Here is a 72,089-nt window from a genome sequence, read left to right on the forward strand (position 1 = left end):
CGACGGGCTCACCACCCGTGGGAGGGGCCAAGGGGGTCGGGTGCGATGTGAGCTGGGTAGCAGCCGAAGGCAGAGGCCTTGGCGGTCTGATCCTCGGCTACTGAAGCTAGCTCTTGGGACGTGGAATGTCACCTCTCTGTTGGGGAAGGAGCCGGAGCTGGTGCGCGAGGCTGAGCGGTTCCGGCTAGATATAGTCGGACTCACCTCGACGCACGGCTTGGGCTCTGGAACCAGTCCTCTTGAGAGGGGTTGGACTCTCTTCCACTCTGGAGTTGCCCGTGGTGAGAGGCGCAGAGCAGGTGTGGGCATACTTATTGCCCCCCGGCTGTGTGCCAGTACATTGGGGTTTACCCCAGTGAACGAGAGGGTAGCCTCCCTCCGCCTTCGGGTGGGGGGACGAGTCCTGACTGTTGTTTGTGCCTATGCGCCAAACAGCAGTTCAGAGTACCCACCCTTTTTGGAGTCTTTGGGGGAGGCACTGGAGAATGCTCCTACCGGAGACTCCCTCGTTCTGCTGGGGGACTTCAATGCTCACGTGGGCAATGACAGTGAGACCTGGAGGGGTGTGATTGGGAGGAACGGCCCCCCCGATCTGAACCAGAGTGGTGTTATGTTGTTGGACTTCTGTGCTGGTCATGGACTGTCCATAACGAACACCATGTTCAGACATAAGGGTGTCCATATGTGCACTTGGCACCAGGACACCCTTGGCCGCAGTTCGATGATCGACTTTGTGGTTGTATCATCGGACTTGCGGCCGTATGTTCTGGACACTCGGGTGAAGAGAGGGGCGGAGCTGTCAACTGATCACCACCTGGTGGTGAGTTGGCTCCGCTGGTGGGGGAGGATGCCGATCAGACCTGGCAGGCCCAAACGTATTGTGAGGGTCTGCTGGGAGCGTTTGTCAGAATCCCCCGTCAGAAGGAGCTTTAACTCCCACCTCCGGCAGAGCTTCAACCATATCCCGGGGGAGGTGGGGGACATTGAGTCCGAATGGGCCATGTTCCGTGACTCCATTGCCGAGGCAGCTGATCGGAGTTGTGGCCGTAAGGTGGTCGGTGCCTGTCGTGGCGGCAACCCTCGAACCTGCTGGTGGACACCAGTGGTGAGGGAAGCCGTCAAGCTGAAGAAGGAGTCCTATCGGGCCTTTTTGGCCAGTGGGACCCTGGAAGCAGCTGATAGGTACCGACAGGCCAGACGGGCTGCGGCTTCGGCGGTTGCTGAGGCAAAAACTCGGGCCTGGGAGGAGTTCGGTGAGACCATGGAGAACGATTTCCGGACGGCCTCGAAGAGATTCTGGTCCACCATCCGGCGTCTCAGGGGGGGGAAGCGGCTCACAGTCAACACTGTTTACAGTGGGGACGGGGCTTTGCTGACCTCAACTAGGGATGTTGTGAGTCGGTGGGGGGAGTACTTCGAGGAACTCCTCAATCCTACCAACACGTGCTCGGAAGAGGCAGAGTCGGAGAACTCGGAGACGGGGCCTCCCATTTCTGGGGCTGAGGTTGCCGAGGTGGTCAAAAAGCTCCTCGGTGGCAAGGCCCCGGGGGTGGATGAGGTCCGTCCTGAGTTTCTCAAGGCTCTGGATGTTGTAGGGCTGTCTTGGCTGACACGCCTCTGCAGCATCGCGTGGACATCGGGGACAGTGCCTCTGGACTGGCAGATTGGGGTGGTGGTCCCCCTCTTTAAAAAGGGGGACCGGAGGGTGTGTTCCAACTATAGGGGTATCACACTCCTCAGCCTCCCTGGTAAGGTCTATTCGGGGGTATTGGAGAGGAGGATCCGTCGGATAATCGAGCCTCGGATTCAGGAGATGCAGTGTGGCTTTCGTCCTGGCCGTGGAACAGTGGACCAGCTCTATACCCTCGGCAGGATCCTGGAGGGTGCATGGGAGTTCGCCCAACCAGTCTACATGTGTTTTGTGGACTTGGAGAAAGCGTTCGACCGTGTCCCTCGTGGAGTCCTGTGGGGGGTGCTCCGGGAATATGGAGTGCCGGACCCCTTGATAGGGGCCGTTCGGTCTCTGTATGACCGGTGCCAGAGTTTGGTCCGCATTGCCGGCAGTAAGTCGGATACGTTTCCGGTGAGAGTTGGACTCCGTCAGGGCTGCCCTTTGTCACCGATTCTGTTCCTAACCTTTATGGACAGAATATCTAGGCGCAGCCAGGGTGTTGAGGGTGTCCGATTTGGCGACCTCAGAATCGGGTCTCTGCTTTTTGCAGATGATGTGGTTCTGTTAGCGTCGTCAGGCCGTGACCTTCAACTCTCACTGGAGCGATTCGCAGCCGAGTGTGAAGCGGCTGGGATGAAAATCAGCACCTCCAAATCGGAGACTATGGTTCTCAGCCGGAAAAGGGTGGAATGCTCTCTCCGGGTCGGGAATGAGATCCTTCCCCAAGTGGAGGAGTTCAAGTATCTCGGGGTCTTGTTCACGAGTGAGGGACGAATGGAGCGGGAGATTGACGGGCGGATCGGTGCGGCGTCTGCAGTGTAGCGGGCTCTGCACCGACCCGTCGTTGTGAAGAGGGAGCTGAGCCAGAAGGCGAAGCTCTCTACTTACTGGTCAATCTACGTTCCCATCCTCACCTATGGTCACGAGTTGTGGGTAGTGACCGAAAGAACAAGATCGCGAATACAAGCGGCCGAAATGGGTTTCCTCCGCAGGGTGTCTAGGCTCTCCCTTAGAGATAGGGTGAGAAGCTCAGTCATCCGGGAGGGGCTCGGAGTAGAACCGCTGCTCCTCCGCATTGAGAGGAGTCAGATGAGGTGGCTCGGGCATCTGGTTAGGATGCCCCCTGGGCGCCTCCCTGGGGAGGTGTTCCGGGCACGTCCCACTGGGAGGAGACCCCGGGGAAGACCCAGGACACGCTGGAGAGACTATGTCTCTCGGCTGGCCTGGAAACACATCGGGGTCCCCCCGGAAGAGCTGGAAGAAGAGGCCGGGGACAGAGACGTCTGGGTTTCTCTGCTCAAGCTGCTGCCCCCGCGACCCGACCCCCGGATAAGCGGCAGATGATGGATGGATGGATGGGTCAGCAATTCATAGCTTCCTCTCCACCATACTTGTATGGTGGGATATTCACACCCACTTGCATCCGAAGACTTCCGCCCCCACTTTTGTTGATATTTGGTCTGTCATTTGCACCTTACCCGCTTTTGGCAAACTATGGCCTTCTTGCAGCCAAACACCTCTGAACTCGCTTTTGATGATGTAAGGTTGGGCATTCAGACCTTGCTTCACCTGCTTTTCACCAAATATAGTCGGACATTCACACCTTCTTCACACTTCCGCTCCACCTTTTAGTGTTCTATCACATCTTTTTTTCACCGCATTTTATAGATTATGGTTGGAAATTCTCAACCACTCTCATCCGAAGACCTCTCCTCCCGCTTTTGTTAATATATTTGAACTTTAATCGGACATTCACACCTTCTTGCAGCTGAACCACTTCCGCTCCCTGTTTTGATCATGTATGGTCTGGCAATACTACCTTTTCTTACCCGTTTGTGAGTAATTATGGCTGGACATTCACACCTACTTTCAGCAGAACACCACCTCTCTCGCTTTTGATGATGTATGGATCGGCATTGTTACCTTTTCTAACACATTTTTCAGCAATTATGGTCGGAGATTCACACCTACTCACAGCCGAACAACTCCGCTCCCGCATTTGATGGTGTATAGTCAGGCTTTCTCACCCTTTCTCATCAGCTTTTTGCAAATTATGATCTGACATTCACACCTACTTGCAGTCGAACAGTTCTGCTCCCACTTTTGATTATGTTTGGTTGGATATTCGAACCTTTTCTTAACTGCTTTTTACAAACTTTGGTTGGACGTTCACACCTTCTTGTAGCCGAACACATCCAGAGCTGCTTTTGATGATATATGGTTGGGCATTCGCACCTTTTTTTTACCCATTTTTCAGGAATTATGGGTGGACATTCACACCTTCTTGCAGCTGAACACCTCCTCTCCCACTTATGATCATGTGCGGTTTGATTTTCGAAATTTTTACATTCATGTTTTCTAGCAATTATTGATGGACATTCAGACCTTCTTGCAGCTGAACACCTCCGCTCCTGCTTTTGATCATACATTGTCGGGCATTCGCACCTTGTCTTACCAGCTTTTTACAAACTTTAGTCGAACATTCACACCTTCTTGCAGCTGAACACCTCCGCTCCCGCTTTTGATGGTGTATAGTCGGGCTTTCGAGCCTTTTCTTACCCGGTTTTTAGAAATTATGGTTGGACATTCAGACCTTGCAGCCGAACACCTCCGTTCCCTCTTTTGATCATACATTGTCGGGCATTCGCACCTTGTCTTACCCTCTTTTTTACAAACTATAGTCAGACATTCACACGTTGTAGCTAAACCACCTCCGCTCCCTGTTTTGATCATGTATGGTCTGGCAATACTACCTTTTCTTACCCGTTTATGAGTAATTATGGCTGGACATTCACACCTACTTGCAGTCGAACAGCTCTTCTCCCGCTTTTGTTTGGTTGGATATTCGAACCTTTTCTTAACTGCTTTTTACAAACTTTGGTCGGACGTTCACACCTTCTTGTAGCCGAACACCTCCGCTTCCGCTTTTGGTGGTGTATAGTCGGGCTTTCGAGCCTTTTCTTCCCCGGTTTTTACAAATTATGGTTGGACATTCAGACCTTCTTGCAGCCGAAAACCTCCGCTCCCTCTTTTGATCATACATTGTCGGGCATTCGCACCTTTCAGTAGCCGAACAACTCCGCTCCCGCTATTGATTGTGTACAGTCGGGTATTTTAACCTTTTCTTACCCACTTTTTACCAACAATGGTCGGACATTCATAACTTCTTACAGCGGAACACCTCCGCTCCTGCTTTTGATGATGTGTGGTTGGGCATTCGAACCTACTTGTTTCCCGCTTTTCATTAATTATGGGTGGACATTCACACCTTGTCGCAGCCAAACACCTCCGCTCCCTGTTTTGATCATGTATGGTTGGACATTCGCACCTTTTCTCACCCGCTTTTTGCAAACTATGGTCAGCAATTCACAGCTTCCTCTCCACCATACTTGTATGGTGGGATATTCACACCCACATGCATCCGATGACCTCCGCCCCCACTTTTGTTGATATTTAGTCGGTCATTCGCACCTTACCCGCTTTTGGCAAACTATGGCCTTCTTGCAGCCAAACACCTCTGATCTCGCTTTTGATGATGTAAGGTTGGGCATTCAGACCTTGCTTCACCTGCTTTTCACCAAATATAGTCGGACATTCACACCTTCTTGCAGCCGAACACTTCCGCTCCACCTTTTAGTGTTCTATCACACCTTTTTTTCACCGCATTTTATAGATTATGGTTGGAAATTCTCAACCATTCTCATCCGAAGACCTCTCCTCCCGCTTTTGTTAATATATTTGAACTTTAGTCGGACATTCACACCTTCTTGCAGCTGAACTACCTCCGCTCCCTGTTCTGATCATGTATGGTCTGGCAATACTACCTTTTCTTACCCGTTTGTGAGTAATTATGGCTGGACATTCACACCTACTTTCAGCAGAAAACCACCTCTCTTGCTATTGATGATGTATGGACCGGCATTCTTACCTTTTCTAACACATTTTTCAGCAATTATGGTCGGACATTCACACCTACTCACGACCATGGTTTGTAAAAAGCGGGTAAGAAAAGGTGCGAATGCCCGACAATGTATGATCAAAACAGGGAGCGGAGGTTTTCGGCTACAAGAAGGTTTGAATGTCCGACCATAGTTTGTAAAATGCGGGTAAGAAAATGTGCGAATGCCCGACAATGTATGATAAAAAGAGGGAGCGGAGGTTTTCGGCTACAAGAAGGTTTGAATGTCCGACCATAGTTGGTAAAAAGCGGGTAAGAAAAGGTTAAACTACCTGACTGTACACAATCAATAGCAGGAGTGGAGTTGTTCGGCTACAAGGTGTGAAAGTCCGACCATGGTTTGTAAAAAGCGGGTAAGAAAAGGTTCGAATTCCCGAATATATACCATCAAAAGCGGAAGCGGAGGTGTTCGGTTAAAAGATGGTTTGAACGTCCGACCAAAGTTTGTAAAAAGCAGTTAAGAAAAGGTTTGAATATCCAACCAAACAAAATCAAAAGCGGGAGCAGAGCTGTTCGACTGCAAGTAGGTGTGAATGTCCAGCCATAATTACTCACAAACGGGTAAGAAAAGGTAGTATTGCCAGACCATACATCATCAAAACAGGGAGCGGAGGTGGTTCAGCTAAAACGTGTGAATGTCTGACTATAGTTTGTAAAAAGCGGGTAAGACAAGGTGCGAATGCCCAACAATGTATGATCAAAAGAGGGAGCGGAGGTGTTCGGCTGCAAGGTCTGAATATCCAACCATAATTTCTAAAAACCGGGTAAGAAAAGGCTCGAAAGCCCGACTTTACACCATCAAAAGCGGGAGCGGAGGTGTTCAGATGCAAGAAGGTATGAATGTTCGACTAAAGTTTGTAAAAAGCTGGTAAGACAAGGTGCGAATGCCCGACAATGTATGATCAAAAGAGGGAGTGGAGGTTTTCGGCTGCAAGAAGGTCTGAATGTCCATCCATAATTTGTAAAAACCGGGGAAGAAAAGGCTCGAAAGCCCAACTATACACCATCAAAAGCGGGAGGGGAGGTGTTCAGCTGCAAGAAGGTCTGAATGTCCATCAATAATTGCTGGAAAACATGAAAGAAAATTTTCGAATATCAAACCGCACATGATCATAAGTGGGAGAGGTGGTGTTCAGCTGCAAGAAGGTGTGAATGTCCACCCATAATTACTCACAAACGGGTAAGAAAAGTTAGTATTGCCAGACCATCCATGATCAAAACAGGAAGCGGAGGTGGTTCAGCTGCAACGTGTGAATGTCTGACTATAGTTTGTAAAAAGCGGGTAAGACAAGGTGCGAATGCCCGACAATGTATGATCAAAAGAGGGAGCGGAGGTGTTCGGCTGCAAGGTCTGAATATCCAACCATAATTTCTAAAAACCGGGTAAGAAAAGGCTCGAAAGCCCGACTTTACACCATCAAAAGCGGGAGCGGAGGTGTTCAGATGCAAGAAGGTATGAATGTTCGACTAAAGTTTGTAAAAAGCTGGTAAGAAAAGGTGCGAATGCCCGACAATGTATGATCAAAAGCGGGAGCGGAGGTTTTCGGCTGCAAGAAGGTCTGAATGTCCATCCATAATTTGTAAAAACCGGGGAAGAAAAGGCTCGAAAGCCCAACTATACACCATCAAAAGCGGGAGGGGAGGTGTTCAGCTGCAAGAAGGTCTGAATGTCCATCAATAATTGTTGGAAAACATGAAAGAAAATTTTCGAATATCAAACCGCACATGATCATAAGTGGGAGAGGTGGTGTTCAGCTGCAAGAAGGTGTGAATGTCCACCCATAATTACTCACAAACGGGTAAGAAAAGGTAGTATTGCCAGACCATACATGATGAAAACAGGGAGCGGAGGTGGTTCAGCTGCAACGTGTGAATGTCTGACTATAGTTTGTAAAAAGCGGGTAAGACAAGGTGCGAATGCCCGACAATGTATGATCAAAAGAGGGAGCGGAGGTGTTCGGCTGCAAGGTCTGAATATCCAACCATAATTTCTAAAAACCGGGTAAGAAAAGGCTCGAAAGCCCGACTTTACACCATCAAAAGCGGGAGCGGAGGTGTTCAGCTGCAAGAAGGTGTGAATGTTCGACTAAAGTTTTTAAAAATCTGGTAAGACAAGGTGCGAATGCCCGACAATGTATGATCAAAAGCGGGAGCGGAGGTGTTCAGCTGCAAGAAGGTCTGAATGTCCATCAATAATTGCTAGAAAACATGAAAGTAAAAATTTCGAAAATCAAACCGCACATGATCATAAGTGGGAGAGGAGGTGTTCAGCTGCAAGAAGGTGTGAATGTCCACCCATAATTCCTGAAAAATGGGTAAAAAAAGGTGCGATTGCCCAACCATACATCATCAAAAGCAGCTGTGGATGTGTTCGGCTACAAGAAGGTGTGAACGTCCAACCAAAGTTTGTAAAAAGCAGTTAAGAAAAGGTTCGAATTTCCAACCAAACATAATCAAAAGTGGGAGCAGAACTGTTCGACTGCAAGTAGGTGTGAATGTCAGATCATAATTTGCAAAAAGCTGATGAGAAAGGGTGAGAATGCCCGACTATACACCATCAAATGCGGGAGCGGAGTTGTTCGTCTGTGAGTAGGTGTGAATCTCCGACCATAATTGCTGAAAAATGTGTTAGAAAAGGTAAGAATACCGGTCCATACATCATCAAAAGCGAGAGAGGTGGTGTTCTTCTGAAAGTAGGTGTGAATGTCCAGCCATAATTACTCACAAACGGGTAAGAAAAGGTAGTATTGCCAGACCATACATGATCCAAACAGGGAGCGGAGGTGGTTCGGCTGTAAGGTCTGAATGTCCACCCATTAATACTGAAAAATGGGTAAGAAAAGGTGCGAATGCCCAACCATACATCATCAAAAGCAGGAGTGGATGTGTTCGGCTACAAGAAGCTTTGAATGTCCGACTATAGTTTGTAAAAAGCGGGTAAGGAAAGGTTCGAATGCCCGAACATACACCATCAAAAGAGGGAACGGAGGAGCTCCGCTGTAAGACGGTCTGAATGTCCATCAATAATTGCTAGAAAACATGAAAGAAAATTTTCGAATATCAAACTGCACATGATCATAAGCGGGAGAGGTGTTCGACTGCAAGTAGGTGTGAATGTCAGATCATAATTTGTAAAAAAGGTAAGAATGCCCAACCATAAATTATCAAAAGTGGCAGCAGAGAATTTCGGCTGGTATTTATCAATGTCTAGATAGATTTGAACAAAAAACAACGTTGTATTATGCAGTAAAAGAAAGAAAGGTTCAGAAATCCGAGAAAAAGCTTTTCATGAGTTCTGCATGATTTGGGATTTTGCTTATAAAATGCATTCCTTCAATCAAACTATGTTAAAACGGCTTTTACCTTCATATTTATCAATGTCTAGATCGACTTCAACAAAGAACAACATTGGATTTTGCAGTAGAAGAAAGAGCAACACTGAAGGATCAGGAATCCGAGAATAAGCTTATTTTCATACGTTCTGCATGATTTGGGATTTTATGTATAAAATGAATTCCTTCACTCAAACCAAGTGAAAACTGCTTTGTCCTTCATATTTATCAATGTTTAGATCGACTTCAACAAAGAACAACATTGTATATTGCAGTAGAAGAAAGAGAGACACTGAAGGATCAGGAATCCGAGAATAAGCTTCTTTTCATACGTTCTGCATGATTTGGGATTTTGCTATAAAATGAATTCCTTCACTCAAAATATGTTAAAACTGCTTTTAACTTCATATTTATCAATGTCTAGATCAACTTCAACAAAGAACAACATTGTATATTGCAGTAGAAGAAAGAGCAACACTGAAGGAACAGGAATCCGAGAATAAGCTTCTTTTCATACGTTCTGCATGATTTGGGATTTTGCTATAAAATGAATTCCTTCACTCAAAATATGTTAAAACTGCTTTTAACTTCATATTTATCAATGTCTAGATCGACTTCAACAAATAACAACATTGTATATTGCAGTAGAAGAAAGAGAGACACTGAAGGAACAGGAATCCGAGAATAAGCTTCTTTTCATACGTTCTGCATGATTTGGGATTTTGCTATAAAATGAATTCCTTCACTCAAAATATGTTAAAACTTATTTAACTTCATATTTATCAATGTCTAGATCGACTTCAACAAAGAACAACATTGTATATTGCAGTAGAAGAAAGAGAGACACTGAAGGATCAGGAATCCGAGAATAAGCTTCTTTTCATACGTTCTGCATGATTTGGGATTTTGCTATAAAATGAATTCCTTCACTCAAAATATGTTAAAACTGCTTTTAACTTCATATTTATCAATATCTAGATCGACTTCAACAAAGAACGAGGTTGTATTTTGCATTATAGGAAAGAGCAACACTGGAGGATCAGGAATCCGAGAAAAAGCTTACTTTCACGGGTTCTGCACGATTTGGGATTTTTCCTATAAAATGAATTGCTTTGCTCAAACTAAGTTAAAATTGCTTTGTCCTTCATAGTTATCCATGTCTAAAAATGTATCAAGAATAAAGTTCCTCATATAACCCTGAATGAGAAAGAAGCATCCCTTTGGTTGAGCAATACGTTCCTTTTGAGGAGTTATGCATGATTTCGGATTTTGCTATAAAATTCATTCCGAATGTTTGGTTGGATATTCGAACCTTTTCGTAACTGCTTTTTACAAACTTTGGTTGGACGTTCACATCTTTTTGTAGCCGAACACATCCACAGCTGCTTTTGATGATGTATGGTTGGGCATTCGCACCTTTTTTTACCCATTTTTCAGGAATTATGGGTGGACATTCACACCTTCTTGCAGCTGAACACCTCCTCTCCCACTTATGATCATGTGCGGTTTGATTTTCGAAATTTTTACTTTAATTTTTTCTAGCAATTATTGATGGACATTCAGACCTTCTTGCAGCTGAACACCTCCGCTCCCGCTTTTGATCATACATTGTCGGGCATTCGCACCTTGTCTTACCAGCTTTTTACAAACTTTAGTCGAACATTCACACCTTCTTGCAGCTGAACACCTCCGCTCACGCTTTTGATGGTGTATAGTCAGTTTTTCGAGCCTTTTCTTACCCGGTTTTTAGAAATTATGGTTGGACATTCAGACCTTGCAGCCGAACACCTCCGCTCCCTCTTTTGATCATACATTGTCGGGCATTCGCACCTTGTCTTACCAGCTTTTTACAAACTTTAGTCGAACATTCACACCTTCTTGCAGCTGAACACCTCCGCTCACGCTTTTGATGGTGTATAGTCAGTTTTTCGAGCCTTTTCTTACCCGGTTTTTAGAAATTATGGTTGGACATTCAGACCTTGCAGCCGAACACCTCCGCTCCCTCTTTTGATCATACATTGTCGGGCATTCGCACCTTGTCTTACCCGCTTTTTACAAACTTTAGTCGGACATTCAGACCTTCTTGCAGCTGAACCAACTCCGCTTCCTGTTTTAATCATGTATGGTCTGGCAATACTACCTTTTCTTACCCGTTTGTGAGTATTTTTGGCTGGACATTCACACCTACTCAAAGCCGAACAACTCCGCTACCGCATTTGATGGTGTATAGTCGGGCATTCTCACCCTTTCTCATCAGCTTTTTGCAAATTATGATCAGACATTCACACCTACTTGCAGTCAAACAGCTCTGCTCCCGCTTTTGATTATGTTTGGTTGGATATTCGAACCTTTTCTTAACTGCTTTTTACAAACTTTGTTCGGAGGTACACGTCTTCTTGAAGCCGAACACCTCCGCTTCCGCTTTTGATGGTGTATAGTCGGGCTTTCGAGCCTTTTCTTACCCGGTTTTTAGAAATTATGGTTGGACATTCAGACCTTGCAGCCGAACACCTCCGCTCCCTCTTTTGATCATACATTGTCGGGCATTCGCACCTTGTCTTACCCGCTTTTTACAAACTATAGTCAGACATTAACACGTTGCAGTTGAACCACCTCCGCTCCCAGTTTTGATCATGTATGGTCTGGCAATACTACCTTTTCTTACCCGTTTGTGAGTAATTATGGCTGGACATTCACACCTACTTGCAGTCGAACAGCTCTGCTCCCGCTTTTGATTTTGTTTGGTTGGATATTCGAACCTTTTCTTAACTGCTTTTTACAAACTTTGGTCGGACGTTCACACCTTCTTGCAGCCGAACACCTCCGCTCCCGCATTTGATGGTATATATTCGGGAATTCGAACCTTTTCTTACCCGCTTTTTACAAACCATGGTCGGACTTTCACACCTTCTTGTAGCCGAACAACTCCACTCCCGCTATTGATTGTGTACAGTCGGGTAGTTTAACCTTTTCTTAACCGCTTTTTACAAACTTTAGTCGAACATTCACACCGTCTTACAGCGGAACACCTCCGCTTCCGCTTTTGATGGTGTATAGTCGGGCATTCGAACCTTTTCTTACCCGCTTTTTACAAACTATGGTCGGACATTCAAACCTTCTTCTAGCCGAAAACCTCCGCTCCCTCTTTTGATCATACATTGTCGGGCATTCGCACCTTTTCGCTTTTGATGATGTATAGTCAGTTTTTCTAGCCTTTTCTTACCCGGTTTTTAGAAATTATGGTTGGACATTCAGACCTTGCAGCCGAACACCTCCGCTCCCTCTTTTGATCATACATTGTCGGGCATTCGCACCTTGTCTTACCCGCTTTTTACAAACTTTAGTCGGACATTCAGACCTTCTTGCAGCTGAACCAACTCCGCTCCCTGTTTTAATCATGTATGGTCTGGCAATACTACCTTTTCTTACCCGTTTGTGAGTATTTTTGGCTGGACATTCACACCTACTCAAAGCCGAACAACTCCGCTACCGCATTTGATGGTGTATAGTCGGGCATTCTCACCCTTTCTCATCAGCTTTTTGCAAATTATGATCAGACATTCACACCTACTTGCAGTCAAACAGCTCTGCTCCCGCTTTTGATTATGTTTGGTTGGATATTCGAACCTTTTCTTAACTGCTTTTTACAAACTTTGTTCGGAGGTACACGTCTTCTTGAAGCCGAACACCTCCGCTTCCGCTTTTGATGGTGTATAGTCGGGCTTTCGAGCCTTTTCTTACCCGGTTTTTAGAAATTATGGTTGGACATTCAGACCTTGCAGCCGAACACCTCCGCTCCCTCTTTTGATCATACATTGTCGGGCATTCGCACCTTGTCTTACCCGCTTTTTACAAACTATAGTCAGACATTAACACGTTGCAGTTGAACCACCTCCGCTCCCAGTTTTGATCATGTATGGTCTGGCAATACTACCTTTTCTTACCCGTTTGTGAGTAATTATGGCTGGACATTCACACCTACTTGCAGTCGAACAGCTCTGCTCCCGCTTTTGATTTTGTTTGGTTGGATATTCGAACCTTTTCTTAACTGCTTTTTACAAACTTTGGTCGGACGTTCACACCTTCTTGCAGCCGAACAACTCCGCTCCCGCATTTGATGGTATATATTCGGGAATTCGAACCTTTTCTTACCCGCTTTTTACAAACCATGGTCGGACTTTCACACCTTCTTGTAGCCGAACAACTCCACTCCCGCTATTGATTGTGTACAGTCGGGTAGTTTAACCTTTTCTTAACCGCTTTTTACAAACTTTAGTCGAACATTCACACCGTCTTACAGCGGAACACCTCCGCTTCCGCTTTTGATGGTGTATAGTCGGGCATTCGAACCTTTTCTTACCCGCTTTTTACAAACTATGGTCGGACATTCAAACCTTCTTCTAGCCGAAAACCTCCGCTCCCTCTTTTGATCATACATTGTCGGGCATTCGCACCTTTTCGCTTTTGATGATGTATAGTCAGTTTTTCTAGCCTTTTCTTACCCGGTTTTTAGAAATTATGGTTGGACATTCAGACCTTGCAGCCGAACACCTCCGCTCCCTCTTTTGATCATACATTGTCGGGCATTCGCACCTTGTCTTACCCGCTTTTTACAAACTTTAGTCGGACATTCAGACCTTCTTGCAGCTGAACCAACTCCGCTCCCTGTTTTAATCATGTATGGTCTGGCAATACTACCTTTTCTTACCCGTTTGTGAGTATTTTTGGCTGGACATTCACACCTACTCAAAGCCGAACAACTCCGCTACCGCATTTGATGGTGTATAGTCGGGCATTCTCACCCTTTCTCATCAGCTTTTTGCAAATTATGATCAGACATTCACACCTACTTGCAGTCAAACAGCTCTGCTCCCGCTTTTGATTATGTTTGGTTGGATATTCGAACCTTTTCTTAACTGCTTTTTACAAACTTTGTTCGGAGGTACACGTCTTCTTGAAGCCGAACACCTCCGCTTCCGCTTTTGATGGTGTATAGTCGGGCTTTCGAGCCTTTTCTTACCCGGTTTTTAGAAATTATGGTTGGACATTCAGACCTTGCAGCCGAACACCTCCGCTCCCTCTTTTGATCATACATTGTCGGGCATTCGCACCTTGTCTTACCCGCTTTTTACAAACTATAGTCAGACATTAACACGTTGCAGTTGAACCACCTCCGCTCCCAGTTTTGATCATGTATGGTCTGGCAATACTACCTTTTCTTACCCGTTTGTGAGTAATTATGGCTGGACATTCACACCTACTTGCAGTCGAACAGCTCTGCTCCCGCTTTTGATTTTGTTTGGTTGGATATTCGAACCTTTTCTTAACTGCTTTTTACAAACTTTGGTCGGACGTTCACACCTTCTTGCAGCCGAACAACTCCGCTCCCGCATTTGATGGTATATATTCGGGAATTCGAACCTTTTCTTACCCGCTTTTTACAAACCATGGTCGGACTTTCACACCTTCTTGTAGCCGAACAACTCCACTCCCGCTATTGATTGTGTACAGTCGGGTAGTTTAACCTTTTCTTAACCGCTTTTTACAAACTTTAGTCGAACATTCACACCGTCTTACAGCGGAACACCTCCGCTTCCGCTTTTGATGGTGTATAGTCGGGCATTCGAACCTTTTCTTACCCGCTTTTTACAAACTATGGTCGGACATTCAAACCTTCTTCTAGCCGAAAACCTCCGCTCCCTCTTTTGATCATACATTGTCGGGCATTCGCACCTTTTCGCTTTTGATGATGTATGGTCCGGCATTCGCACCTTTTCTAACACATTTTTCAGCACTTATGGTTGGACATTCACACCTACTCAGAGCCGAACACCTCCGCTCCCGCATTTGATGGTGTATAGTCGGGCATTCTCACCCTTTCTCATCAGCTTTTTGCAAATTATGATCTGACATTCACACCTGCTTTTGATAATGTATGGTTGGGCATTCGCACCTTTTTTTACCCATTTTTCAGGAATTATGGGTGGACATTCACACCGTCTTGCAGCTGAACACCTCCTCTCCCGCTTATGATCATGTGCGGTTTGATATTCGAAAATTTTCTTTCATGTTTTAAAGAAATTATTGATGGACATTCAGACCTTCTTGCAGCTGAACCCCTCTGCTCGTGCTTTTGATGGTGTATAGTCGGGCTTTCGAGCCTTTTCTTCCCGGTTTTTACAAATTATGGTTGGACATTCAGACCTTCTTGCAACCTAACATCTCCGCTCCCTCTTTTGATCATACATTGTCGGGCATTCGCACCTTGTCTTACCCGCTTTTTACAAACTTTAGTCGGACATTCAGACCTTCTTGCAGCTGAACCAACTCCGCTCCCTGTTTTGATCATGTATGGTCTGGCAATACTACCTTTTCTTACCCGTTTGTGAGTAATTTTGGCTGGACATTCACACCTACTCACAGCCGAACAACTCCGCTACCGCATTTGATGGTGTATAGTCGGGCATTCTCACCCTTTCTCATCAGCTTTTTGCAAATTATGATCTGACATTCACACCTACTTGCAGTCAAACAGCTCTTCTCCCGCTTTTGATTATGTTTGGTTGGATATTCGAACCTTTTCTTAACTGCTTTTTGCCAACTTTGTTCGGAGGTACACGTCTTCTTGAAGCCGAACACCTCCGCTTCCGCTTTTGATGGTGTATAGTCGGGCTTTCGAGCCTTTTCTTACCCGGTTTTTAGAAATTATGGTTGGACATTCAGACCTTGCAGCCGAACACCTCCGCTCCCTCTTTTGATCATATATTGTCGGGCATTCGCACCTTGTCTTACCCACTTTTTACGAACTATAGTCAGACATTCACACGTTGCAGCTGAACCACCTCCGCTCCCTGTTTTGATCATGTATGGTCTGGCAATACTACCTTTTCTTACCCGTTTGTGAGTAATTATGGCTGGACATTCACACCTACTTGCAGTCGAACAGCTCTGCTCCCGCGTTTGTTTGGTTGGATATTCGACGCTTTTCTTAACTGCTTTTTACAAACTTTGGTCGGACGTTCACACCTTCTTGCAGCCGAACACCTCCGCTTCCGCTTTTTATGGTATATATTCAGGAATTCGAACCTTTTCTTACCCGCTTTTTACAAACCATGGTCGGACTTTCACACCTTCTTGTAGCCGAACAACTCCACTCCCGCTATTGATTGTGTACAGTCGGGTAGTTTAACCTTTTCTTACCCGCTTTTTACCAACTATGGTCGGACATTCACACCGTCTTACAGCGGAACACCTCCGCTTCCGCTTTTGATGGTGTATGGTCGGGCATTCGAACCTTTTCTTACCCGCTTTTTACAAACTATGGTCGGACATTCAAACCTTCTTGTAGCCGAAAACCTCCGCTCCCTCTTTTGATCATACATTGTCGGGCATTCGCACCTTTTCTTACCCGCTTTTTACAAACCATGGTCGGACTGTCACACCTTCTTGTAGCCGAACACATCCGCTCCCGCTATTGATTGTGTACAGTCGGGTTTTTTAACCTTTTCTTACCCGTTTTTTACCAACTCTGGTCGGACATTCACACCTTCTTACAGCGGAACACCGCCGCTCCCTCTTTTGATGGTGTATGTTCGGGCATTCGAACCTTTTCTTACCCGCTTTTTACAAACTATGCTCGGACATTCAAACCTTCTTGTAGATGAACACATCCACTCCTGCTTTTGATGATGTGTGGTTGGGCATTCGAACCTACTTCTTGCCCGCTTTTCATTAATTATGGGTGGACATTCACATTTTGTCGCAGCCAAACACCTCCGCTCCCTGTTTTGATCATGTATGGTTGGACATTCGCACCTTTTCTCACCAAACTATGGTCAGCAATTCACAGCTTCCTCTCCACCATACTCTTATGGTGGGATATTCACACCCACTTGCATCCGAAGACCTCCGCCCCCACTTTTGTTGATATTTAGTTGGTCATTCGCACCTTACCCGCTTTTGGCAAACTATGGCCTTCTTGCAGCCAAACACCTCTGATCTCGCTTTTGATGATGTAAGGTTGGGCATTCAGACCTTGCTTCACCTGCTTTTCACCAAATATAGTCGGACATTCACACCTTCTTGCAGCCGAACACTTCCGCTCCACCTTTTAGTGTTCTATCACACCTTTTTTTCACCGCATTTTATAGATTAGGGTTGGAAATTCTCAACCATTCTCATCCGAAGACCTCTCCTCCCGCTTTTGTTAATATATTTGAACTTTAGTCGGACATTCACACCTTCTTGCAGCTGAACCACCTCCGCTCCCTGTTTTGATCATGTATGGTCTGGCAATACTACCTTTTCTTACCCGTTTGTGAGTAATTATGGCTGGACATTCACACCTACACCTACAGCAGAACACCACCTCTCTTGCTATTGATGATGTATGGACCGGCATTCTTACCTTTTCTAACACATTTTTCAGCAATTATGGTCGGACATTCACACCTACTCACGACCATGGTTTGTAAAAAGCGGGTAAGAAAAGGTGCGAATGCCCGACAATGTATGATCAAAAGAGGGAGCGGAGGTTTTCGGCTACAAGAAGGTTTGAATGTCCGACCATAGTTTGTAAAAAGCGGGTAAGAAAAGGTTCGGATGCCCGACTATACACCATCAAAAGCGAAAGCGGAGGTGTTCTGCTGTAAGACGGTGTGAATATCCGACCATAGTTGTTAAAAAGCGGGTAAGAAAAGGTTAAACTACCTGACTGTACACAATCAATAGCGGGAGCGGATGTGTTCGGCTACAAGAAGGTGTGACAGTCCGACCATGGTTTGTAAAAAGCGGGTAAGAAAAGGTTCGAATTCCCGAATATATACCATCAAAAGCGGAAGCGGAGGTGTTCGGTTGAGAGAAGGTGTGAATGTCCGACCATAGTTGGTAAAAAGCGGGTAAGAAAAGGTTAAACTACCCGACTGTACACAATCAATAGCGTGAGTGGAGTTGTTCGGCTACAAGAAGGTGTGAAAGTCTAACCATGGTTTGTAAAAAGCGGGTAAGAAAAGGTTCGAATTCCCGAATATATACCATCAAAAGCGGAAGCGGAGGTGTTCGGTTGCAAGAAGGTGTGAACGTCCGACCAAAGTTTGTAAAAAGCAGTTAAGAAAAGCGTCGAATATCCAACCAAACAAAATCAAAAGCGGGAGAAGAGCTGTTCGACTGCAAGTAGGTGTGAATGTCCAGCCATATTTACTCACAAACGGGTAAGAAAAGGTAGTATTGCCAGACCATACATGATCAAAACAGGGAGCGGAGGTGGTTCAGCTGCAACGTGTGAATGTCTGACTATAGTTTGTAAAAAGCGGGTAAGACAAGGTGCGAATGACCGACATTGTATGATCAAAAGAGGGAGCGGAGGTGTTCGGCTGCAAGGTCTGAATATCCAACCATAAATTCTAAAAACCGGGTAAGAAAAGGCTCGAAAGCCCGACTTTACACCATCAAAAGCGGGAGCGGAGGTGTTCAGATGCAAGAAGGTATGAATGTTCGACTAAAGTTTGTAAAAAGCTGGTAAGACAAGGTGCGAATGCCCGACAATGTATGATCAAAAGCGGGAGCGGAGGTGTTCAGCTGCAAGAAGGTGTGAATGTTCGACTAAAGTTTGTAAAAATCTGGTAAGACAAGGTGCGAATGCCCGACAATGTATGATCATAAGTGGGAGAGGAGGTGTTCAGCTGCAAGAAGGTGTGAATGTCCTCCCATAATTCCTGAAAAATGGGTAAAAAAAAGGTGCGAATGCCCAACCATACATCATCAAAAGCAGCTGTGGATGTGTTCGGCTACAAGAAGGTGTGAACGTCCAACCAAAGTTTGTAAAAAGCAGTTAAGAAAAGGTTCGAATATCCAAACAAACATAATAAAAAGCGGGAGCAGAGCTGTTCAGCTGCAAGAAGGTGTGAATGTTCGACTAAAGTTTGTAAAAAGCTGGTAAGACAAGGTGCGAATACCCGACAATGTATGATCAAAAGCGGGAGCGGAGGTGTTCAGCTGCAAGAAGGTCTGAATATCTATCAATGATTGCTAGAAAAAAATTAAAGTAAAAATTTCGAAAATCAAACCGCACATGATCATAAGTGGGAGAGGAGGTGTTCAACTGCAAGAAGGTGTGAATGTCCACCCATAATTCCTGAAAAATGGGTTAAAAAATGGTGCGAATGCCCAACCATTCATCATCAAAAGCAGCTGTGGATGTGTTCGGCTACAAGAAGGTGTGAACGTCCAACCAAAGTTTGTAAAAAGCAGTTAAGAAGAGGTTTGAATATCCAACCAAACATAATCAAAAGTGGGAGCAGAACTGTTCGACTACAAGTAGGTGTGAATGTCAGATCATAATTTGCAAAAAGCTGATGAGAAAGGGTGAGAATGTCCAACCTTACATGATCAAAACAGGGAGCGAAGGTGTTTGGCTGCGACAAGGTGTGAATGTCCACCCATAATTAATGAAAAGCGGGCAAGAAGTAGGTTCGAATGCCCAACCCCACATCATCAAAAGCAGGAGTGGATGTGTTCGGCCACAAGAAGGTTTGAATGTCCGAGCATAGTTTGTAAAAAGCGGGTAAGAAAAGGTTCGAATGCCCGAACATACACCATCAAAAGAGGGAGCGGACGTGTTCCGCTGTAAGAAGGTGTGAATGTCCGACCAGAGTTGGTAAGAAGCGGGTAAGAAAAGGTTAAAATACCCGACTGTACACAATCAATAGCGGGAGCGGATGTGTTCGGCTACAAGAAGGTGTGACAGTCCGACCATGGTTTGTAAAAAGCGGGTAAGAAAAGGTGCGAATGCCCGACAATGTATGATCAAAAGAGGGAGCGGAGGTTTTCGGCTACAAGAAGGTTTGAATGTCCGACCATAGTTTGTAAAAAGCGGGTAAGAAAAGGTTCGAATGCCCGACTATACACCATCAAAAGCGAAAGCGGAGGTGTTCCGCTGTAAGACGGTGTGAATGTCCAACCATAGTTGGTAAAAAGCGGGTAAGAAAAGGTTAAACTACCCGACTGTACACAATCAATAGCGTGAGTGGAGTTGTTCGGCTACAAGAAGGTGTGAACGTCCGACCAAAGTTTGTAAAAAGCAGTTAAGAAAAGCGTCGAATATCCAACCAAACAAAATCAAAAGCGGGAGAAGAGCTGTTCGACTGCAAGTAGGTGTGAATGTCCAGCCATATTTACTCACAAACGGGTAAGAAAAGGTAGTATTGCCAGACCATACATGATCAAAACAGGGAGCGGAGGTGGTTCAGCTGCAACGTGTGAATGTCTGACTATAGTTTGTAAAAAGCGGGTAAGACAAGGTGCGAATGACCGACAATGTATGATCAAAAGAGGGAGCGGAGGTGTTCGGCTGCAAGGTCTGAATATCCAACCATAAATTCTAAAAACTGGGTAAGAAAAGGCTCGAAAGCCCGACTTTACACCATCAAAAGCGGGAGCGGAGGTGTTCAGATGCAAGAAGGTATGAATGTTCGACTAAAGTTTGTAAAAAGCTGGTAAGACAAGGTGCGAATGCCCGACAATGTATGATCAAAAGAGGGAGTGGAGGTTTTCGGCTGCAAGAAGGTCTGAATGTCCATCCATAATTTGTAAAAACCGGGGAAGAAAAGGCTCGAAAGCCCAACTATACACCATCAAAAGCGGGAGGGGAGGTGTTCAGCTGCAAGAAGGTCTGAATGTCCATCAATAATTGTTGGAAAACATGAAAGAAAATTTTCGAATATCAAACCGCACATGATCATAAGTGGGAGAGGTGGTGTTCAGCTGCAAGAAGGTGTGAATGTCCACCCATAATTACTCACAAACGGGTAAGAAAAGGTAGTATTGCCAGACCATACATGATGAAAACAGGGAGCGGAGGTGGTTCAGCTGCAACGTGTGAATGTCTGACTATAGTTTGTAAAAAGCGGGTAAGACAAGGTGCGAATGCCCGACAATGTATGATCAAAAGAGGGAGCGGAGGTGTTCGGCTGCAAGGTCTGAATATCCAACCATAATTTCTAAAATCCGGGTAAGAAAAGGCTCGAAAGCCCGACTTTACACCATCAAAAGCGGGAGCGGAGGTGTTCAGCTGCAAGAAGGTGTGAATGTTCGACTAAAGTTTTTAAAAATCTGGTAAGACAAGGTGCGAATGCCCGACAATGTATGATCAAAAGCGGGAGCAGAGGTGTTCAGCTGCAAGAAGGTCTGAATATCCATCAATAATTGCTAGAAAACATGAAAGTAAAAATTTTGAAAATCAAACCGCACATGATCATAAGTGGGAGAGGAGGTGTTCAGCTGCAAGAAGGTGTGAATGTCCACCCATAATTCCTCAAAAATTGGTTAAAAAATGGTGCGAATGCCCAACCATTCATCATCAAAAGCAGCTGTGGATGTGTTCGGCTACAAGAAGGTGTGAACGTCCAACCAAAGTTTGTAAAAAGCAGTTAAGAAAAGGTTTGAATATCCAACCAAACATAATCAAAAGTGGGAGCAGAACTGTTCGACTGCAAGTAGGTGTGAATGTCAGATCATAATTTGCAAAAAGCTGATGAGAAAGGGTGAGAATGTCCAACCATACAAGATCAAAACAGGGAGCGAAGGTGTTTGGCTGCGACAAGGTGTGAATGTCCACCCATAATTAATGAAAAGCGGACAAGAAGTAGGTTCGAATGCCCAACCACACATCATCAAAAGCAGGAGTGGATGTGTTCGGCCACAAGAAGGTTTGAATGTCCGAGCATAGTTTGTAAAAAGCGGGTAAGAAAAGGTTCGAATGCCCGAACATACACCATCAAAAGAGGGAGCGGACGTGTTCCGCTGTAAGAAGGTGTGAATGTCCGACCAGAGTTGGTAAGAAGCGGGTAAGAAAAGGTTAAAATACCCGACTGTACACAATCAATAGCGGGAGCGGATGTTCGGCTACAAGAAGGTGTGACAGTCCGACCATGGTTTGTAAAAAGCGGGTAAGAAAAGGTGCGAATGCCCAACATTGTATGATCAAAAGAGGGAGCGGAGGTTTTTGGCTACAAGAAGGTTTGAATGTCCGACCATAGTTTGTAAAAAGCGGGTAAGAAAAGGTTCGAATGCCCGACTATACACCATCAAAAGCGAAAGCGGAGGTGTTCCGCTGTAAGACGGTGTGAATGTCCGACCATAGTTGGTAAAAAGCGGGTAAGAAAAGGTTAAACTACCCGACTGTACACAATCAATAGCGTGAGTGGAGTTGTTCGGCTACAAGAAGGTGTGAAAGTCTAACCATGGTTTGTAAAAAGCGGGTAAGAAAAGGTTTGAATTCCCGAATATATACCATCAAAAGCGGAAGCGGAGGTGTTCGGTTGCAAGAAGGTGTGAACGTCCGACCAAAGTTTGTAAAAAGCAGTTAAGAAAAGCGTCGAATATCCAACCAAACAAAATCAAAAGCGGGAGCAGAGCTGTTCGACTGCAAGTAGGTGTGAATGTCCAGCCATAATTACTCACAAACGGGTAAGAAAAGGTAGTATTGCCAGACCATACATGATCAAAACAGGGAGCGGAGGTGGTTCAGCTGCAACGTGTGAATGTCTGACTATAGTTTGTAAAAAGCGGGTAAGACAAGGTGCGAATGCCCGACAATGTATGATCAAAAGAGGGAGCGGAGGTGTTCGGCTGCAAGGTCTGAATATCCAACCATAATTTCTAAAAACCGGGTAAGAAAAGGCTCGAAAGCTCGACTTTACACCATCAAAAGCGGGAGCGGAGGTGTTCAGATGCAAGAAGGTATGAATGTTCGACTAAAGTTTGTAAAAAGCTGGTAAGACAAGGTGCGAATGCCCAACAATGTATGATCAAAAGAGGGAGTGGAGGTTTTCGGCTGCAAGAAGGTCTGAATGTCCATCCATAATTTGTAAAAACCGGGGAAGAAAAGGCTCGAAAGCCCAACTATACACCATCAAAAGCGGGAGGGGAGGTGTTCAGCTGCAAGAAGGTCTGAATGTCCATCAATAATTGTTGGAAAACATGAAAGAAAATTTTCGAATATCAAACCGCACATGATCATAAGGGGGAGAGGTGGTGTTCAGCTGCAAGAAGGTGTGAATGTCCACCCATAATTACTCACAAACGGGTAAGAAAAGGTAGTATTGCCAGACCATACATGATGAAAACAGGGAGCGGAGGTGGTTCAGCTGCAACGTGTGAATGTCTGACTATAGTTTGTAAAAAGCGGGTAAGACAAGGTGCGAATGCCCGACAATGTATGATCAAAAGAGGGAGCGGAGGTGTTCGGCTGCAAGGTCTGAATATCCAACCATAATTTCTAAAAACCGGGTAAGAAAAGGCTCGAAAGCCCGACTTTACACCATCAAAAGCGGGAGCGGAGGTGTTCAGCTGCAAGAAGGTGTGAATGTTCGACTAAAGTTTTTAAAAATCTGGTAAGACAAGGTGCGAATGCCCGACAATGTATGATCAAAAGCGGGAGCAGAGGTGTTCAGCTGCAAGAAGGTCTGAATATCCATCAATAATTGCTAGAAAACATGAAAGTAAAAATTTTGAAAATCAAACCGCACATGATCATAAGTGGGAGAGGAGGTGTTCAGCTGCAAGAAGGTGTGAATGTCCACCCATAATTCCTCAAAAATGGGTTAAAAAATGGTGCGAATGCCCAACCATTCATCATCAAAAGCAGCTGTGGATGTGTTCGGCTACAAGAAGGTGTGAACGTCCAACCAAAGTTTTTAAAAAGCAGTTAAGAAAAGGTTTGAATATCCAACCAAACATAATCAAAAGTGGGAGCAGAACTGTTCGACTGCAAGTAGGTGTGAATGTCAGATCATAATTTGCAAAAAGCTGATGAGAAAGGGTGAGAATGTCCAACCATAAAAGATCAAAACAGGGAGCGAAGGTGTTTGGCTGCGACAAGGTGTGAATGTCCACCCATAATTAATGAAAAGCGGACAAGAAGTAGGTTCGAATGCCCAACCACACATCATCAAAAGCAGGAGTGGATGTGTTCGGCCACAAGAAGGTTTGAATGTCCGAGCATAGTTTGTAAAAAGCGGGTAAGAAAAGGTTCGAATGCCCGAACATACACCATCAAAAGAGGGAGCGGACGTGTTCCGCTGTAAGAAGGTGTGAATGTCCGACCAGAGTTGGTAAGAAGCGGGTAAGAAAAGGTTAAAATACCCGACTGTACACAATCAATAGCGGGAGCGGATGTTCGGCTACAAGAAGGTGTGACAGTCCGACCATGGTTTGTAAAAAGCGGGTAAGAAAAGGTGCGAATGCCCAACATTGTATGATCAAAAGAGGGAGCGGAGGTTTTTGGCTACAAGAAGGTTTGAATGTCCGACCATAGTTTGTAAAAAGCGGGTAAGAAAAGGTTCGAATGCCCGACTATACACCATCAAAAGCGAAAGCGGAGGTGTTCCGCTGTAAGACGGTGTGAATGTCCGACCATAGTTGGTAAAAAGCGGGTAAGAAAAGGTTAAACTACCCGACTGTACACAATCAATAGCGTGAGTGGAGTTGTTCGGCTACAAGAAGGTGTGAAAGTCTAACCATGGTTTGTAAAAAGCGGGTAAGAAAAGGTTTGAATTCCCGAATATATACCATCAAAAGCGGAAGCGGAGGTGTTCGGTTGCAAGAAGGTGTGAACGTCCGACCAAAGTTTGTAAAAAGCAGTTAAGAAAAGCGTCGAATATCCAACCAAACAAAATCAAAAGCGGGAGCAGAGCTGTTCGACTGCAAGTAGGTGTGAATGTCCAGCCATAATTACTCACAAACGGGTAAGAAAAGGTAGTATTGCCAGACCATACATGATCAAAACAGGGAGCGGAGGTGGTTCAGCTGCAACGTGTGAATGTCTGACTATAGTTTGTAAAAAGCGGGTAAGACAAGGTGCGAATGCCCGACAATGTATGATCAAAAGAGGGAGCGGGGGTGTTCGGCTGCAAGGTCTGAATATCCAACCATAATTTCTAAAAACCGGGTAAGAAAAGGCTCGAAAGCTCGACTTTACACCATCAAAAGCGGGAGCGGAGGTGTTCAGATGCAAGAAGGTATGAATGTTCGACTAAAGTTTGTAAAAAGCTGGTAAGACAAGGTGCGAATGCCCGACAATGTATGATCAAAAGAGGGAGTGGAGGTTTTCGGCTGCAAGAAGGTCTGAATGTCCATCCATAATTTGTAAAAACCGGGGAAGAAAAGGCTCGAAAGCCCAACTATACACCATCAAAAGCGGGAGGGGAGGTGTTCAGCTGCAAGAAGGTCTGAATGTCCATCAATAATTGCTGGAAAACATGAAAGAAAATTTTCGAATATCAAACCGCACATGATCATAAGTGGGAGAGGTGGTGTTCAGCTGCAAGAAGGTGTGAATGTCCACCCATAATTACTCACAAACGGGTAAGAAAAGGTAGTATTGCCAGACCATACATGATCAAAACAGGAAGCGGAGGTGGTTCAGCTGCAACGTGTGAATGTCTGACAATAGTTTGTAAAAAGCGGGTAAGACAAGGTGCGAATGCCCGACAATGTATGATCAAAAGAGGGAGCGGAGGTGTTCGGCTGCAAGGTCTGAATATCCAACCATAATTTCTAAAAACCGGGTAAGAAAAGGCTCGAAAGCCCGACTTTACACCATCTAAAGCGGGAGCGGAGGTGTTCAGCTGCAAGAAGGTGTGAATGTTCGACTAAAGTTTGTAAAAATCTGGTAATACAAGGTGCGAATGCCCGACAATGTATGATCAAAAGCGGGAGCGGAGGTGTTCAGCTGCAAGAAGGTCTGAATGTCCATCAATAATTGCTAGAAAACATGAAAGTAAAAATTTTGAAAATCAAACCGCACATGATCATAAGTGGGAGAGGAGGTGTTCAGCTGCAAGAAGGTGTGAATGTCCACCCATAATTCCTGAAAAATGGGTTAAAAAATGGTGCGAATGCCCAACCATTCATCATCAAAAGCAGCTGTGGATGTGTTCGGCTACAAGAAGGTGTGAACGTCCAACCAAAGTTTGTAAAAAGCAGTTAAGAAAAGGTTTGAATATCCAACCAAACATAATCAAAAGTGGGAGCAGAACTGTTCGACTGCAAGTAGGTGTGAATGTCAGATCATAATTTGCAAAAAGCTGATGAGAAAGGGTGAGAATGTCCAACCATACAAGATCAAAACAGGGAGCGAAGGTGTTTGGCTGCGACAAGGTGTGAATGTCCACCCATAATTAATGAAAAGCGGGCAAGAAGTAGGTTCGAATGCCCAACCCCACATCATCAAAAGCAGGAGTGGATGTGTTCGGCCACAAGAAGGTTTGAATGTCCGAGCATAGTTTGTAAAAAGCGGGTAAGAAAAGGTTTGAATGCCCGAACATAAACCATCAAAAGAGGGAGCGGACGTGTTCCGCTGTAAGAAGGTGTGAATGTCCGACCAGAGTTGGTAAGAAGCGGGTAAGAAAAGGTTAAAATACCCGACTGTACACAATCAATAGCGGGAGCGGATGTGTTCGGCTACAAGAAGGTGTGACAGTCCGACCATGGTTTGTAAAAAGCGGGTAAGAAAAGGTGCGAATGCCCGACAATGTATGATCAAAAGAGGGAGCGGAGGTTTTCGGCTACAAGAAGGTTTGAATGTCCGACCATAGTTTGTAAAAAGCGGGTAAGAAAAGGTTCGAATGCCCGACTATACACCATCAAAAGCGAAAGCGGAGGTGTTCCGCTGTAAGACGGTGTGAATGTCTGACCATAGTTGGTAAAAAGCGGGTAAGAAAAGGTTAAACTACCCGACTGTACACAATCAATAGCGTGAGTGGAGTTGTTCGGCTACAAGAAGGTGTGAAAGTCTAACCATGGTTTGTAAAAAGCGGGTAAGAAAAGGTTCGAATTCCCGAATATATACCATCAAAAGCGGAAGCGGAGGTGTTCGGTTGCAAGAAGGTGTGAACGTCCGACCAAAGTTTGTAAAAAGCAGTTAAGAAAAGCGTCGAATATCCAACCAAACAAAATCAAAAGCGGGAGAAGAGCTGTTCGACTGCAAGTAGGTGTGAATGTCCAGCCATATTTACTCACAAACGGGTAAGAAAAGGTAGTATTGCCAGACCATACATGATCAAAACAGGGAGCGGAGGTGGTTCAGCTGCAACGTGTGAATGTCTGACTATAGTTTGTAAAAAGCGGGTAAGACAAGGTGCGAATGCCCGACAATGTATGATCAAAAGAGGGAGCGGAGGTGTTCGGCTGCAAGGTCTGAATATCCAACCATAAATTCTAAAAACCGGGTAAGAAAAGGCTCGAAAGCCCGACTTTACACCATCAAAAGCGGGAGCGGAGGTGTTCAGATGCAAGAAGGTATGAATGTTCGACTAAAGTTTGTAAAAAGCTGGTAAGACAAGGTGCGAATGCCCGACAATGTATGATCAAAAGAGGGAGTGGAGGTTTTCGGCTGCAAGAAGGTCTGAATGTCCATCCATAATTTGTAAAAACCGGGGAAGAAAAGGCTCGAAAGCCCAACTATACACCATCAAAAGCGGGAGGGGAGGTGTTCAGCTGCAAGAAGGTCTGAATGTCCATCAATAATTGTTGGAAAACATGAAAGAAAATTTTCGAATATCAAACCGCACATGATCATAAGTGGGAGAGGTGGTGTTCAGCTGCAAGAAGGTGTGAATGTCCACCCATAATTACTCACAAACGGGTAAGAAAAGGTAGTATTGCCAGACCATACATGATGAAAACAGGGAGCGGAGGTGGTTCAGCTGCAACGTGTGAATGTCTGACTATAGTTTGTAAAAAGCGGGTAAGACAAGGTGCGAATGCCCGACAATGTATGATCAAAAGAGGGAGCGGAGGTGTTCGGCTGCAAGGTCTGAATATCCAACCATAATTTCTAAAAACCGGGTAAGAAAAGGCTCGAAAGCCCGACTTTACACCATCAAAAGCGGGAGCGGAGGTGTTCAGCTGCAAGAAGGTGTGAATGTTCGAATAAAGTTTTTAAAAATCTGGTAAGACAAGGTGCGAATGCCCGACAATGTATGATCAAAAGCGGGAGCGGAGGTGTTCAGCTGCAAGAAGGTCTGAATGTCCATCAATAATTGCTAGAAAACATGAAAGTAAAAATTTCGAAAATCAAACCGCACATGATCATAAGTGGGAGAGGAGGTGTTCAGCTGCAAGAAGGTGTGAATGTCCACCCATAATTCCTGAAAAATGGGTAAAAAAAGGTGCGATTGCCCAACCATACATCATCAAAAGCAGCTGTGGATGTGTTCGGCTACAAGAAGGTGTGAACGTCCAACCAAAGTTTGTAAAAAGCAGTTAAGAAAAGGTTCGAATTTCCAACCAAACATAATCAAAAGTGGGAGCAGAACTGTTCGACTGCAAGTAGGTGTGAATGTCAGATCATAATTTGCAAAAAGCTGATGAGAAAGGGTGAGAATGCCCGACTATACACCATCAAATGCGGGAGCGGAGTTGTTCGTCTGTGAGTAGGTGTGAATCTCCGACCATAATTGCTGAAAAATGTGTTAGAAAAGGTAAGAATACCGGTCCATACATCATCAAAAGCGAGAGAGGTGGTGTTCTGCTGAAAGTAGGTGTGAATGTCCAGCCATAATTACTCACAAACGGGTAAGAAAAGGTAGTATTGCCAGACCATACATGATCAAAACAGGGAGCGGAGGTGGTTCAGCTGCAAGAAGGTGTGAATGTCCGACTAAAGTTCAAATATATTAACAAAAGCGGGAGGAGAGGTCTTCGGATGAGAGTGGTTGAGAATTTCCAACCACAATCTATAAAATGCGGTGAAAAAAAGGTGTGATAGAACACTAAAAGGTGAAGCGGAAGTGTTCGGCTGCAAGAAGGTGTGAATGTCCGACTATATTTGGTGAAAAGCAGGTGAAGCAAGGTCTGAATGCCAAACCACACACCATCAAAAGAGGGAGCGGAGATGTTCCGCTGTAAGAAGGTGTGAATGTCCGACCAGAGTTGGTAAAAAGTGGGTGAGAAAAGGTTAAAATACCCGCCTGTACACAATCAATAGCGGTAGTTGAGTTGTTCGGCTACACGAAGGTGTGAAAGTCCGACCATGGTCTGTAAAAAGCGGGTAAGAAAAGGTTCGAAGGCCCGAACATACACCACCAAAAGAGGGAGCGGACGTGTTCCGCTGTAAGAAGGTGTGAATGTCCGACCATAGTTGGTAAAAAGCGGGTAAGAAAAGGTTAAAATACCCGAGTGTACACATTCAATAGCGGGAGCAGAGTTGTTCGGCTACAAGAAGGTGTGAAAGTCCACCCATGGTTTGTAAAAAGCGGGTAACAAAAGGTTCGAATGCCCGAATATATACCATCAAAAGCGGAAGCGGAGGTGTTCGACTGCAAGTAGGTGTGAATGTAAGATCATAATATGCAAAAAGCTGATGAGAAAGGGTGAGAATGCCTGACTATACACCATGAAATGCGGGTGTGAATGTCCACCCAAATGTCCACAAAAATGTGTTAGAAAAGGTAAGAATGGTGGACCATACATCATCAAAAGCGGGAGAGGTGGTGTTCGGCTGCAAGAAGGTGTGAAAGTACAACCATGGTTTGTAAAAATCGGGTAAGAAAAGGTTTGAATGCCCGAATATACACCATCAAAAGTGGAAGCGGATGTGTTCGGCTGCAAGAAGGTGTGAACGTCTGACCAAAATGTGTAAAAAGCAGTGAAAAGCGAGAAAAAGCTTTTCATGTGTTGTGCATGTTTTGGGATTTTGTTTTAAAATGAATTCCTTCACTCAAACTATGTTAAAACTGCTTTGACATTGATAAATATGAAGGACAAAGCAGTTTCCACTTGGTTTGAGTGAAGGAATGAATTTTATAGCAAAATCCGAAATCATGCATAACTCCTCAAAAGGAACGTATTGCTCAACCAAAGGGATGCTTCTTTCTCATTCAGGGTTATATGAGGAACTTTATTCTTGATACATTTTTAGACATGGATAACTATGAAGGACAAAGCAATTTTAACTTAGTTTGAGCAAAGCAATTCATTTTATAGGAAAAATCCCAAATCGTGCAGAACCCATGAAAGTAAGCTTTTTCTCGGATTCCTGATCCTCCAGTGTTGCTCTTTCCTATAATGCAAAATACAACCTCGTTCTTTGTTGAAGTCGATCTAGATATTGATAAATATGAAGTTAAAAGCAGTTTTAACATATTTTGAGTGAAGGAATTCATTTTATAGCAAAATCCCAAATCATGCAGAACGTATGAAAAGAAGCTTATTCTCGGATTCCTGATCCTTCAGTGTCTCTCTTTCTTCTACTGCAATATACAATGTTGTTCTTTGTTGAAGTCGATCTAGACATTGATAAATATGAAGTTAAATAAGTTTTAACATATTTTGAGTGAAGGAATTCATTTTATAGCAAAATCCCAAATCATGCAGAACGTATGAAAAGAAGCTTATTCTCGGATTCCTGTTCCTTCAGTGTCTCTCTTTCTTCTACTGCAATATACAATGTTGTTATTTGTTGAAGTCGATCTAGACATTGATAAATATGAAGTTGAATAAGTTTTAACATATTTTGAGTGAAGGAATTCATTTTATAGCAAAATCCCAAATCATGCAGAACGTATGAAAAGAAGCTTATTCTCGGATTCCTGTTCCTTCAGTGTCTCTCTTTCTTCTACTGCAATATACAATGTTGTTATTTGTTGAAGTCGATCTAGACATTGATAAATATGAAGTTGAATAAGTTTTAACATATTTTGAGTGAAGGAATTCATTTTATAGTAAAATCCCAAATCATGCAGAACGTATGAAAAGAAGCTTATTCTCGGATTCCTGTTCCTTCAGTGTTGCTCTTTCTTCTACTGCAATATACAATGTTGTTCTTTGTTGAAGTTGATCTAGACATTGATAAATATGAAGTTAAAAGCAGTTTTAACATATTTTGAGTGAAGGAATTCATTTTATAGCAAAATCCCAAATCATGCAGAACGTATGAAAAGAAGCTTATTCTCGGATTCCTGATCCTTCAGTGTCTCTCTTTCTTCTACTGCAATATACAATGTTGTTCTTTGTTGAAGTCGATCTAAACATTGATAAATATGAAGGACAAAGCAGTTTTCACTTGGTTTGAGTGAAGGAATTCATTTTATACATAAAATCCCAAATCATGCAGAACGTATGAAAATAAGCTTATTCTCGGATTCCTGATCCTTCAGTGTTGCTCTTTCTTCTACTGCAAAATCCAATGTTGTTCTTTGTTGAAGTCGATCTAGACATTGATAAATATGAAGGTAAAAGCCGTTTTAACATAGTTTGATTGAAGGAAAGCATTTTATAAGCAAAATCCCAAATCATGCAGAACTCATGAAAAGCTTTTTCTCGGATTTCTGAACCTTTCTTTCTTTTACTGCATAATACAACGTTGTTTTTTGTTCAAATCTATCTAGACATTGATAAATACCAGCCGAAATTCTCTGCTGCCACTTTTGATAATTTATGGTTGGGCATTCTTACCTTTTTTACAAATTATGATCTGACATTCACACCTACTTGCAGTCGAACACCTCTCCCGCTTATGATCATGTGCAGTTTGATATTCGAAAATTTTCTTTCATGTTTTCTAGCAATTATTGATGGACATTCAGACCGTCTTACAGCGGAGCTCCTCCGTTCCCTCTTTTGATGGTGTATGTTCGGGCATTCGAACCTTTCCTTACCCGCTTTTTACAAACTATAGTCGGACATTCAAAGCTTCTTGTAGCCGAACACATCCACTCCTGCTTTTGATGATGTATGGTTGGGCATTCGCACCTTTTCTTACCCATTTTTCAGTATTAATGGGTGGACATTCAGACCTTACAGCCGAACCACCTCCGCTCCCTGTTTGGATCATGTATGGTCTGGCAATACTACCTTTTCTTACCCGTTTGTGAGTAATTATGGCTGGACATTCACACCTACTTTCAGAAGAACACCACCTCTCTCGCTTTTGATGATGTATGGACCGGTATTCTTACCTTTTCTAACACATTTTTCAGCAATTATGGTCGGAGATTCACACCTACTCACAGACGAACAACTCCGCTCCCGCATTTGATGGTGTATAGTCGGGCATTCTCACCCTTTCTCATCAGCTTTTTGCAAATTATGATCTGACATTCACACCTACTTGCAGTCGAACAGTTCTGCTCCCGCTTTTGATTATGTTTGGTTGGATATTCGAACCTTTTCGTAACTGCTTTTTACAAACTTTGGTTGGACGTTCACACCTTTTTGTAGCCGAACACATCCACAGCTGCTTTTGATGATGTATGGTTGGGCATTCGCACCTTTTTTTACCCATTTTTCAGGAATTATGGGTGGACATTCACACCTTCTTGCAGCTGAACACCTCCTCTCCCACTTATGATCATGTGCGGTTTGATTTTCGAAATTTTTACTTAAATTTTTTCTAGCAATTATTGATGGACATTCAGACCTTCTTGCAGCTGAACACCTCCGCTCCCGCTTTTGAACATACATTGTCGGGCATTCGCACCTTGTCTTACCAGCTTTTTACAAACTTTAGTCGAACATTCACACCTTCTTGCAGCTGAACACCTCCACTCACGCTTTTGATGGTGTATAGTCAGTTTTTCGAGCCTTTTCTTACCCGGTTTTTAGAAATTATGGTTGGACATTCAGACCTTGCAGCCGAACAACTCCGCTCCCTCTTTTGATCATACATTGTCGGGCATTCGCACCTTGTCTTACCCGCTTTTTACAAACTTTAGTCGGACATTCAGATCTTCTTGCAGCTGAACCAACTCCGCTCCCTGTTTTGATCATGTATGGTCTGGCAATACTACCTTTTCTTACCCGTTTGTGAGTAATTTTGGCTGGACATTAACACCTACTCAAAGCCGAACAACTCCGCTACCGCATTTGATGATGTATAGTCGGGCATTCTCACCCTTTCTCATCAGCTTTTTGCAAATTATGATCAGACATTCACACCTACTTGCAGTATAACAGCTCTGCTCCCGCTTTTGATTATGTTTGGTTGGATATTCGAACCTTTTCTTAACTGCTTTTTACAAACTTTGTTCGGAGGTACACGTCTTCTTGAAGCCGAACACCTCCGCTTCCGCTTTTGATGGTGTATAGTCGGGCTTTCGAGCCTTTTCTTACCCGGTTTTTAGAAATTATGGTTGGACATTCAGACCTTGCAGCCGAACGCCTCCGCTCCCTCTTTTGATCATACATTGTCGGGCATTCGCACCTTGTCTTACCCGCTTTTTACAAACTATAGTCAGACATTAACACGTTGCAGTTGAACCACCTCCGCTCCCAGTTTTGATCATGTATGGTCTGGCAATACTACCTTTTCTTACCCGTTTGTGAGTAATTATGGCTGGACATTCACACCTACTTGCAGTCGAACAGCTCTGCTCCCGCTTTTGATTTTGTTTGGTTGGATATTCGAACCTTTTCTTAACTGCTTTTTACAAACTTTGGTCGGACGTTCACACCTTCTTGCAGCCGAACACCTCCGCTCCCGCATTTGATGGTATATAGTCGGGAATTCGAACCTTTTCTTACCCGCTTTTTACAAACCATGGTCGGACTTTCACACCTTCTTGTAGCCGAACAACTCCACTCCCGCTATTGATTGTGTACAGTCGGGTAGTTTAACCTTTTCTTAACCGCTTTTTACAAACTTTAGTCGAACATTCACACCGTCTTACAGCGGAACACCTCCGCTTCCGCTTTTGATGGTGTATAGTCGGGCATTCGAACCTTTTCTTACCCGCTTTTTACAAACTATGGTCGGACATTCAAACCTTCTTCTAGCCGAAAACCTCCGCTCCCTCTTTTGATCATACATTGTCGGGCATTCGCACCTTTTCGCTTTTGATGATGTATAGTCAGTTTTTCGAGCCTTTTCTTACCCGGTTTTTAGAAATTATGGTTGGACATTCAGACCTTGCAGCCGAACACCTCCGCTCCCTCTTTTGATCATACATTGTCGGGCATTCGCACCTTGTCTTACCCGCTTTTTACAAAATTTAGTCGGACATTCAGACCTTCTTGCAGCTGAACCAACTCCGCTCCCTGTTTTAATCATGTATGGTCTGGCAATACTACCTTTTCTTACCCGTTTGTGAGTAATTTTGGCTGGACATTCACACCTACTCAAAGCCGAACAACTCCGCTACCGCATTTGATGGTGTATAGTCGGGCATTCTCACCCTTTCTCATCAGCTTTTTGCAAATTATGATCAGACATTCACACCTACTTGCAGTCAAACAGCTCTTCTCCCGCTTTTGATTATGTTTGGTTGGATATTCGAAACTTTTCTTAACTGCTTTTTACAAACTTTGTTCGGAGGTACACGTCTTCTTGAAGCCGAACAACTCCACTCCCGCTATTGATTGTGTACAGTCGGGTAGTTTAACCTTTTCTTAACCGCTTTTTACAAACTTTAGTCGAACATTCACACCGTCTTACAGCGGAACACCTCCGCTTCCGCTTTTGATGGTGTATAGTCGGGCATTCGAACCTTTTCTTACCCGCTTTTTACAAACTATGGTCGGACATTCAAACCTTCTTCTAGCCGAAAACCTCCGCTCCCTCTTTTGATCATACATTGTCGGGCATTCGCACCTTTTCGCTTTTGATGATGTATAGTCAGTTTTTCGAGCCTTTTCTTACCCGGTTTTTAGAAATTATGGTTGGACATTCAGACCTTGCAGCCGAACACCTCCGCTCCCTCTTTTGATCATACATTGTCGGGCATTCGCACCTTGTCTTACCCGCTTTTTACAAACTTTAGTCGGACATTCAGACCTTCTTGCAGCTGAACCAACTCCGCTCCCTGTTTTAATCATGTATGGTCTGGCAATACTACCTTTTCTTACCCGTTTGTGAGTAATTTTGGCTGGACATTCACACCTACTCAAAGCCGAACAACTCCGCTACCGCATTTGATGGTGTATAGTCGGGCATTCTCACCCTTTCTCATCAGCTTTTTGCAAATTATGATCAGACATTCACACCTACTTGCAGTCAAACAGCTCTGCTCCCGCTTTTGATTATGTTTGGTTGGATATTCGAACCTTTTCTTAACTGCTTTTTACAAACTTTGTTCGGAGGTACACGTCTTCTTGAAGCCGAACACCTCCGCTTCCGCTTTTGATGGTGTATAGTCGGGCTTTCGAGCCTTTTCTTACCCGGTTTTTAGAAATTATGGTTGGACATTCAGACCTTGCAGCCGAACACCTCCGCTCCCTCTTTTGATCATACATTGTCGGGCATTCGCACCTTGTCTTACCCGCTTTTTACAAACTATAGTCAGACATTAACACGTTGCAGTTGAACCACCTCCGCTCCCAGTTTTGATCATGTATGGTCTGGCAATACTACCTTTTCTTACCCGTTTGTGAGTAATTATGGCTGGACATTCACACCTACTTTCAGTCGAACAGCTCCTCTCCCGCTTTTGATTTTGTTTGGTTGGATATTCGAACCTTTTCTTAACTGCTTTTTACAAACTTTGGTCGGACGTTCACACCTTCTTGCAGCCGAACAACTCCGCTCCCGCATTTGATGGTATATATTCGGGAATTCGAACCTTTTCTTACCCGCTTTTTACAAACCATGGTCGGACTTTCACACCTTCTTGTAGCCGAACAACTCCACTCCCGCTATTGATTGTGTACAGTCGGGTAGTTTAACCTTTTCTTAACCGCTTTTTACAAACTTTAGTCGAACATTCACACCGTCTTACAGCGGAACACCTCCGCTTCCGCTTTTGATGGTGTATAGTCGGGCATTCGAACCTTTTCTTACCCGCTTTTTACAAACTATGGTCGGACATTCAAACCTTCTTCTAGCCGAAAACCTCCGCTCCCTCTTTTGATCATACATTGTCGGGCATTCGCACCTTTTCGCTTTTGATGATGTATGGTCCGGCATTCTTACCTTTTCTAACACATTTTTCAGCACTTATGGTTGGACATTCACACCTACTCAGAGCCGAACACCTCCGCTCCCGCATTTGATGGTGTATAGTCGGGCATTCTCACCCTTTCTCATCAGCTTTTTGCAAATTATGATCTGACATTCACACCTGCTTTTGATAATGTATGGTTAGGCATTCGCACCTTTTTTTACCCATTTTTCAGGAATTATGGGTGGACATTCACACCGTCTTGCAGCTGAACACCTCCTCTCCCGCTTATGATCATGTGCGGTTTGATATTCGAAAATTTTCTTTCATGTTTTAAAGAAATTATTGATGGACATTCAGACCTTCTTGCAGCTGAACCCCTCTGCTCGTGCTTTTGATGGTGTATAGTCGGGCTTTCGAGCCTTTTCTTCCCGGTTTTTACAAATTATGGTTGGACATTCAGACCTTCTTGCAACCTAACATCTCCGCTCCCTCTTTTGATCATACATTGTCGGGCATTCGCACCTTGTCTTACCCGCTTTTTACAAACTTTAGTCGGACATTCAGACCTTCTTGCAGCTGAACCAACTCCGCTCCCTGTTTTGATCATGTATGGTCTGGCAATACTACCTTTTCTTACCCGTTTGTGAGTAATTTTGGCTGGACATTCACACCTACTCACAGCCGAACAACTCCGCTACCGCATTTGATGGTGTATAGTCGGGCATTCTCACCCTTTCTCATCAGCTTTTTGCAAATTATGATCTGACATTCACACCTACTTGCAGTCAAACAGCTCTGCTCCCGCTTTTGATTATGTTTGGTTGGATATTCGAACCTTTTCTTAACTGCTTTTTGCCAACTTTGTTCGGAGGTACACGTCTTCTTGAAGCCGAACACCTCCGCTTCCGCTTTTGATGGTGTATAGTCGGGCTTTCGAGCCTTTTCTTACCCGGTTTTTAGAAATTATGGTTGGACATTCAGACCTTGCAGCCGAACACCTCCGCTCCCTCTTTTGATCATATATTGTCGGGCATTCGCACCTTGTCTTACCCACTTTTTACGAACTATAGTCAGACATTCACACGTTGCAGCTGAACCACCTCCGCTCCCTGTTTTAATCATGTATGGTCTGGCAATACTACCTTTTCTTACCCGTTTGTGAGTAATTTTGGCTGGACATTCACACCTACTCAAAGCCGAACAACTCCGCTACCGCATTTGATGGTGTATAGTCGGGTATTCTCACCCTTTCTCATCAGCTTTTTGCAAATTATGATCAGACATTCACACCTACTTGCAGTCAAACAGCTCTTCTCCCGCTTTTGATTATGTTTGGTTGGATATTCGAACCTTTTCTTAACTGCTTTTTACAAACTTTGTTCGGAGGTACACGTCTTCTTGAAGCCGAACACCTCCGCTTCCGCTTTTGATGGTGTATAGTCGGGCTTTCGAGCCTTTTCTTACCCGGTTTTTAGAAATTATGGTTGGACATTCAGACCTTGCAGCCGAACACCTCCGCTCCCTCTTTTGATCATACATTGTCGGGCATTCGCACCTTGTCTTACCCGCTTTTTACAAACTATAGTCAGACATTAACACGTTGCAGTTGAACCACCTCCGCTCCCAGTTTTGATCATGTATGGTCTGGCAATACTACCTTTTCTTACCCGTTTGTGAGTAATTATGGCTGGACATTCACACCTACTTGCAGTCGAACAGCTCTGCTCCCGCTTTTGATTTTGTTTGGTTGGATATTCGAACCTTTTCTTAACTGCTTTTTACAAACTTTGGTCGGACGTTCACACCTTCTTGCAGCCGAACAACTCCGCTCCCGCATTTGATGGTATATATTCGGGAATTCGAACCTTTTCTTACCCGCTTTTTACAAACCATGGTCGGACTTTCACACCTTCTTGTAGCCGAACAACTCCACTCCCGCTATTGATTGTGTACAGTCGGGTAGTTTAACCTTTTCTTAACCGCTTTTTACAAACTTTAGTCGAACATTCACACCGTCTTACAGCGGAACACCTCCGCTTCCGCTTTTGATGGTGTATAGTCGGGCATTCGAACCTTTTCTTACCCGCTTTTTACAAACTATGGTCGGACATTCAAACCTTCTTCTAGCCGAAAACCTCCGCTCCCTCTTTTGATCATACATTGTCGGGCATTCGCACCTTTTCGCTTTTGATGATGTATAGTCAGTTTTTCGAGCCTTTTCTTACCCGGTTTTTAGAAATTATGGTTGGACATTCAGACCTTGCAGCCGAACACCTCCGCTCCCTCTTTTGATCATACATTGTCGGGCATTCGCACCTTGTCTTACCCGCTTTTTACAAACTTTAGTCGGACATTCAGACCTTCTTGCAGCTGAACCAACTCCGCTCCCTGTTTTAATCATGTATGGTCTGGCAATACTACCTTTTCTTACCCGTTTGTGAGTAATTTTGGCTGGACATTCACACCTACTCAAAGCCGAACAACTCCGCTACCGCATTTGATGGTGTATAGTCGGGCATTCTCACCCTTTCTCATCAGCTTTTTGCAAATTATGATCAGACATTCACACCTACTTGCAGTCAAACAGCTCTGCTCCCGCTTTTGATTATGTTTGGTTGGATATTCGAACCTTTTCTTAACTGCTTTTTACAAACTTTGTTCGGAGGTACACGTCTTCTTGAAGCCGAACACCTCCGCTTCCGCTTTTGATGGTGTATAGTCGGGCTTTCGAGCCTTTTCTTACCCGGTTTTTAGAAATTATGGTTGGACATTCAGACCTTGCAGCCGAACACCTCCGCTCCCTCTTTTGATCATACATTGTCGGGCATTCGCACCTTGTCTTACCCGCTTTTTACAAACTATAGTCAGACATTAACACGTTGCAGTTGAACCACCTCCGCTCCCAGTTTTGATCATGTATGGTCTGGCAATACTACCTTTTCTTACCCGTTTGTGAGTAATTATGGCTGGACATTCACACCTACTTGCAGTCGAACAGCTCTGCTCCTGCTTTTGATTTTGTTTGGTTGGATATTCGAACCTTTTCTTAACTGCTTTTTACAAACTTTGGTCGGACGTTCACACCTTCTTGCAGCCGAACAACTCCGCTCCCGCATTTGATGGTATATATTCGGGAATTCGAACCTTTTCTTACCCGCTTTTTACAAACTATAGTCAGACATTAACACGTTGCAGTTGAACCACCTCCGCTCCCAGTTTTGATCATGTATGGTCTGGCAATACTACCTTTTCTTACCCGTTTGTGAGTAATTATGGCTGGACATTCACACCTACTTGCAGTCGAACAGCTCTGCTCCCGCTTTTGATTTTGTTTGGTTGGATATTCGAACCTTTTCTTAACTGCTTTTTACAAACTTTGGTCGGACGTTCACACCTTCTTGCAGCCGAACACCTCCGCTCCCGCATTTGATGGTATATATTCGGGAATTCGAACCTTTTCTTACCCGCTTTTTACAAACCATGGTCGGACTTTCACACCTTTTTGTAGCCGAACAACTCCACTCCCGCTATTGATTGTGTACAGTCGGGTAGTTTAACCTTTTCTTAACCGCTTTTTACAAACTTTAGTCGAACATTCACACCGTCTTACAGCGGAACACCTCCGCTTCCGCTTTTGATGGTGTATAGTCGGGCATTCGAACCTTTTCTTACCCGCTTTTTACAAACTATGGTCGGACATTCAAACCTTCTTCTAGCCGAAAACCTCCGCTCCCTCTTTTGATCATACATTGTCGGGCATTCGCACCTTTTCGCTTTTGATGATGTATGGTCCGGCATTCTTACCTTTTCTAACACATTTTTCAGCACTTATGGTTGGACATTCACACCTACTCAGAGCCGAACACCTCCGCTCCCGCATTTGATGGTGTATAGTCGGGCATTCTCACCCTTTCTCATCAGCTTTTTGCAAATTATGATCTGACATTCACACCTGCTTTTGATAATGTATGGTTGGGCATTCGCACCTTTTTTTACCCATTTTTCAGGAATTATGGGTGGACATTCACACCGTCTTGCAGCTGAACACCTCCTCTCCCGCTTATGATCATGTGCGGTTTGATATTCGAAAATTTTCTTTCATGTTTTAAAGAAATTATTGATGGACATTCAGACCTTCTTGCAGCTGAACCCCTCTGCTCGTGCTTTTGATGGTGTATAGTCGGGCTTTCGAGCCTTTTCTTCCCGGTTTTTACAAATTATGGTTGGACATTCAGACCTTCTTGCAACCTAACACCTCCGCTCCCTCTTTTGATCATACATTGTCGGGCATTCGCACCTTGTCTTACCCACTTTTTACAAACTTTAGTCGGACATTCAGACCTTCTTGCAGCTGAACCAACTCCGCTCTCTGTTTTGATCATGTATGGTCTGGCAATACTACCTTTTCTTACCCGTTTGTGAGTAATTTTGGCTGAACATTCACACCTACTCACAGCCGAACAACTCCGCTACCGCATTTGATGGTGTATAGTCGGGCATTCTCACCCTTTCTCATCAGCTTTTTGCTAATTATGATCTGACATTCACACATACTTGCAGTCAAACAGCTCTGCTCCCGCTTTTGATTATGTTTGGTTGGATATTCGAACCTTTTCTTAACTGCTTTTTGCCAACTTTGTTCGGAGGTACACGTCTTCTTGAAGCCGAACACCTCCGCTTCCGCTTTTGATGGTGTATAGTCGGGCTTTCGAGCCTTTTCTTACCCGGTTTTTAGAAATTATGGTTGGACATTCAGACCTTGCAGCCGAACACCTCCGCTCCCTCTTTTGATCATATATTGTCGGGCATTCGCACCTTGTCTTACCCACTTTTTACGAACTATAGTCAGACATTCACACGTTGCAGCTGAACCACCTCCGCTCCCTGTTTTGATCATGTATGGTCTGGCAATACTACCTTTTCTTACCCGTTTGTGAGTAATTATGGCTGGACATTCACACCTACTTGCAGTCGAACAGCTCTGCTCCCGCGTTTGTTTGGTTGGATATTCGAACCTTTTCTTAACTGCTTTTTACAAACTTTGGTCGGACGTTCACACCTTCTTGCAGCCGAACACCTCCGCCTCCGCTTTTTATGGTATATATTCAGGAATTCGAACCTTTTCTTACCCGCTTTTTACAAACCATGGTCGGACTTTCACACCTTCTGGTAGCCGAACAACTCCACTCCCGCTATTGATTGTGTACAGTCGGGTAGTTTAACCTTTTCTTACCCGCTTTTTAACAACTATGGTCGGACATTCACACCGTCTTACAGCGGAACACCTCCGCTTCCGCTTTTGATGGTGTATGGTCGGGCATTCGAACCTTTTCTTACCCGCTTTTTACAAACTATGGTCGGACATTCAAACCTTCTTGTAGCCTAAAACCTCCGCTCCCTCTTTTGATCATACATTGTCGGGCATTCGCACCTTTTCTTACCCGCTTTTTACAAACCATGGTCGGACTGTCACACCTTCTTGTAGCCGAACACATCCGCTCCCGCTATTGATTGTGTACAGTCGGGTTTTTTTACCTTTTCTTACCCGTTTTTTACCAACTCTGGTCGGACATTCACACCTTCTTACAGCGGAACACCGCCGCTCCCTCTTTTGATGGTGTATGTTCGGGCATTCGAACCTTTTCTTACCCGCTTTTTACAAACTATGCTCGGACATTCAAACCTTCTTGTAGCCGAACACATCCACTCCTGCTTTTGATGATGTGTGGTTGGGCATTCGAACCTACTTGTTGCCCGCTTTTCATTAATTATGGGTGGACATTAAAACCTTGTCGCAGCCAAACACTTCCGCTCCCTGTTTTGATCATGTATGGTTGGAAATTCGCACCTTTTCTCACCCGCCTTTTGCAAACTATGGTCAGCAATTCCCCCTGAGCTGTCACCTTATCGTGGTGGGGGAGTTTGCGTGCCCCAATGAGTCTGGGAGCTATGTTGCCCGGGGCTTTAAGCCCCTGGTAGGGTCACCCAAGGCAAACAGATCCTAGATGAGGGACCAGACAAAGAACAGCTCAAAAGACCCCCCATGATGAACAAAAAATTTGGACCTCGTGATCCCTTGCCCGGATATGGGACACCGGGGCCTCCCCTCGGAGCCAGGCCCGGGGGTGGGGCCCGGCAGCGGGCGCCTGGTGGCCGGGTCTGTGCCCATGGGGCTCGGTCGGGCAGAGCCCGAAATGAGGACGTGGGTCCCCCTTCCGACGGGCTCACCACCCGTGGGAGGGGCCAAGGGGGTCGGGTGCGATGTGAGCTGGGTAGCAGCCGAAGGCAGAGGCCTTGGCGGTCTGATCCTCGGCTACTGAAGCTAGCTCTTGGGACGTGGAATGTCACCTCTCTGTTGGGGAAGGAGCCGGAGCTGGTGCGCGAGGCTGAGCGGTTCCGGCTAGATATAGTCGGACTCACCTCGACGCACGGCTTGGGCTCTGGAACCAGTCCTCTTGAGAGGGGTTGGACTCTCTTCCACTCTGGAGTTGCCCGTGGTGAGAGGCGCAGAGCAGGTGTGGGCATACTTATTGCCCCCCGGCTGTGTGCCAGTACATTGGGGTTTACCCCAGTGAACGAGAGGGTAGCCTCCCTCCGCCTTCGGGTGGGGGGACGAGTCCTGACTGTTGTTTGTGCCTATGCGCCAAACAGCAGTTCAGAGTACCCACCCTTTTTGGAGTCTTTGGGGGAGGCACTGGAGAATGCTCCTACCGGAGACTCCCTCGTTCTGCTGGGGGACTTCAATGCTCACGTGGGCAATGACAGTGAGACCTGGAGGGGTGTGATTGGGAGGAACGGCCCCCCCGATCTGAACCAGAGTGGTGTTATGTTGTTGGACTTCTGTGCTGGTCATGGACTGTCCATAACGAACACCATGTTCAGACATAAGGGTGTCCATATGTGCACTTGGCACCAGGACACCCTTGGCCGCAGTTCGATGATCGACTTTGTGGTTGTATCATCGGACTTGCGGCCGTATGTTCTGGACACTCGGGTGAAGAGAGGGGCGGAGCTGTCAACTGATCACCACCTGGTGGTGAGTTGGCTCCGCTGGTGGGGGAGGATGCCGATCAGACCTGGCAGGCCCAAACGTATTGTGAGGGTCTGCTGGGAGCGTTTGTCAGAATCCCCCGTCAGAAGGAGCTTTAACTCCCACCTCCGGCAGAGCTTCAACCATATCCCGGGGGAGGTGGGGGACATTGAGTCCGAATGGGCCATGTTCCGTGACTCCATTGCCGAGGCAGCTGATCGGAGTTGTGGCCGTAAGGTGGTCGGTGCCTGTCGTGGCGGCAACCCTCGAACCTGCTGGTGGACACCAGTGGTGAGGGAAGCCGTCAAGCTGAAGAAGGAGTCCTATCGGGCCTTTTTGGCCAGTGGGACCCTGGAAGCAGCTGATAGGTACCGACAGGCCAGACGGGCTGCGGCTTCGGCGGTTGCTGAGGCAAAAACTCGGGCCTGGGAGGAGTTCGGTGAGACCATGGAGAACGATTTCCGGACGGCCTCGAAGAGATTCTGGTCCACCATCCGGCGTCTCAGGGGGGGGAAGCGGCTCACAGTCAACACTGTTTACAGTGGGGACGGGGCTTTGCTGACCTCAACTAGGGATGTTGTGAGTCGGTGGGGGGAGTACTTCGAGGAACTCCTCAATCCTACCAACACGTGCTCGGAAGAGGCAGAGTCGGAGAACTCGGAGACGGGGCCTCCCATTTCTGGGGCTGAGGTTGCCGAGGTGGTCAAAAAGCTCCTCGGTGGCAAGGCCCCGGGGGTGGATGAGGTCCGTCCTGAGTTTCTCAAGGCTCTGGATGTTGTAGGGCTGTCTTGGCTGACACGCCTCTGCAGCATCGCGTGGACATCGGGGACAGTGCCTCTGGACTGGCAGATTGGGGTGGTGGTCCCCCTCTTTAAAAAGGGGGACCGGAGGGTGTGTTCCAACTATAGGGGTATCACACTCCTCAGCCTCCCTGGTAAGGTCTATTCGGGGGTATTGGAGAGGAGGATCCGTCGGATAATCGAGCCTCGGATTCAGGAGATGCAGTGTGGCTTTCGTCCTGGCCGTGGAACAGTGGACCAGCTCTATACCCTCGGCAGGATCCTGGAGGGTGCATGGGAGTTCGCCCAACCAGTCTACATGTGTTTTGTGGACTTGGAGAAAGCGTTCGACCGTGTCCCTCGTGGAGTCCTGTGGGGGGTGCTCCGGGAATATGGAGTGCCGGACCCCTTGATAGGGGCCGTTCGGTCTCTGTATGACCGGTGCCAGAGTTTGGTCCGCATTGCCGGCAGTAAGTCGGATACGTTTCCGGTGAGAGTTGGACTCCGTCAGGGCTGCCCTTTGTCACCGATTCTGTTCCTAACCTTTATGGACAGAATTTCTAGGCGCAGCCAGGGTGTTGAGGGTGTCCGATTTGGCGACCTCAGAATCGGGTCTCTGCTTTTTGCAGATGATGTGGTTCTGTTAGCGTCGTCAGGCCGTGACCTTCAACTCTCACTGGAGCGATTCGCAGCCGAGTGTGAAGCGGCTGGGATGAAAATCAGCACCTCCAAATCCGAGACTATGGTTCTCAGCCGGAGAAGGGTGGAATGCTCTCTCCGGGTCGGGAATGAGATCCTTCCCCAAGTGGAGGAGTTCAAGTATCTCGGGGTCTTGTTCACGAGTGAGGGACGAATGGAGCGGGAGATTGACGGGCGGATCGGTGCGGCGTCTGCAGTGTTGCGGGCTCTGCACCGACCCGTCGTTGTGAAGAGGGAGCTGAGCCAGAAGGCGAAGCTCTCTACTTACTGGTCAATCTACGTTCCCATCCTCACCTATGGTCACGAGTTGTGGGTAGTGACCGAAAGAACAAGATCGCGAATACAAGCGGCCGAAATGGGTTTCCTCCGCAGGGTGTCTAGGCTCTCCCTTAGAGATAGGGTGAGAAGCTCAGTCATCCGGGAGGGGCTCGGAGTAGAACCGCTGCTCCTCCGCATTGAGAGGAGTCAGATGAGGTGGCTCGGGCATCTGGTTAGGATGCCCCCTGGGCGCCTCCCTGGGGAGGTGTTCCGGGCACGTCCCACTGGGAGGAGACCCCGGGGAAGACCCAGGACACGCTGGAGAGACTATGTCTCTCGGCTGGCCTGGAAACGCCTCGGGGTCCCCCCGGAAGAGCTGGAAGAAGTGGCCAGGGACAGAGACGTCTGGGTTTCTCTGCTCGAGCTGCTGCCCCCGCGACCCGACCCCCGGATAAGCGGCAGATGATGGATGGATGGAATTTCTAAAAAGCGGGTAAGAAAAGGTTCGAATTCCCGAATATATACCATCAAAAGCGGAAGCGGAGGTGTTCGGTTGCAAGAAGGTTTGAACGTCCGACCAAAGTTTGTAAAAAGCAGTTAAGAAAAGGTTCGAATATCCAACCAAACAAAATCAAAAGCGGGAGCAGAGCTGTTCGACTGCAAGTAGGTGTGAATGTCCAGCCATAATTACTCACAAACGGGTAAGAAAAGGTAGTATTGCCAGACCATACATGATCAAAACAGGGAGCGGAGGTGGTTCAGCTGCAACGTGTGAATGTCTGACTATAGTTTGTAAAAAGCGGGTAAGACAAGGTGCGAATGCCCGACAATGTATGATCAAAAGAGGGAGCGGAGGTGTTCGGCTGCAAGGTCTGAATATCCAACCATAATTTCTAAAAACCGGGTAAGAAAAGGCTCGAAAGCCCGACTTTACACCATCAAAAGCGGGAGCGGAGGTGTTCAGATGCAAGAAGGTATGAATGTTCGACTAAAGTTTGTAAAAAGCTGGTAAGACAAGGTGCGAATGCCCGACAATGTATGATCAAAAGAGGGAGTGGAGGTTTTCGGCTGCAAGAAGGTCTGAATGTCCATCCATAATTTGTAAAAACCGGGGAAGAAAAGGCTCGAAAGCCCAACTATACACCATCAAAAGCGGGAGGGGAGGTGTTCAGCTGCAAGAAGGTCTGAATGTCCATCAATAATTGCTGGAAAACATGAAAGAAAATTTTCGAATATCAAACCGCACATGATCATAAGTGGGAGAGGTGGTGTTCAGCTGCAAGAAGGTGTGAATGTCCACCCATAATTACTCACAAACGGGTAAGAAAAGGTAGTATTGCCAGACCATACATGATCAAAACAGGAAGCGGAGGTGGTTCAGCTGCAACGTGTGAATGTCTGACTATAGTTTGTAAAAAGCGGGTAAGACAAGGTGCGAATGCCCGACAATGTATGATCAAAAGAGGGAGCGGAGGTGTTCGGCTGCAAGGTCTGAATATCCAACCATAATTTCTAAAAACCGGGTAAGAAAAGGCTCGAAAGCCCGACTTTACACCATCAAAAGCGGGAGCGGAGGTGTTCAGCTGCAAGAAGGTGTGAATGTTCGACTAAAGTTTGTAAAAATCTGGTAAGACAAGGTGCGAATGCCCGACAATGTATGATCAAAAGCGGGAGCGGAGGTGTTCAGCTGCAAGAAGGTCTGAATGTCCATCAATAATTGCTAGAAAACATGAAAGTAAAAATTTTTAAAATCAAACCGCACATGATCATAAGTGGGAGAGGAGGTGTTCAGCTGCAAGAAGGTGTGAATGTCCACCCATAATTCCTGAAAAATGGGTAAAAAAAAAGGTGCGAATGCCCAACCATACATCATCAAAAGCAGCTGTGGATGTGTTCGGCTACAAGAAGGTGTGAACGTCCAACCAAAGTTTGTAAAAAGCAGTTAAGAAAAGGTTTGAATATCCAACCAAACATAATAAAAAGCGGGAGCAGAACTGTTCGACTGCAAGTAGGTGTGAATGTCAGATCATAATTTGCAAAAAGCTGATGAGAAAGGGTGAGAATGTCCAACCATACATGATCAAAACAGGGAGCGAAGGTGTTTGGCTGCGACAAGGTGTGAATGTCCACCCATAATTAATGAAAAGCGGGCAAGAAGTAGGTTCGAATGCCCAACCCCACATCATCAAAAGCAGGAGTGGATGTGTTCGGCCACAAGAAGGTTTGAATGTCCGAGCATAGTTTGTAAAAAGCGGGTAAGAAAAGGTTCGAATGCCCGAACATAAACCATCAAAAGAGGGAGCGGACGTGTTCCGCTGTAAGAAGGTGTGAATGTCCGACCAGAGTTGGTAAGAAGCGGGTAAGAAAAGGTTAAAATACCCGACTGTACACAATCAATAGCGGGAGCGGATGTGTTCGGCTACAAGAAGGTGTGACAGTCCGACCATGGTTTGTAAAAAGCGGGTAAGAAAAGGTGCGAATGCCCGACAATGTATGATCAAAAGAGGGAGCGGAGGTTTTCGGCTACAAGAAGGTTTGAATGTCCGACCATAGTTTGTAAAAAGCGGGTAAGAAAAGGTTCGAATGCCCGACTATACACCATCAAAAGCGAAAGCGGAGGTGTTCCGCTGTAAGACGGTGTGAATGTCTGACCATAGTTGGTAAGAAGCGGGTAAGAAAAGGTTAAACTACCCGACTGTACACAATCAATAGCGTGAGTGGAGTTGTTCGGCTACAAGAAGGTGTGAAAGTCTAACCATGGTTTGTAAAAAGCGGGTAAGAAAAGGTTCGAATTCCCGAATATATACCATCAAAAGCGGAAGCGGAGGTGTTCGGTTGCAAGAAGGTGTGAACGTCCGACCAAAGTTTGTAAAAAGCAGTTAAGAAAAGCGTCGAATATCCAACCAAACAAAATCAAAAGCGGGAGAAGAGCTGTTCGACTGCAAGTAGGTGTGAATGTCCAGCCATATTTACTCACAAACGGGTAAGAAAAGGTAGTATTGCCAGACCATACATGATCAAAACAGGGAGCGGAGGTGGTTCAGCTGCAACGTGTGAATGTCTGACTATAGTTTGTAAAAAGCGGGTAAGACAAGGTGCGAATGCCCGACAATGTATGATCAAAAGAGGGAGCGGAGGTGTTCGGCTGCAAGGTCTGAATATCCAACCATAAATTCTAAAAACCGGGTAAGAAAAGGCTCGAAAGCCCGACTTTACACCATCAAAAGCGGGAGCGGAGGTGTTCAGATGCAAGAAGGTATGAATGTTCGACTAAAGTTTGTAAAAAGCTGGTAAGACAAGGTGCGAATGCCCGACAATGTATGATCAAAAGAGGGAGTGGAGGTTTTCGGCTGCAAGAAGGTCTGAATGTCCATCCATAATTTGTAAAAACCGGGGAAGAAAAGGCTCGAAAGCCCAACTATACACCATCAAAAGCGGGAGGGGAGGTGTTCAGCTGCAAGAAGGTCTGAATGTCCATCAATAATTGTTGGAAAACATGAAAGAAAATTTTCGAATATCAAACCGCACATGATCATAAGTGGGAGAGGTGGTGTTCAGCTGCAAGAAGGTGTGAATGTCCACCCATAATTACTCACAAACGGGTAAGAAAAGGTAGTATTGCCAGACCATACATGATGAAAACAGGGAGCGGAGGTGGTTCAGCTTCAACGTGTGAATGTCTGACTATAGTTTGTAAAAAGCGGGTAAGACAAGGTGCGAATGCCCGACAATGTATGATCAAAAGAGGGAGCGGAGGTGTTCGGCTGCAAGGTCTGAATATCCAACCATAATTTCTAAAAACCGGGTAAGAAAAGGCTCGAAAGCCCGACTTTACACCATCAAAAGCGGGAGCGGAGGTGTTCAGCTGCAAGAAGGTGTGAATGTTCGACTAAAGTTTTTAAAAATCTGGTAAGACAAGGTGCGAATGCCCGACAATGTATGATCAAAAGCGGGAGCAGAGGTGTTCAGCTGCAAGAAGGTCTGAATGTCCATCAATAATTGCTAGAAAACATGAAAGTAAAAATTTTGAAAATCAAACCGCACATGATCATAAGTGGGAGAGGAGGTGTTCAGCTGCAAGAAGGTGTGAATGTCCACCCATAATTCCTCAAAAACGGGTTAAAAAATGGTGCGAATGCCCAACCATTCATCATCAAAAGCAGCTGTGGATGTGTTCGGCTACAAGAAGGTGTGAACGTCCAACCAAAGTTTGTAAAAAGCAGTTAAGAAAAGGTTTGAATATCCAACCAAACATAATCAAAAGTGGGAGCAGAACTGTTCGACTGCAAGTAGGTGTGAATGTCAGATCATAATTTGCAAAAAGCTGATGAGAAAGGGTGAGAATGTCCAACCATACAAGATCAAAACAGGGAGCGAAGGTGTTTGGCTGCGACAAGGTGTGAATGTCCACCCATAATTAATGAAAAGCGGACAAGAAGTAGGTTCGAATGCCCAACCACACATCATCAAAAGCAGGAGTGGATGTGTTCGGCCACAAGAAGGTTTGAATGTCCGAGCATAGTTTGTAAAAAGCGGGTAAGAAAAGGTTCGAATGCCCGAACATACACCATCAAAAGAGGGAGCGGACGTGTTCCGCTGTAAGAAGGTGTGAATGTCCGACCAGAGTTGGTAAGAAGCGGGTAAGAAAAGGTTAAAATACCCGACTGTACACAATCAATAGCGGGAGCGGATGTTCGGCTACAAGAAGGTGTGACAGTCCGACCATGGTTTGTAAAAAGCGGGTAAGAAAAGGTGCGAATGCCCGACATTGTATGATCAAAAGAGGGAGCGGAGGTTTTCGGCTACAAGAAGGTTTGAATGTCCGACCATAGTTTGTAAAAAGCGGGTAAGAAAAGGTTCGAATGCCCGACTATACACCATCAAAAGCGAAAGCGGAGGTGTTCCGCTGTAAGACGGTGTGAATGTCCGACCATAGTTGGTAAAAAGCGGGTAAGAAAAGGTTAAACTACCCGACTGTACACAATCAATAGCGTGAGTGGAGTTGTTCGGCTACAAGGTGTGAAAGTCTAACCATGGTTTGTAAAAAGCGGGTAAGAAAAGGTTCGAATTCCTGAATATATACCATCAAAAGCGGAAGCGGAGGTGTTCGGTTGCAAGAAGGTGTGAACGTCCGACCAAAGTTTGTAAAAAGCAGTTAAGAAAAGCGTCGAATATCCAACCAAACAAAATCAAAAGCGGGAGCAGAGCTGTTCGACTGCAAGTAGGTGTGAATGTCCAGCCATATTTACTCACAAACGGGTAAGAAAAGGTAGTATTGCCAGACCATACCTGATCAAAACAGGGAGCGGAGGTGGTTCAGCTGCAACGTGTGAATGTCTGACTATAGTTTGTAAAAAGCGGGTAAGACAAGGTGCGAATGCCCGACAATGTATGATCAAAAGAGGGAGCGGAGGTGTTCGGCTGCAAGGTCTTAATATCCAACCATAATTTCTAAAAACCGGGTAAGAAAAGGCTCGAAAGCCTGACTTTACACCATCAAAAGCGGGAGCGGAGGTGTTCAGCTGCAAGAAGATGTGAATGTTCGACTAAAGTTTGTAAAAAGCTGGTAAGACAAGGTGCGAATGCCCGACAATGTATGATCAAAAGCGGGAGCGGAGGTGTTCAGCTGCAAGAAGGTCTGAATGTCCATCAATAATTGCTAGAAAACATGAAAGTAAAAATTTCGAAAATCAAACCGCACATGATCATAAGTGGGAGAGGAGGTGTTCAGCTGCAAGAAGGTGTGAATGTCTACCCATAATTCCTGAAAAATGGGTAAAAAAAGGTGCGATTGCCCAACCATACATCATCAAAAGCAGCTGTGGATGTGTTCGGCTACAAGAAGGTGTGAACGTCCAACCAAAGTTTGTAAAAAGCAGTTAAGAAAAGGTTCGAATTTCCAACCAAACATAATCAAAAGTGGGAGCAGAACTGTTCGACTGCAAGTAGGTGTGAATGTCAGATCATAATTTGCAAAAAGCTGATGAGAAAGGGTGAGAATGCCCGACTATACACCATCAAATGCGGGAGCGGAGTTGTTCGTCTGTGAGTAGGTGTGAATCTCCGACCATAATTGCTGAAAAATGTGTTAGAAAAGGTAAGAATACCGGTCCATACATCATCAAAAGTGAGAGAGGTGGTGTTCTGCTGAAAGTAGGTGTGAATGTCCAGCCATAATTACTCACAAACGGGTAAGAAAAGGTAGTATTGCCAGACCATACATGATCAAAACAGGGAGCGGAGGTGGTTCAGCTGCAAGAAGGTGTGAATGTCCGACTAAAGTTCAAATATATTAACAAAAGCGGGAGGAGAGGTCTTCGGATGAGAGTGGTTGAGAATTTCCAACCACAATCTATAAAATGCGGTGAAAAAAAGGTGTGATAGAACACTAAAAGGTGAAGCGGAAGTGTTCGGCTGCAAGAAGGTGTGAATGTCCGACTATATTTGGTGAAAAACAGGTGAAGCAAGGTCTGAATGCCAAACCACACATCATCAAAAGCAGGAGTGGATGTGTTCGGCTACAAGAAGGTTTGAATGTCCGAGCATAGTTTGTAAAAAGCGGGTAAGAAAAGGTTCGAATGCCCGAACATAAACCATCAAAAGAGGGAGCGGACGTGTTCCGCTGTAAGAAGGTGTGAATGTCCGACCAGAGTTGGTAAGAAGCGGGTAAGAAAAGGTTAAAATACCCGACTGTACACAATCAATAGCGGGAGCGGATGTGTTCGGCTACAAGAAGGTGTGACAGTCCGACCATGGTTTGTAAAAAGCGGGTAAGAAAAGGTGCGAATGCCCGACAATGTATGATCAAAAGAGGGAGCGGAGGTTTTCGGCTACAAGAAGGTTTGAATGTCCGACCATAGTTTGTAAAAAGCGGGTAAGAAAAGGTTCGAATGCCCGACTATACACCATCAAAAGCGAAAGCGGAGGTGTTCTGCTGTAAGACGGTGTGAATATCCGACCATAGTTGTTAAAAAGCGGGTAAGAAAAGGTTAAACTACCTAACTGTACACAATCAATAGCAGGAGTGGAGTTGTTCGGCTACAAGGTGTGAAAGTCCGACCATGGTTTGTAAAAAGCGGGTAAGAAAAGGTTCGAATTCCCGAATATATACCATCAAAAGCGGAAGCGGAGGTGTTCGGTTGCAAGAAGGTGTGAACGTCCGACCAAAGTTTGTAAAAAGCAGTTAAGAAAAGCGTCGAATATCCAACCAAACAAAATCAAAAGCGGGAGAAGAGCTGTTCGACTGCAAGTAGGTGTGAATGTCCAGCCATATTTACTCACAAACGGGTAAGAAAAGGTAGTATTGCCAGACCATACATGATCAAAACAGGGAGCGGAGGTGGTTCAGCTGCAACGTGTGAATGTCTGACTATAGTTTGTAAAAAGCGGGTAAGACAAGGTGCGAATGCCCGACAATGTATGATCAAAAGAGGGAGCGGAGGTGTTCGGCTGCAAGGTCTGAATATCCAACCATAATTTCTAAAAACACAGCACCTCCAAATCCGAGACTATGGTTCTCAGCCGGAAAAGGGTGGAATGCTCTCTCCGGGTCGGGAATGAGATCCTTCCCCAAGTGGGTCTTGTTCACGAGTGAGGGACGAATGGAGCGGGAGATTGACGGGCGGATCGGTGCGGCGTCTGCAGTGTTGCGGGCTCTGCACCGACCCGTCGTTGTGAAGAGGGAGCTGAGCCAGAAGGCGAAGCTCTCTACTTACTGGTCAATCTACGTTCCCATCCTCACCTATGGTCACGAGTTGTGGGTAGTGACCGAAAGAACAAGATCGCGAATACAAGCGGCCGAAATGGGTTTCCTCCGCAGGGTGTCTGGGCTCTCCCTTAGAGATAGGGTGAGAAGCTCAGTCATCCGGGAGGGGCTCGGAGTAGAACCGCTGCTCCTCCGCATTGAGAGGAGTCAGATGAGGTGGCTCGGGCATCTGGTTAGGATGCCCCCTGGGCGCCTCCCTGGGGAGGTGTTCCGGGCACGTCCCACTGGGAGGAGACCCCGGGGAAGACCCAGGACACGCTGGAGAGACTATGTCTCTCGGCTGGCCTGGGAACGCCTCGGGGTCCCCCCGGAAGAGCTGGAGGAAGTGGCCGGGGACAGAGACGTCTGGGTTTCTCTGCTCAAGCTGCTGCCCCCGCGACCCGACCCCCGGATAAGCGGCAGATGATGGATGGATGGAATTTCTAAAAAGCGGGTAAGAAAAGGTTCGAATTCCCGAATATATACCATCAAAAGAGGAAGCGGAGGTGTTCAGTTGCAAGAAGGTGTGAACGTCCGACCAAAGTTTGTAAAAAGCAGTTAAGAAAAGCGTCGAATATCCAACCAAACAAAATCAAAAGCGGGAGCAGAGCTGTTCGACTGCAAGTAGGTGTGAATGTCCAGCCATATTTACTCACAAACGGGTAAGAAAAGGTAGTATTGCCAGACCATACATGATCAAAACAGGGAGCAGAGGTGGTTCAGCTGCAACGTGTGAATGTCTGACTATAGTTTGTAAAAAGCGGGTAAGACAAGGTGCGAATGCCCGACAATGTATGATCAAAAGAGGGAGCGGAGGTGTTCGGCTGCAAGGTCTGAATATCCAACCATAATTTCTAAAAACCGGGTAAGAAAAGGCTCGAAAGCCCGACTTTACACCATCAAAAGCGGGAGCGGAGGTGTTCAGATGCAAGAAGGTATGAATGTTCGACTAAAGTTTGTAAAAAGCTGGTAAGACAAGGTGCGAATGCCCGACAATGTATGATCAAAAGAGGGAGTGGAGGTTTTCGGCTGCAAGAAGGTCTGAATATCCATCCATAATTTGTAAAAACCGGGGAAGAAAAGGCTCGAAAGCCCAACTATACACCATCAAAAGCGGGAGGGGAGGTGTTCAGCTGCAAGAAGGTCTGAATGTCCATCAATAATTGCTGGAAAACATGAAAGAAAATTTTCGAATATCAAACCGCACATGATCATAAGTGGGAGAGGTGGTGTTCAGCTGCAAGAAGGTGTGAATGTCCACCCATAATTACTCACAAACGGGTAAGAAAAGGTAGTATTGCCAGACCATACATGATCAAAACAGGAAGCGGAGGTGGTTCAGCTGCAACGTGTGAATGTCTGACTATAGTTTGTAAAAAGCGGGTAAGACAAGGTGCGAATGCCCGACAATGTATGATCAAAAGAGGGAGCGGAGGTGTTCGGCTGCAAGGTCTGAATATCCAACCATAATTTCTAAAAACCGGGTAAGAAAAGGCTCGAAAGCCCGACTTTACACCATCAAAAGCGGGAGCGGAGGTGTTCAGCTGCAAGAAGGTGTGAATGTTCGACTAAAGTTTGTAAAAATCTGGTAAGACAAGGTGCGAATGCCCGACAATGTATGATCAAAAGCGGGAGCGGAGGTGTTCAGCTGCAAGAAGGTCTGAATGTCCATCAATAATTGCTAGAAAACATGAAAGTAAAAATTTTGAAAATCAAACCGCACATGATCATAAGTGGGAGAGGAGGTGTTCAGCTGCAAGAAGGTGTGAATGTCCACCCATAATTCCTGAAAATGGGTAAAAAAAAGGTGCGAATGCCCAACCATACATCATCAAAAGCAGCTGTGGATGTGTTCGGCTACAAGAAGGTGTGAACGTCCAACCAAAGTTTGTAAAAAGCAGTTAAGAAAAGGTTCGAATATCCAAACAAACATAATAAAAAGCGGGAGCAGAGCTGTTCAGCTGCAAGAAGGTGTGAATGTTCGACTAAAGTTTGTAAAAAGCTGGTAAGACAAGGTGCGAATACCCGACAATGTATGATCAAAAGCGGGAGCGGAGGTGTTCAGCTGCAAGAAGGTCTGAATGTCTATCAATGATTGCTAGAAAAAAATTAAAGTAAAAATTTCGAAAATCAAACCGCATATGATCATAAGTGGGAGAGGAGGTGTTCAACTGCAAGAAGGGTTGAATGTCCACCCATAATTCCCGAAAAATGGGTTAAAAAATGGTGCGAATGCCCAACCATTCATCATCAAAAGCAGCTGTGGATGTGTTCGGTTACAAGAAGGTGTGAACGTCCAACCAAAGTTTGTAAAAAGCAGTTAAGAAAAGGTTTGAATATCCAACCAAACATAATCAAAAGTGGGAGCAGAACTGTTCGACTGCAAGTAGGTGTGAATGTCAGATCATAATTTGCAAAAAGCTGATGAGAAAGGGTGAGAATGTCCAACCATACATGATCAAAACAGGGAGCGAAGGTGTTTGGCTGCGACAAGGTGTGAATGTCCACCCATAATTAATGAAAAGCGGGCAAGAAGTAGGTTCGAATGCCCAACCCCACATCATCAAAAGCAGGAGTGGATGTGTTCGGCCACAAGGTTTGAATGTCCGAGCATAGTTTGTAAAAAGCGGGTAAGAAAAGGTTCGAATGCCCGAACATACACCATCAAAAGAGGGAGCGGACGTGTTCCACTGTAAGAAGGTGTGAATGTCCGACCAGAGTTGGTAAGAAGCGGGTAAGAAAAGGTTAAAATACCCGACTGTACACAATCAATAGCGGGAGCGGATGTGTTCGGCTACAAGAAGGTGTGACAGTCCGACCATGGTTTGTAAAAAGCGGGTAAGAAAAGGTGCGAATGCCCGACAATGTATGATCAAAAGAGGGAGCGGAGGTTTTCGGCTACAAGAAGGTTTGAATGTCCGACCATAGTTTGTAAAAAGCGGGTAAGAAAAGGTTCGAATGCCCGACTATACACCATCAAAAGCGAAAGCGGAGGTGTTCCGCTGTAAGACGGTGTGAATGTCCGACCATAGTTGGTAAAAAGCGGGTAAGAAAAGGTTAAACTACCCGACTGTACACAATCAATAGCGTGAGTGGAGTTGTTCGGCTACAAGAAGGTGTGAAAGTCTAACCATGGTTTGTAAAAAGCGGGTAAGAAAAGGTTCGAATTCCCGAATATATACCATCAAAAGCGGAAGCGGAGGTGTTCGGTTGCAAGAAGGTGTGAACGTCCGACCAAAGTTTGTAAAAAGCAGTTAAGAAAAGCGTCGAATATCCAACCAAACAAAATCAAAAGCGGGAGAAGAGCTGTTCGACTGCAAGTAGGTGTGAATGTCCAGCCATATTTACTCACAAACGGGTAAGAAAAGGTAGTATTGCCAGACCATACATGATCAAAACAGGGAGCGGAGGTGGTTCAGCTGCAACGTGTGAATGTCTGACTATAGTTTGTAAAAAGCGGGTAAGACAAGGTGCGAGTGCCCGACAATGTATGATCAAAAGAGGGAGCGGAGGTGTTCGGCTGCAAGGTCTGAATATCCAACCATAAATTCTAAAAACAGGGTAAGAAAAGGCTCGAAAGCCCGACTTTACACCATCAAAAGTGGGAGCGGAGGTGTTCAGATGCAAGAAGGTATGAATGTTCGACTAAAGTTTGTAAAAAGCTGGTAAGACAAGGTGCGAATGCCCGACAATGTATGATCAAAAGAGGGAGTGGAGGTTTTCGGCTGCAAGAAGGTCTGAATGTCCATCCATAATTTGTAAAAACTGGGGAAGAAAAGGCTCGAAAGCCCAACTATACACCATCAAAAGCGGGAGGGGAGGTGTTCAGCTGCAAGAAGGTCTGAATGTCCATCAATAATTGCTGGAAAACATGAAAGAAAATTTTCGAATATCAAACCGCACATGATCATAAGTGGGAGAGGTGGTGTTCAGCTGCAAGAAGGTGTGAATGTCCACCCATAATTACTCACAAACGGGTAAGAAAAGGTAGTATTGCCAGACCATACATGATCAAAACAGGAAGCGGAGGTGGTTCAGCTGCAACGTGTGAATGTCTGACTATAGTTTGTAAAAAGCGGGTAAGACAAGGTGCGAATGCCCGACAATGTATGATCAAAAGAGGGAGCGGAGGTGTTCGGCTGCAAGGTCTGAATATCCAACCATAATTTCTAAAAACCGCGTAAGAAAAGGCTCGAAAGCCCGACTTTACACCATCAAAAGCGGGAGCGGAGGTGTTCAGCTGCAAGAAGGTGTGAATGTTCGACTAAAGTTTGTAAAAATCTGGTAAGACAAGGTGCGAATGCCCGACAATGTATGATCAAAAGCGGGAGCGGAGGTGTTCAGCTGCAAGAAGGTCTGAATGTCCATCAATAATTTCTAGAAAACATGAAAGTAAAAATTTTGAAAATCAAACCGCACATGATCATAAGTGGGAGAGGAGGTGTTCAGCTGCAAGAAGGTGTAAATGTCCACCCATAATTCCTGAAAATGGGTAAAAAAAAGGTGCGAATGCCCAACCATACATCATCAAAAGCAGCTGTGGATGTGTTCGGCTACAAGAAGGTGTGAACGTCCAACCAAAGTTTGTAAAAAGCAGTTAAGAAAAGGTTCGAATATCCAAACAAACATAATAAAAAGCGGGAGCAGAGCTGTTCAGCTGCAAGAAGGTGTGAATGTTCGACTAAAGTTTTTAAAAATCTGGTAAGACAAGGTGCGAATGCCCGACAATGTATGATCAAAAGCGGGAGCAGAGGTGTTCAGCTGCAAGAAGGTCTGAATGTCCATCAATAATTGATAGAAAACATGAAAGTAAAAATTTTGAAAATCAAACCGCACATGATCATAAGTGGGAGAGGAGGTGTTCAACTGCAAGAAGGTGTGAATGTCCACCCATAATTCCTCAAAAATGGGTTAAAAAATGGTGCGAATGCCCAACCATTCATCATCAAAAGCAGCTGTGGATGTGTTCGGCTACAAGAAGGTGTGAACGTACAACCAAAGTTTGTAAAAAGCAGTTAAGAAAAGGTTCGAATATCCAACCAAACATAATCAAAAGTGGTAGCAGAACTGTTCGACTGCAAGTAGGTGTGAATGTCAGATCATAATTTGCAAAAAGCTGATGAGAAAGGGTGAGAATGCCCGACTATACACTATCAAATGCGGGAGCGGAGTTGTTCGTCTGTGAGTAGGTGTGAATCTCCGACCATAATTGCTGAAAAATGTGTTAGAAAAGGTAAGAATACCGGTCCATACATCATCAAAAGCGAGAGAGGTGGTGTTCTGCTGAAAGTAGGTGTGATTGTCCAGCCATAATTACTCACAAACGGGTAAGAAAAGGTAGTATTGCCAGACTATACATGATCAAAACAGGGAGCGGAGGTGGTTCAGCTGCAAGAAGGTGTGAATGTCCGACTAAAGTTCAAATATATTAACAAAAGCGGGAGGAGAGGTCTTCGGATGAGAGTGGTTGAGAATTTCCAACCACAATCTATAAAATGCGGTGAAAAAAAGGTGTGATAGAACACTAAAAGGTGGAGCGGAAGTGTTCGGCTGCAAGAAGGTGTGAATGTCCGACTATATTTGGTGAAAAGCAGGTGAAGCAAGGTCTGAATGCCAAACCACACATCATCAAAAGCAGGAGTGGATGTGTTCGGCTACAAGAAGGTTTGAATGTCCAAGCATAGTTTGTAAAAAGCGGGTAAGAAAAGGTTCGAATGCCCGAACATACACCATCAAAAGCGAAAGCGGAGGTGTTCCGCTGTAAGACGGTGTGAATGTCCGACCATAGTTGGTAAAAAGCGGGTAAGAAAAGGTTAAACTACCCGACTGTACACAATCAATAGCGTGAGTGGAGTTGTTCGGCTACAAGAAGGTGTGAACGTATAACCAAAGTTTGTAAAAAGCAGTTAAGAAAAGGTTCGAATATCCAACCAAACATAATCAAAAGTGGGAGCAGAACTGTTCGACTGCAAGTAGGTGTGAATGTCAGATCATAATTTGCAAAAAGCTGATGAGAAAGGGTGAGAATGCCCGACTATACACCATCAAATGCGGGAGCGGAGTTGTTCGTCTGTAAGAAGGTGTGAATGTCCGACCAGAGTTGGTAAAAAGTGGGTGAGAAAAGGTTAAAATACCCGACTGTACACAATCAATAGCGGGAGCAGAGTTGTTCGGCTACAAGAAGGTGTGAAAGTCCACCCATGGTTTGTAAAAAGCGGGTAACAAAAGGTTCGAATGCCCGAATATATACCATCAAAAGCGGAAGCGGAGGTGTTTGACTGCAAGTAGGTGTGAATGTAAGATCATAATATGCAAAAAGCTGATGAGAAAGGGTGAGAATGCCTGACCATACACCATGAAATGCGGGTGTGAATGTCCACCCAAATCTCCACAAAAATGTGTTAGAAAAGGTAAGAATGGTGGACCATACATCATCAAAAGCGGGAGAGGTGGTGTTCGGCTGCAAGAAGGTGTGAAAGTGCAACCATGGTTTGTAAAAATAGGGTAAGAAAAGGTTTGAATGCCCGAATATACACCATCAAAAGTGGAAGCGGATGTGTTCGGCTGCAAGAAGGTGTGAACGTCTGACCAAAATTTGTAAAAAGCAGTGAAAAGCGAGAAAAAGCTTTTCATGTGTTGTGCATGTTTTGGGGTTTTGTTTTAAAATGAATTCCTTCACTCAAACTATGTTAAAACTGCTTTGACATTGATAAATATGAAGGACAAAGCAGTTTCCACTTGGTTTGAGTGAAGGAATGAATTTTATAGCAAAATCCGAAATCATGCATAACTCCTCAAAAGGAACGTATTGCTCAACCAAAGGGATGCTTCTTTCTCATTCAGGGTAATATGAGGAACTTTATTCTTGATACATTTTTAGACATGGATAACTATGAAGGACAAAGCAATTTTAACTTAGTTTGAGCAAAGCAATTCATTTTATAGGAAAATCCCAAATCGTGCAGAACTCATGAAAGTAAGCTTTTTCTCGGATTCCTGATCCTCCAGTGTTGCTCTTTCCTATAATGCAAAATACAACCTCGTTCTTTGTTGAAGTCGATCTAGATATTGATAAATATGAAGGACAAAGCAGTTTTAACATATTTTGAGAGAAGGAATTCATTTTATAGCAAAATCCCAAATCATGCAGAACGTATGAAAATAAGCTTATTCTCGGATTCCTGATCCTTCAGTGTCTCTCTTTCTTCTACTGCAATATACAATGTTGTTCTTTGTTGAAGTCGATCTAGACATTGATAAATATGAAGTTAAATAAGTTTTAACATATTTTGAGTGAAGGAATTCATTTTATAGCAAAATCCCAAATCATGCAGAACGTATGAAAAGAAGCTTATTCTCGGATTCCTGTTCCTTCAGTGTTGCTCTTTCTTCTACTGCAAAATCCAATGTTTGTTCTTTGTTGAAGTTGATCTAGACATTGATAAATATGAAGTTAAAAGCAGTTTTAACATATTTTGAGTGAAGGAATTCATTTTATAGCAAAATCCCAAATCATGCAGAACGTATGAAAAGAAGCTTATTCTCGGATTCCTGATCCTTCAGTGTCTCTCTTTCTTCTACTGAAATATACAATGTTGTTCTTTGTTGAAGTCGATCTAAACATTGATAAATATGAAGGACAAAGCAGTTTTCACTTGGTTTGAGTGAAGGAATTCATTTTATAAGCAAAATCCCAAATCATGCAGAACTCATGAAAAGCTTTTTCTCGGATTTCTGAACCTTTCTTTCTTTTACTGCATAATACAACGTTGTTTTTTGTTCAAATCTATCTAGACATTGATAAATACCAGCCGAAATTCTCTGCTGCCACTTTTGATAATTTATGGTTGGGCATTCTTACCTTTTCTTACCCCCTTTTTTAAAAATTATGATCTGACATTCACACCTACTTGCAGTCGAACACCTCTCCCGCTTATGATCATGTGCAGTTTGATATTCGAAAATTTTCTTTCATGTTTTCTAGCAATTATTGATGGACATTCAGACCGTCTTAAAGGGGAGCTCCTCCGTTCCCTCTTTTGATGGTGTATGTTCGGGCATTCGAACCTTTCCTTACCCGCTTTTTACAAACTATAGTCGGACATTCAAAGCTTCTTGTAGACGAACACATCCACTCCTGCTTTTGATGATGTATGGTTGGGCATTCGCACCTTTTCTTACCCATTTTTCAGTATTAATGGGTGGACATTCAGACCTTCTTACAGCCGAACCACCTCCGCTCCCTGTTTGGATCATGTATGGTCTGGCAATACTACCTTTTCTTACCCGTTTGTGAGTAATTATGGCTGGACATTCACACCTACTTTCAGAAGAACACCACCTCTCTCGCTTTTGATGATGTATGGACCGGCATTCTTACCTTTTCTAACACATTTTTCAGCAATTATGGTCGGAGATTCACACCTACTCACAGACGAACAACTCCGCTCCCGCATTTGATGGTGTATAGTCGGGCATTCTCACCCTTTCTCATCAGCTTTTTGCAAATTATGATCTGACATTCACACCTACTTGCAGTCGAACAGTTCTGCTCCCGCTTTTGATTATGTTTGGTTGGATATTCGAACCTTTTCTTAACTGCTTTTTACAAACTTTGGTTGGACGTTCACACCTTTTTGTAGCCGAACACATCCACAGCTGCTTTTGATGATGTATGGTTGGGCATTCGCACCTTTTTTTACCCATTTTTCAGGAATTATGGGTGGACATTCACACCTTCTTGCAGCTGAACACCTCCGCTCCCGCTTTTGATCATACATTGTCGGGCATTCGCACCTTGTCTTACCAGCTTTTTACAAACTTTAGTCGAACATTCACACCTTCTTGCAGCTGAACACCTCCGCTCACGCTTTTGATGGTGTATAGTAGGTTTTTCGAGCCTTTTCTTACCCGGTTTTTAGAAATTATGGTTGGACATTCAGACCTTGCAGCCGAAAACCTCCGCTCCCTCTTTTGATCATACATTGTCGGGCAATCGCACCTTGTCTTACCCACTTTTTACAAACTTTAGTCGGACATTCAGACCTTCTTGCAGCTGAACCACCTCCGCTCCCTGTTTTGATCATGTATGGTCTGGCAATACTACCTTTTCTTACCTGTTTGTGAGTAATTTTGCCTGGACATTCACACCTACTCACAGCCGAACAACTCCGCTACCGCATTTGATGGTGTATAGTCGGGCATTCTCACCCTTTCTCATCAGCTTTTTGCAAATTATGATCTGACATTCACACCTACTTGCAGTCGAACAGCTCTGCTCCCGCTTTTGATTATGTTTGGTTGGATATTCGAACCTTTTCTTAACTGCTTTTTACAAACTTTGGTTGGACGTTCACACCTTCTTGTAGCCGAACACATCCAGAGCTGCTTTTGATGATATATGGTTGGGCATTCGCACCTTTTTTTTACCCATTTTTCAGGAATTATGTGTGGACATTCACACCTTCTTGCAGCTGAACACCTCCGCTCCCACTTATGATCATGTGCGGTTTGAATTTCGAAATTTTTACTTTCATGTTTTCTAGCAATTATTGATGGACATTCAGACCTTCTTGCAGCTGAACACCTCCGCTCCTGCTTTTGATCATACATTTTCGGGCATTCGCACCTTGTCTTACCAGCTTTTTACAAACTTTAGTCGAACATTCACACCTTCTTGCAGCTGAACACCTCCGCTCCCGCTTTTGATGGTGTATAGTCGGGCTTTCGAGCCTTTTCTTACCCGGTTTTTAGAAATTATGGTTGGACATTCAGACCTTGCAGCCGAACACCTCCGTTCCCTCTTTTGATCATACATTGTCGGGCATTCCCACCTTGTCTTACCCGCTTTTTTACAAACTATAGTCAGACATTCACACGTTGCAGCTAAACCACCTCCGCTCCCTGTTTTGATCATGTATGGTCTGGCAATACTACCTTTTCTTACCCATTTATGAGTAATTATGGCTGGACATTCACACCTACTTGCAGTCGAACAGCTCTTCTCCCGCTTTTGTTTGGTTGGATATTCGAACCTTTTCTTAACTGCTTTTTACAAACTTTGGTCGGACGTTCACACCTTCTTGCAGCCGAACACCTCCGCTTCCGCTTTTTATGGTATATATTCGGGAATTCGAACCTTTTCTTACCCGCTTTTTATAAAACATGGTCGGACTTTTACACCTTCTTGTAGCCGAACAACTCCACTCCCGCTATTGATTGTGTACAGTCGGGTAGTTTAACCTTTTCTTACCCGCTTTTTACCAACTATGGTCGGACATTCAAACCTTCTTGTAGCCGAAAACCTCCGCTCCCTCTTTTGATCATACATTGTCGGGCATTCGCACATTTTCTTACCCGCATTTTATAAACTATGGTCGGATATTCAAACCTTCTTGTAGCCGAAAACCTCCGCTCCCTCTTTTGATCATACATTGTCGGGCATTCGCACCTTTTCTTACCCGCTTTTTACAAACCATGGTCGGTCTGTCACACCTTCTTGTAGCCGAACACATCCGCTCCCGCTATTGATTGTGTACAGTCGGGTATTTTAACCTTTTCTTACACGCTTCTTACCAACTCTGGTCGGACATTCACACCTTCTTACAGCGGAACACCTCCTCTCCCACTTATGATCATGTGCGGTTTGATTTTCGAAATTTTTATTTTTTCTAGCAATCATTGATAGACATTCAGACCTTCTTGCAGCTGAACACCTCCGCTCCCGCTTTTGATCATACATTGTCGGGCATTCGCACCTTGTCTTACCAGCTTTTTACAAACTTTAGTCGAACATTCACACCTTCTTGCAGCTGAACAGCTCTGCTCCCGCTTTTTATTATGTTTGTTTGGATATTCGAACCTTTTCTTAACTGCTTTTTACAAACTTTAGTCGGACGTTCACGTCTTCTTGCAGCTGAACACCTCCCCTCCCGCTTTTGATGGTGTATAGTTGGGCTTTCGAGCCTTTTCTTCCCCGGTTTTTACAAATTATGGTTGGACATTCAGACCTTCTTGCAGCCGAAAATCTCCGCTCCCTCTTTTGATCATACATTGTCGGGCATTCGCACCTTTCAGTAGCCGAACAACTCCGCTCCCGCTATTGATTGTGTACAGTCGGGTATTTTAACCTTTTCTTACCCACTTTTTACCAACAATGGTCGGACATTCATAACTTCTTACAGCGGAACACCTCCACTCCTGCTTTTGATGATGTGTGGTTGGGCATTCGAACCTACTTGTTTCCCGCTTTTCATTAATTATGGGTGGACATTCACACCTTGTCGCAGCCAAACACCTCCGCTCCCTGTTTTGATCATGTATGGTTGGACATTCGCACCTTTTCTCACCCGCTTTTTACAAACTATGGTCAGCAATTCACAGCTTCCTCTCCACCATACTTGTATGGTGGGATATTCACACCCACATGCATCCGATGACCTCCGCCCCCACTTTTGTTGATATTTAGTCGGTCATTCGCACCTTACCCGCTTTTGGCAAACTATGGCCTTCTTGCAGCCAAACACCTCTGATCTCGCTTTTGATGATGTAAGGTTGGGCATTCAGACCTTGCTTCACCTGCTTTTCACCAAATATAGTCGGACATTCACACCTTCTTGCAGCCGAACACTTCCGCTCCACCTTTTAGTGTTCTATCACACCTTTTTTTCACCGCATTTTATAGATTATGGTTGGAAATTCTCAACCATTCTCATCCGAAGACCTCTCCTCCCGCTTTTGTTAATATATTTGAACTTTAGTCGGACATTCACACCTTCTTGCAGCTGAACCACCTCCGCTCCCTGTTTTGATCATGTATGGTCTGGCAATACTACCTTTTCTTACCCGTTTGTGAGTAATTATGGCTGGACATTCACACCTACTTTCAGCAGAAAACCACCTCTCTTGCTATTGATGATGTATGGACCGGCATTCTTACCTTTTCTAACACATTTTTCAGCAATTATGGTCGGACATTCACACCTACTCACGACCATGGTTTGTAAAAAGCGGGTAAGAAAAGGTGCGAATGCCCGACAATGTATGATCAAAAGAGGGAGCGGAGGTTTTCGGCTACAAGAAGGTTTGAATGTCCAACCATAGTTTGTAAAAAGCGGGTAAGAAAAGGTTCGAATGCCTGACTATACACCATCAAAAGCGAAAGCGGAGGTGTTCCGCTGTAAGACGGTGTGAATGTCCGACCATAGTTGGTAAAAAGCGGGTAAGAAAAGGTTAAACTACCCGACTGTACACAATCAATAGCGTGAGTGGAGTTGTTCGGCTACAAGAAGGTGTGAAAGTCTAACCATGGTTTGTAAAAAGCGGGTAAGAAAAGGTTCGAATTCCCGAATATATACCATCAAAAGCGGAAGCGGAGGTGTTCGGTTGCAAGAAGGTGTGAATGTCCAGCCATATTTACTCACAAACGGGTAAGAAAAGGTAGTATTGCCAGACCATACATGATCAAAAGAGGGAGCGGAGGTGGTTCAGCTGCAACGTGTGAATGTCTGACTATAGTTTGTAAAAAGCGGGTAAGACAAGGTGCGAATGCCCGACAATGTATGATCAAAAGAGGGAGCGGAGGTGTTCGGCTGCAAGGTCTTAATATCCAACCATAATTTCTAAAAACCGGGTAAGAAAAGGCTCGAAAGCCAGACTTTACACCATCAAAAGCGGGAGCGGAGGTGTTCAGCTGCAAGAAGATGTGAATGTTCAACTAAAGTTTGTAAAAAGCTGGTAAGACAAGGTGCGAATGCCCGACAATGTATGATCAAAAGCGGGAGCGGAGGTGTTCAGCTGCAAGAAGGTCTGAATGTCCATCAATAATTGATAGAAAACATGAAAGTAAAAATTTCTAAAATCAAACCGCACATGATCATAAGTGGGAGAGGAGGTGTTCAGCTGCAAGAAGGTGTGAATGTCCACCCATAATTCCTGAAAAATGGGTAAAAAAAGGTGCGATTGCCCAACCATACATCATCAAAAGCAGCTGTGGATGTGTTCGGCTACAAGAAGGTGTGAACGTCCAACCAAAGTTTGTAAAAAGCAGTTAAGAAGAGGTTCGAATATCCAACCAAACATAATCAAAAGTGGGAGCAGAACTGTTCGACTGCAAGTAGGTGTGAATGTCAGATCATAATTTGCAAAAAGCTGATGAGAAAGGGTGAGAATGCCCGACTATACACTATCAAATGCGGGAGCGGAGTTGTTCGTCTGTGAGTAGGTGTGAATCTCCGACCATAATTGCTGAAAAATGTGTTAGAAAAGGTAAGAATACCGGTCCATACATCATCAAAAGCGAGAGAGGTGGTGTTCTGCTGAAAGTAGGTGTGATTGTCCAGCCATAATTACTCACAAACGGGTAAGAAAAGGTAGTATTGCCAGACTATACATGATCAAAACAGGGAGCGGAGGTGGTTCAGCTGCAAGAAGGTGTGAATGTCCGACTAAAGTTCAAATATATTAACAAAAGCGGGAGGAGAGGTCTTCGGATGAGAGTGGTTGAGAATTTCCAACCACAATCTATAAAATGCGGTGAATAAAAAGGTGTGATAGAACACTAAAAGGTGGAGCGGAAGTGTTCGGCTGCAAGAAGGTGTGAATGTCCGACTATATTTGGTGAAAAGCAGGTGAAGCAAGGTCTGAATGCCAAACCACACATCATCAAAAGCAGGAGTGGATGTGTTCGGCTACAAGAAGGTTTGAATGTCCGAGCATAGTTTGTAAAAAGCGGGTAAGAAAAGGTTCGAAGGCCCGAACATACACCACCAAAAGAGGGAGCGGACGTGTTCGACTGCAAGTAGGTGTGAATGTAAGATCATAATATGCAAAAAGCTGATGAGAAAGGGTGAGAATGCCTGACTATACACCATGAAATGCGGGTGTGAATGTCCACCCAAATGTCCACAAAAATGTGTTAGAAAAGGTAAGAATGGTGGACCATACATCATCAAAAGCGGGAGAGGTGGTGTTCGGCTGCAAGAAGGTGTGAAAGTACAACCATGGTTTGTAAAAATCGGGTAAGAAAAGGTTTGAATGCCCGCATATACACCATCAAAAGTGGAAGCGGATGTGTTCGGCTGCAAGAAGGTGTGAACGTCTGACAAAAATTTGTAAAAAGCAGTGAAAAGCGAGAAAAAGCTTTTCATGTGTTGTGCATGTTTTGGGATTTTGTTTTAAAATGAATTCCTTCACTCAAACTATGTTAAAACTGCTTTGACATTGATAAATATGAAGGACAAAGCAGTTTCCACTTGGTTTGAGTGAAGGAATGAATTTTATAGCAAAATCCGAAATCATGCATAACTCCTCAAAAGGAACGTATTGCTCAACCAAAAGGATGCTTCTTTCTCATTCAGGGTAATATGAGGAACTTTATTCTTGATACATTTTTAGACATGGATAACTATGAAGGACAAAGCAATTTTAACTTAGTTTGAGCAAAGCAATTCATTTTATAGGAAAAATCCCAAATCGTGCAGAACCCATGAAAGTAAGCTTTTTCTCGGATTCCTGATCCTCCAGTGTTGCTCTTTCCTATAATGCAAAATACATTTATCAATGTCTAGATAGATTTGAACAAAAAACAACGTTGTATTATGCAGTAAAAGAAAGAAAGGTTCAGAAATCCGAGAAAAAGCTTTTCATGAGTTCTGCATGATTTGGGATTTTGCTTATAAAATGCATTCCTTCAATCAAACTATGTTAAAACGGCTTTTACCTTCATATTTATCAATGTCTAGATCGACTTCAACAAAGAACAACATTGGATTTTGCAGTAGAAGAAAGAGCAACACTGAAGGATCAGGAATCCGAGAATAAGCTTATACGTTCTGCATGATTTGGGATTTTATGTATAAAATGAATTCCTTCACTCAAACCAAGTGAAAACTGCTTTGTCCTTCATATTTATCAATGTTTAGATCGACTTCAACAAAGAACAACATTGTATATTGCAGTAGAAGAAAGAGAGACACTGAAGGATCAGGAATCCGAGAATAAGCTTCTTTTCATACGTTCTGCATGATTTGGGATTTTGCTATAAAATGAATTCCTTCACTCAAAATATGTTAAAACTGCTTTTAACTTCATATTTATCAATGTCTAGATCAACTTCAACAAAGAACAACATTGTATATTGCAGTAGAAGAAAGAGCAACACTGAAGGAACAGGAATCCGAGAATAAGCTTCTTTTCATACGTTCTGCATGATTTGGGATTTTGCTATAAAATGAATTCCTTCATCAAACTATGTTAAAACTGCTTTTAACTTCATATTTATCAATATCTAGATCGACTTCAACAAAGAACGAGGTTGTATTTTGCATTATAGGAAAGAGCAACACTGGAGGATCAGGAATCCGAGAAAAAGCTTACTTTCATGGGTTCTGCACGATTTGGGATTTTTCCTATAAAATGAATTGCTTTGCTCAAACTAAGTTAAAATTGCTTTGTCCTTCATAGTTATCCATGTCTAAAAATGTATCAAGAATAAAGTTCCTCATATTACCCTGAATGAGAAAGAAGCATCCTTTTGGTTGAGCAATACGTTCCTTTTGAGGAGTTATGCATGATTTCGGATTTTGCTATAAAATTCATTCCTTCACTCAAACCAAGTGGAAACTGCTTTGTCCTTCATATTTATCAATGTCAAAGCAGTTTTAACATAGTTTGAGTGAAGGAATTCATTTTAAAACAAAATCCCAAAACATGCACAACACATGAAAAGCTTTTTCTCGCTTTTCACTGCTTTTTACAAATTTTTGTCAGACGTTCACACCTTCTTGCAGCCGAACACATCCGCTTCCACTTTTGATGGTGTATATGCGGGCATTCAAACCTTTTCTTACCCGATTTTTACAAACCATGGTTGTACTTTCACACCTTCTTGCAGCCGAACACCACCTCTCCCGCTTTTGATGATGTATGGTCCACCATTCTTACCTTTTCTAACACATTTTTGTGGACATTTGGGTGGACATTCACACCCGCATTTCATGGTGTATAGTCAGGCATTCTCACCCTTTCTCATCAGCTTTTTGCATATTATGATCTTACATTCACACCTACTTGCAGTCGAACACGTCCGCTCCCTCTTTTGGTGGTGTATGTTCGGGCCTTCGAACCTTTTCTTACCCGCTTTTTACAAACTATGCTCGGACATTCAAACCTTCTTGTAGCCGAACACATCCACTCCTGCTTTTGATGATGTGTGGTTTGGCATTCAGACCTTGCTTCACCTGCTTTTCACCAAATATAGTCGGACATTCACACCTTCTTGCAGCCGAACACTTCCGCTCCACCTTTTAGTGTTCTATCACACCTTTTTTTCACCGCATTTTATAGATTATGGTTGGAAATTCTCAACCATTCTCATCCGAAGACCTCTCCTCCCGCTTTTGTTAATATATTTGAACTTTAGTCGGACATTCACACCTTCTTGCAGCTGAACCACCTCCGCTCCCTGTTTTGATCATGTATGGTCTGGCAATACTACCTTTTCTTACCCGTTTGTGAGTAATTATGGCTGGACATTCACACCTACTTTCAGCAGAAAACCACCTCTCTTGCTATTGATGATGTATGGACCGGCATTCTTACCTTTTCTAACACATTTTTCAGCAATTATGGTCGGACATTCACACCTACTCACGACCATGGTTTGTAAAAAGCGGGTAAGAAAAGGTGCGAATGCCCGACAATGTATGATCAAAAGAGGGAGCGGAGGTTTTCGGCTACAAGAAGGTTTGAATGTCCAACCATAGTTTGTAAAAAGCGGGTAAGAAAAGGTTCGAATGCCTGACTATACACCATCAAAAGCGAAAGCGGAGGTGTTCCGCTGTAAGACGGTGTGAATGTCCGACCATAGTTGGTAAAAAGCGGGTAAGAAAAGGTTAAACTACCCGACTGTACACAATCAATAGCGTGAGTGGAGTTGTTCGGCTACAAGAAGGTGTGAAAGTCTAACCATGGTTTGTAAAAAGCGGGTAAGAAAAGGTTCGAATTCCCGAATATATACCATCAAAAGCGGAAGCGGAGGTGTTCGGTTGCAAGAAGGTGTGAACGTCCGACCAAAGTTTGTAAAAAGCAGTTAAGAAAAGCGTCGAATATCCAACCAAACAAAATCAAAAGCGGGAGAAGAGCTGTTCGACTGCAAGTAGGTGTGAATGTCCAGCCATAATTACTCACAAACGGGTAAGAAAAGGTAGTATTGCCAGACCATACATGATCAAAACAGGGAGCGGAGGTGGTTCAGCTGCAACGTGTGAATGTCTGACTATAGTTTGTAAAAAGCGGGTAAGACAAGGTGCGAATGCCCGACAATGTATGATCAAAAGAGGGAGCGGAGGTGTTCGGCTGCAAGGTCTGAATATCCAACCATAAATTCTAAAAACCAGGTAAGAAAAGGCTCGAAAGCCCGACTTTACACCATCAAAAGCGGGTGCGGAGGTGTTCAGATGCAAGAAGGTATGAATGTTCGACTAAAGTTTGTAAAAAGCTGGTAAGACAAGGTGCGAATGCCCGACAATGTATGATCAAAAGAGGGAGTGGAGGTTTTCGGCTGCAAGAAGGTCTGAATGTCCATCCATAATTTGTAAAAACCGGGGAAGAAAAGGCTCGAAAGCCCAACTATACACCATCAACAGCGGGAGGGGAGGTGTTCAGCTGCAAGAAGGTCTGAATGTCCATCAATAATTGTTGGAAAACATGAAAGAAAATTTTCGAATATCAAACCGCACATGATCATAAGTGGGAGAGGTGGTGTTCAGCTGCAAGAAGGTGTGAATGTCCACCCATAATTACTCACAAACGGGTAAGAAAAGGTAGTATTGCCAGACCATACATGATGAAAACAGGGAGCGGAGGTGGTTCAGCTGCAACGTGTGAATGTCTGACTATTGTTTGTAAAAAGCGGGTAAGACAAGGTGCGAATGCCCGACAATGTATGATCAAAAGAGGGAGCGGAGGTGTTCGGCTGCAAGGTCTGAATATCCAACCATAATTTCTAAAAACCGGGTAAGAAAAGGCTCGAAAGCCCGACTTTACACCATCAAAAGCGGGAGCGGAGGTGTTCAGCTGCAAGAAGGTGTGAATGTTCAACTAAAGTTTTTAAAAATCTGGTAAGACAAGGTGCGAATGCCCGACAATGTATGATCAAAAGCGGGAGCAGAGGTGTTCAGCTGCAAGAAGGTCTGAATATCCATCAATAATTGCTAGAAAACATGAAAGTAAAAATTTTGAAAATCAAACCGCACATGATCATAAGTGGGAGAGGAGGTGTTCAGCTGCAAGAATGTGTGAATGTCCACCCATAATTCCTAAAAAATGGGTTAAAAAATGGTGCGAATGCCCAACCATTCATCATCAAAAGCAGCTGTGGATGTGTTCGGCTACAAGAAGGTGTGAACGTCCAACCAAAGTTTGTAAAAAGCAGTTAAGAAAAGGTTTGAATATCCAACCAAACATAATCAAAAGTGGGAGCAGAACTGTTCGACTGCAAGTAGGTGTGAATGTCAGATCATAATTTGCAAAAAGCTGATGAGAAAGGGTGAGAATGTCCAACCATACAAGATCAAAACAGGGAGCGAAGGTGTTTGGCTGCGACAAGGTGTGAATGTCCACCCATAATTATTGAAAAGCGGACAAGAAGTAGGTTCGAATGCCCAACCACACATCATCAAAAGCAGGAGTGGATGTGTTCGGCCACAAGAAGGTTTGAATGTCCGAGCATAGTTTGTAAAAAGCGGGTAAGAAAAGGTTCGAATGCCCGAACATACACCATCAAAACAGGGAGCGGACGTGTTCCGCTGTAAGAAGGTGTGAATGTCCGACCAGAGTTGGTAAGAAGCGGGTAAGAAAAGGTTAAAATAGCCGACTGTACACAATCAATAGCGGGAGCGGATGTTCGGCTACAAGAAGGTGTGACAGTCCGACCATGGTTTGTAAAAAGCGGGTAAGGAAAGGTGCGAATGCCCGACATTGTATGATCAAAAGAGGGAGCGGAGGTTTTCAGCTACAAGAAGGTTTGAATGTCCGACCATAGTTTGTAAAAAGCGGGTAAGAAAAGTTTCGAATGCCCGACTATACACCATCAAAAGCGAAAGCGGAGGTGTTCCGCTGTAAGACGGTGTGAATGTCCGACCATAGTTGGTAAAAAGCGGGTAAGAAAAGGTTAAACTACCCGACTGTACACAATCAATAGCGTGAGTGGAGTTGTTCGGCTACAAGAAGGTGTGAAAGTCTAACCATGGTTTGTAAAAAGCGGGTAAGAAAAGGTTCGAATTCCCGAATATATACCATCAAAAGCGGAAGCGGAGGTGTTCGGTTGCAAGAAGGTGTGAATGTCCAGCCATATTTACTCACAAACGGGTAAGAAAAGGTAGTATTGCCAGACCATACATGATGAAAGAGGGAGCGGAGGTGGTTCAGCTGCAACGTGTGAATGTCTGACTATAGTTTGTAAAAAGCGGGTAAGACAAGGTGCGAATGCCCGACAATGTATGATCAAAAGAGGGAGCGGAGGTGTTCGGCTGCAAGGTCTTAATATCCAACCATAATTTCTAAAAACCGGGTAAGAAAAGGCTCGAAAGCCCGACTTTACACCATCAAAAGCGGGAGCGGAGGTGTTCAGCTGCAAGAAGATGTGAATGTTCAACTAAAGTTTGTAAAAAGCTGGTAAGACAAGGTGCGAATGCCCGACAATGTATGATCAAAAGCGGGAGCGGAGGTGTTCAGCTGCAAG

This window comes from Leuresthes tenuis, unplaced genomic scaffold (assembly GCF_036924035.1).
Source record: "Leuresthes tenuis unplaced genomic scaffold, fLeuTen1.0.hap1 SCAF_5, whole genome shotgun sequence".
NCBI lineage: Eukaryota > Metazoa > Chordata > Actinopteri > Atheriniformes > Atherinopsidae > Leuresthes > Leuresthes tenuis.